This window comes from Magallana gigas, chromosome 3 (genome assembly GCF_963853765.1).
Source record: "Magallana gigas chromosome 3, xbMagGiga1.1, whole genome shotgun sequence".
NCBI lineage: Eukaryota > Metazoa > Mollusca > Bivalvia > Ostreida > Ostreidae > Magallana > Magallana gigas.
The window spans coordinates 44,227,529-44,287,510 of NC_088855.1; the positions used below are offsets into that span (position 1 = coordinate 44,227,529).

The 59,982-nt window shown below is 32.3% G+C and overlaps 2 protein-coding genes across 3 annotated transcripts; one reads left to right on the forward strand and one right to left on the reverse strand.

The window, feature by feature from the left end:
• Positions 1–38,449: 38,449 nt before the first annotated feature.
• LOC105325003 (tetratricopeptide repeat protein 36) lies at positions 38,450–44,261 on the reverse strand. The gene is made up of 4 exons (XM_034443040.2): positions 44,103–44,261; positions 41,516–41,698; positions 40,871–40,972; positions 38,450–40,413 (listed from the first exon to the last, which is right to left on the reverse strand). Exons 1-4 carry the CDS (start codon positions 44,218–44,220, stop codon positions 40,259–40,261), a joined length of 558 nt encoding a protein of 185 aa, XP_034298931.1. The 5' UTR covers positions 44,221–44,261; the 3' UTR covers positions 38,450–40,258.
• A 189-nt stretch (positions 44,262–44,450) lies between these two features.
• Positions 44,451–59,659, forward strand: LOC105324994 (SUZ RNA-binding domain-containing). 2 transcript variants are annotated; one of them, XM_034443041.2, is made up of 6 exons: positions 44,451–44,667; positions 52,508–52,554; positions 52,991–53,104; positions 53,778–53,903; positions 54,844–54,856; positions 56,196–59,659. In XM_034443041.2, exons 1-6 carry the CDS (start codon positions 44,608–44,610, stop codon positions 56,202–56,204), a joined length of 369 nt encoding a protein of 122 aa, XP_034298932.1. In that variant the 5' UTR covers positions 44,451–44,607; the 3' UTR covers positions 56,205–59,659. The 2 variants fall into 2 exon arrangements, with proteins under 2 accessions (XP_034298932.1, XP_011422610.1); XM_011424308.4 differs by lacking the exon at positions 54,844–54,856 and having other exon boundaries at positions 44,454–44,667.
• The last annotated feature ends 323 nt before the right edge of the window (positions 59,660–59,982 follow it).

Below are 59,982 nucleotides of genomic sequence, written 5' to 3' on the forward strand. Positions count from 1 at the left end.
ATTTTCCGCTGTGATATTTTCTTAGGAATAGCGATAATTACTTTATCCACGCAACAGAAATGTGTCAGAACTATGGAAACTGTTTTAAAGATGTCGTTTTTATTTACTCGTGTCTGAAAAACTATCAAAATTGATGTAGATTTCACATTAATTATTGTATAAAGAGGGGGGCCCAGAGAGTAGGTATATACAGAATATCATTCTTTTATTTTGTTTGTACAAGTATTTAACATACTCTAATTCATATAGAATTTCTAATGTTCAACCAAAATTTCAGCGTCAATCGTAGAATTATAAGCAAGATACAGAGCTCACAGTTCGCCTAGGTTTGAGTCATATTTTGTTCACATGAGTTTATTACATTCAGCTTAAGATTTTTAACTTGGTATTTCCTATCCAGCATTTAAAATGGAAAAAAAGAATGGCCTAAGATTTTCAATTCTTTTATTCACTCAAGACCAGTTCACTGGTATTTGAGGTTCAAAATCAGTTTATACAAATGTACACAAACACAGTCAAGGATCACATGTACAGTAGGAGTAATAATGACGAAAAAGGTTAAGTTTACAATATAATAAGTTATTAAAGTTGGTTTCTGAAAGAACAGACTTTGAAAATTTTCTTAATAAATATTGACAATTTTTTTTTTACTTTTTTAATCTTTAGTTTTTAAGATCTGTGTACAAACATAGAATTGTGAGCAAATCTCTGTATCTTGCTTATAATTCGAAGCTTAACACTCAAATATGATTAGTAAATAGAAATTGTAAACAATTAAACACAAGAAACATGCACTATAACAAGTTAAGAACACAATTTATTTTTTCGAAATGAATCATATATATACATGTATATACCTGCATATTTCCGTCAGCGATATCAAACTCTATTTAAACTGAATAAACTCGAGAAAATGCCGAGCATCTCAACAAAACCTATTGCATTAATCTATCATTACGCAAAAGATAATGCCGAATTACCGATAGAATGAATTGTATTTCAGTACATTTTTGATAAATCAGATTTTGCTTAATTTGCGCAGGTAAACAGTTAACTGTTTGATTTACCGAAGTCTCTGTTTGATTTGATACGAAAAAATCACGAAATACAGACGATAGTTCCCAGGTTACAAAGCATAAATAATGAAAACGAAACGAAAATCAGACCAAGCTAACACCAACGTCATGTGTGAAAACTGTCAACGCATTGAAATATTTAGCCTCAATTTACTTCACAAAATCGGCACAATATATTTTGCATGTTTCAAAAATTTCCCTTCATACGCGAACTGTTGCAGAAAAGATCATCAAACATCAATAATTTAAAGATAATTGACAATTTCTGATTCTAAGGGGGTCAGGAGGACCCCTTAGGGTCATGACTTACATGCCATAATGATCTGATGCGACATGACCTAAGGAGGAATAATATCTTAGGATTAAGGTGGGGATCTCAATGGTTTTTATGATATTTGTTAATTTCAGGAAGAGCACTTGGGATCATGACCTACATACCATCTGAAATGTCTTGAACAAAGAAACAATAATATATGACTTGGAATCCCCACCCCCAAACAAACTCAAATATAAACTGTTCACCCCCCCCCCTTAATTGTCGAATGATCTATTAAAATCAAAATATAATTTGGGTGTCTAAAAACTTTTATAAACTGGTAAAAAATGTTATTCTTAAAAAAATTACATTACACCTTGCATAATTGACAAATGATCTATTGAGATATGATCAGGGGTCATATTTCAACCTTGGGATCAATAACAAGTATTGACAAGTTAAAATTAATAACAATAAATGATTCAAATTATAAATGTTTAGATTCCGCATTCACCCCCACCCCCCCCCCCACCCCCCTAATCTAACCTGGTTCTAAAGATTCAGTCTTCTTAATACATTCTTACATGTGTACAGTACCATTTAAATCATTTCTTGATTGCTTTTTCTCTCCTGATGCACATTAACATTTTGGAAATTGCTTAATTCAATTTTTAAGATTTATAAACAAAATGTTATATGCATGTGTATTCGCCTATTTGGGGATATTGTAAAGTCTCCTAAACAAAGCCGTGTCATCATTAGGCTAGGAATTACCCACATGGATCAAACACTACATATGAATAAGATAAGATACTTTATTATTTCTAGTTCTAGAATGTCAGGGGGGGGGGGGGGCATAATCTATATACAATTTTACGCGCAATGACACAAAGAGCAAGAATAAACTATATGGTTTAGGGATGAGGATCTCAGATCTCAGAAGTTAAATTAACAAAATATACAGTGTATCATCATTTCCTATTTCATAAAGGCGGGGGGGGGGGGGGGGGGGGGGGGGGGGGAGGTGTTAAAGACAACACCTGGGGGTCATTAATGTACTTTACACCATATGATGCATCATAATGACATTACAAGATATTTTGTATTTTCCTGTTTCGTGGGACCAGAACAGTCCCATAAGGTCATGACCTACATTGTATTTAATGCATTATAATACATTAAGAAAGAGATACTCCTTCCTTCCTATTATAACTCATATAAAAATGATAAGTGTCTACACTTACTTACATGTAATACACAAATTAAATACGAAATTATTTATACAGGGTCAATATGGGGTCAACTCAATAGTGCAAGTCTGACATTTAAATGAAAAAATAACTTTTGCAATTAAAATGACAGAAACTTTACAAATGCGGTAGGATAGGTAACGATGATAAGATTATTTAAGATGATGATACAGTATGCTGTCAAAGGGAGATCACATTTAGAAAGTGAAAGTAGAACTTATATATGCTGGCATCTCATTATCTTGTGCTACTGCTACTACATGTATAATGCTAACCTATATTGGTCAACATCATAATGATAATCCAATTAAAACACAATAATGAATTCCTTTAGCTGATCTTAACTAATCCTTTTCAGCATATGAAAAACACATACATGTATGTATACACGTGAACTGGCCATCTAATCGAAGAGCTGAGTTAAACTAGTACCCGCTAATGAGACCTGCAGATCTGTGGTGTGTACGGAACTTCAGACAAAGATCAGTTATTTATAACATGCATGTATTTTTATGACCTATTCTTCAAATCCACTTGCACTATTTTATTAGGTAAATAACAGCGTTAAGGTGGTGCAGGACACCTGCATTTTGTGATGTATACTTCCTATTGAGATAAACAATAAAGTATATTAAATATTAATTAAATATTTACCCCCCCCCCCCCCCCCCAAATAATGTTACCCAACATTGAAGCGCAGTGGGTTAGAGCGTTTACATGTCTGTAAGAGCATTGGGGTCCAAGATGTATTTTTGGTAATTTTACTATTGATATAAATGAATTTTCATGGGGGGGGGGGGGGGGGGGGTTGGACCCCTCATTCCCACCCTCTCTCTAAATCTGTGCACACGATGATGTAAATGTAGGCACACAGAAGCAAATCTAAAACCGGCAACCGCCATGGGGAGGGGGCATAATTTAATTTTTAATTTTGTTTGTAATAATTATATAGACCATTATACTTTCTATGACATGAAATGTTAAGATTATTGATTAACTGAAAATTCACTGCAAACAGTTCAACTCCAAATTGCACATAAAGTGCTGCTCATATTATCATATGGGAAGGGATCTCATTCTTCAGTTATGAAAATTATAATTTTTAAATGTAATACCGGAGCTTGCATGTGGCCTTCATTTTTAATTAAACTGGTACAAAACAGTGTTATTTAGGGGCAAACACGGTGCGGGTATTACTGTCTAATGACAGCATCTAGTTATTTGTGATTTTGAAATTATGATTATTTACAGCAGGTAACCCATTTTGCTTTTATTGTTTTCCATGTACAGCATTCCAACAATTCTTAAAAGAATTGTTTCTACATGAAATTTTATGATATTCTCATTAATACAAGGTCTTAGTATTAAGTTAATATTTTTTTAATATAGAAAAATTATTTGTCTTATAAATAAAGGAGGTACAATTGTAATATGTGCATAATCTTGTATTTATATTTACTAAATTTTGACTGTCTATCAAAGTTAATTGAATTGGAAGTTTATAAAGTTTTTGAATATACCATTCATCACGTAAGTTATGAACCCAACGTATGTATGACTTAAATATTCAGCGGTCGAAATGAAAATTTACAAGAAAATATGTGGGGAATTTCTCAGCAAAATAATTATAATGCTAGAGTTTATTTTTTTTTTCAAATAATTTGAATCCCTGTTATTGGTCCTGGCTTGGGGATTCCTAGCATTTTATTTAAGATAACATGTCTATGTATATATACTTAAAGGCAAATTGATTCAAACGTTAACAAGTTTTCTTTTTAAAGGAATGATGGGCAAGTGATATTTCATTAGCCAGCTCTCTTAATGTAATGAATGCATTACGGTATATGCTGCATTACAATAGGCATGATAAATATCATATATCCCACCGTTTCGTCGATTTCCGAAATAGCAACGCATAAATAATAATAATAATAATAATAACTAGACACGATCTCGTTGCGAGCAACGAGGAGGTCTTCCGTCTGATTTTAGAATTTGAGTAGTATATGTTTGATCTTTATTTTGTTATTTAACAGCTAAACATGATTTAAAATAGAAGCACAGGGTCTACATTTTAAGGGCCAGATACTACTTTGTTTCAGTTGTAAGAGCTTTGGTTGAAAACTTTAAGACCCTTCTTTGTCTCTAATTTGAAGGGCCAGCCCCTTTTTATTGACATCAAATGAAAGGTCTTTTAATTCTTAACACATTTTGTTTAACAAATGTTTAGAAATTCATTACTGTTCTTGAGATATTTGGGAAAGAATGTTTTAGGGGCCGATCCCTTATCTCCTTATAGGGGCCGTTTAACGGAATTTTGAAGATTGAATCTTATTTAGCACATCATTTTGAGCATCTTCTCTTCTTTACTGCATTTCAAAATATTTTACCTTTCTGAGATATTGGTGTTCGAAATTTTGGACTTTTGGCTCCTAAAAACCCCTAATTGCGTAATAATTGAAAAAAATATTACATTGCATTGGATAATAACTGTAAGATAAACATATTTGGTTCTATAACTTTTCACAAAATATCCCTCAGTAAAGGGCTACAGTTAAAAAACTTTAGAGTCCTTTGGACCCTTAATTTGAGGGGCCAGCCCCTTTTACTTGATATCAAATAAAAGGTCTTTTAAATTTTAACACGTTTTGTTCAACAAGTGTTTAGAAATTCATTACCGTTCTTGAGATATATGGGAAATAACGTTTAAGGGGCCGATCCCTTATCTCCTTATAGGGGCCGTTTCACGAAATTTTGAAGATTGATTATTAATTAGCACATCATTTTAAGCATCTTCTCTTCTTTACTGCATTTCAAAATATTTTACCTTTCTGAAATATAGGTAATCAAAATTTTGGACTTTTGGCCCCTAAAAACCCCTAATTGCGTAACACATGATATAATCGTAACATTGCTTGGATACATAACTGTAAGATAAACATATATGGTTCTATAACTTTTCACAAAATATCCCTCAGTAAAGGGCTACAGTTAAAAAAAATTCAAGCCCTTTATTACCCTAATTTGAGGGTCCAGCCCCTTTTACTTGATATAAAATGAAAGGTCTAGTAAATATAAACCTTTTTTACATTACATGTGTTAACAAAATATTTTTCAGAAAAGAGATAAACAAAGAAAACCATGAAAAATTACGACGTTTTTTTAGTCGGAATTTTCGGGACCAGGTGAGCTTTAACGCCTTTTGAGCATAACAAATATGAATGCCAAATAGCACATCTACAATCTCTTGTCTATCAGATCCGAAAGTTTCATGAAAATCGCTTGAGCCATTTTTGAGAAATCGCCTGCACAAAAATGCGTAAGAAAAAAAACCAAGAATAATAATAGGGAAAAAGAAACAAAGCAATTATTATAACAATAAGGTCTTCCGTTGGAAACGGAAGACCTTAATAATAATAATAATAATGATAATAATAATAATGCTCTTAGTAGGCGAATTGTACTTCCGGTTAATATTCTTACACACGTAAAGAAAAGCATTATTTTTAGACGGTGGCTATAAATAGCCACGGTCTATTGCTACGGTCCTGACCGGAAGAGTATTTCTCACGGGGACCCTAGCGGATAACGAACGATAACTCTGTTAGGTACATTTATGCAGTGTTATACAGAAAATGTTTTATCTACGTCTCGATTTCAGTATGAGAACTAATTTTAATCTTATCAGATATTTTAAGCATTATAGCTGCTAATTATTTTGTACATTCATTTAAATAATGTATGAAATTGTGTTTTCCGTTACCCTGTCTGTTTACGCGGTATTAATAATTTAAGCACCAACTGCCAGTTTTGACGTTTAACTCTGTATCAGGACTGCATAAACTTTATCACTGCGATAATTGGTCACAATTGGTCACAATAATTGCTTCTTGTTTTTTTTATGATATAAATAATTGTCAGAAATACACTATTTAAACTGGTTTGCCATTTCATATTTCAGCAATTATGCTTCATCGATAAATTCAGCCATTTTCAACGCATTAGTTTTGGTTGAGCAGTATATATTTTTTGTTGTAGCTTATTCCAAAGAATTCACAACAGATACTGACAATGAATATTACATAAATTACATTTTATTGAACTTCAACCGATCAATGGCACAGTTTCTTCTACAAGTGTGCATGTGTTTTCAAACACACAAAAAACTTTAAATTTACGATACAAAATGTGTTTAATTTTCGACTGACCTGTGATTTACAATGTACCTTATTTTGTACCTCACTCAATCTGTAGAAACATTATTTTATTACAGGCACCTCGATATTCATCAGACAATATTTACTGCAGATGTTGACGCTTTACTTGCTGCTGACTTTCTCTCAAACACGCTAATCGACGTCGGATTGTAAAATTCACGTGCAAATCGAGTCGCCATTTTAAATGTATATAAACTACATTTTACGATGTTTCAAAGATTTTTAGTTTAGATTTTTTTTTTACATATGCGTCTTATGGATTTCACGGCGTGTCAGCTCGTGTATCTCTAATTTGCAGCAAACGCTAGCTTTTTTGTGAGAAAAAACATGCGATATTCCATATACATTTATGGTACATTGTGAACGGTAATGTAAGATATAATAATTTTGTTAACTAAACAGTTTCTGTCGAATTTTTTCACAATTAACAGAATAACGCAATTCGATGATCGAAGTACAAATGGTGACTTTAATTCATATGCGCCCGTCCATGCTAAATGTATTAGAGAATCTTTTCTTTGGTTTGGGGGCATTTTTTCACTAACAGATAACATTATTTACATTTGTACTTAAACATCGCCCCGTTTGTTCTCAAATAATTTTTAACTCGCGAGTACAACTCTATTATGAACTTTCTTCGACATTTTTTTCCAAGTGTTAGCATCATTTTGTCAACATGTATTTACAAATAGGCGGGCCTATATAAATGCGCCAGTTTGTAGCGACTCGCAATTGAAATACACACCGGTTAGAAAGTGTCATCACTTAACGCAGTGCTACATCGGCCGTAGCATATACATCCATGTTATATTTGCGATAAATAATGAAACATGAAGGCAAAAAAACGTGCTTCATAGATGCATGACTGTAGAATTCTGCTGAGCTACAGAACTATAGCTTCCCGAAAATATTGCCGGGATTTGTGAAACCTAGATCTATTGTCTAGTACATGCAAAGAATAAAATTAAAGAGAATGGGTGAATAAGGCGTGTAAAATGCCCATATGAGGAATGATTAGATACGGCAAAATTAAAATATCATTAAATCTGATACTTTTTAAAAAAAATAATTAAAAACAATGTATATTTAACGTAACATCGGGTTGTAATTTTTAAATATTTTAAATACTTGCAATATATTGATTTAAACTGGCGAATGAGTGTCAAAACCTCCTAATAGTGTAATTTTTATAACTTCAATGCATTTTCTTTCATAGAGTGGGCCTGAGCTCAATATTTTTTTTTACAGTCTTAATGTGGTTTAATGGATTTTAAACCGATTTTACTTTAAAAAAAATGTGGAGAGATGACCCACTACAGTTCAAAAATGTCACTTTGTAGCTCAACAATTGAACGTTTTAGAAATATAATACAAGTTCGTAAATTTGTGGTCATAGTCTCATATAGCATTCACCCCTGCGAATGTGTTCGGAATGTTTTCTTTATCGTTGCTAAGTATGTAATAAATCCAGGGGTGCTCGAATGAAAGTTCACGAGACTTCACCGAGATTTGTTCAGTTCCTGTGAAATTTCGAGCGGAAGTATAAGTGTTCGGATAATATTCTCAAAATACGTAAGTACTGGTCAATTTTCATATCATATCCTACTTTGATTTATGTTAAAACATCAAAATCTTTTAAGATGTATGTCTTATTTCACCATCTAGCGGTTATTTAAATTTAACGATGATATTCAGAACAGAGTTATCGTTCGTGTTCAACCACGTGTAGAGTGGTTGAAAATATAAACATTGGGTTGCTAAATAAAATCATAGCCATGTTTGATGCTTGTGGTGTGCAATACTATGTTTTAAAAAAAATAATGGGTGAATGTTTGCATAAAAATTTAGTATATAGAGCCATTTTCAAGGAACATTCTGCATAAAATAGTGTAGTCTCTTTCACTATAGATGTTATTACTAGGTCAGGCGCGGATCGAAAATTAATTCCTATGGAGGATCTCTACTACGCATGTTAATTGTTGCAACAGCAGAAAAAAACCTATTTTTGTATTGTCACATTTATTTCTAGAACACATTTTATCCACCAATTAATGAAATTAAAGTTTAAAATCAATATACGTCTAGAATTCATATTTGACAACAAGTACCTAGATTCTATAAAATAGACTATAAACACGAGGCAGGATTTTTACTGCGAAACTGAAAGGGTCAAATAAAACCACGTGGTCTAAAATTTAAATGACAATAACATTCACAGGGGTGGCATTTAAACAACACACTTTGTCGTGAATGAAATGGCTCAGTGGTTAGAGCACCAGCCATAAGGAAACTTTATAGAACTTGGGTTTTTAGGTTGTGGGTTCGATATATACCACCAAAACTTTAAGATTTATTATTTTTTTCTTTTCTTTTTGAAATACTTCAAACTGAATATAGTTAAAAATTGTAAACTTGTTTAATAACATATCAAATATATTTAATTGAAAAAATGCTAAATTTGAAATTGTATTTTACGACTAAACCAAATGGGCAGTTGCACCATCTTATTCCCCCATCTTCTTTATATACACAGCTGTACGGTCAGAAAAACGTGCGTTCAACTTGAATTTTGTTTGTTTGGTGTTTTTAAAAACTTATTTTGTATAAATAATCAATATTTGTTGTAAGTTTACTAGGAAAGTTTAATGTAGCAAGTAATTTATGCGGGTTAAAGTGTACTGAGAAGCGATAAAATATAGCATGTGACTTTCCCGAATTCATTCAAATGATTTGAATAAATCTATTGCTAAATACAATAGAACAAATGTTTAAAACGTTTATTAATGAAACTGCCGCGACTGAATGTTGTATGATATTTTTTAAAATTTTCATTCATTTTCGTTGTGAGCAAATGGAAATAATCCACTAAAGTCGAAGATAAAATATTGATTTAATCTTCTGTTTCATGATGACGTGCATTCCAAAAGCAATACCAATTTTATCAAACAGGTTCTTGTAAACCCATTCCGTTTTCTTTACACCTAAATGTATTAACTGACTATGAGGAAAAAATCAAATATGATGGTCCACAAGACTGCAATTTTTTCCCCGTGAAGGGAATTAAGGGAAAATGCTGTCGAGAGGGACAATTAACATATTATATGTATGCCCAAATAGTTAGTAAAAATAAGTATTTTATCATGCCAAAGCTTTATTTGTTCTCGTTACTTGAGAAATCTACAATATATTTAAAGCACAATAGTCCAATCCACACTTTTCAAAAGTTATTCCCCTTTGCGGGGTCAACCCAAAGGTCAAAAGGGAAAAAACCAAAATTCCCCTTCCTCAAACAATCAAATATTTGGACGAACTGTGATGAAATCTCTTTGGATTTGATTTATTCATTCAATATGTGGTGGCAACCCACATATTTAATGAGTCATTCAAACGAGGATTTAATGTCAACTGATATAGATGCAAACATATTGATACAAAATATAGATACAAACTTCTATACGACAAAGACTACTGTGATAAATCTTTGGGGTTTCCCCAAAAGATGACGACCAAGAGACACAGCATTTGTAAAGTGTAGATTGAGATCACAGCTACAGATTTCCACAGAGTTATCCATGTAGGAAACTCAAGACCAGTTGTGCAAGTAAGCGTAAAGTATTAGTGCATGTATGCGATACTGGCCACGGTTTTCGACAAAAATAATTATTATACATAACTCATTGTTACATGTAATATGCCACTTTCAAACGACGCCACCGTCTAACAGTACTTTCAGTACTTTGTTATCATCACGTAAGTGTGTAGATGTTTTACTATCAAGGCAAACATATTAAAATGCTTGTGTTTTTTTAAAAAGTAATTTACATGTAATTAAAGATTTACATGAAAACCCCTGCCATTGTGCTCGAAATGTTTTCTTTATCGTTGCTAAGAATGTAATAAATCCAAAGGTACTCCAATGTAAGTTCACGAGACTTCCCGGAGATTTGTTCATGCAGTTCCTGTGAAATTTCGAGCGGAAGTATAAGTGTTCGGATAATATTCTTAAAATACGGAAGTAGTGGTCATTTTTCATATCATATCCTACTTTGATTTAATTAAAACATGAAAAGTTATTAAGATATATGTCTTATTTCATCATCTATCGGTTATTTAAACAAAACGATTACATTCAGAACAGTGTTATCGTTTGTGTTCAACCACTCTACACGTGGTTGAAAATATAATCATTGGGTTGCTTAATAAAATCAAAGCCATTTTTGATGCTTGTGGTGTGCATTACCATGCTTTAAAAAAGAGGGTGTATGTTTTCAATTAAAACTAAGTATATCAAGCCAAATTCAAGTTATTTTGAAGCTGGCATGATAAGTATTCTCGAATGCAAAATTTGTAACCGAAAAAAACATCCCATAGCATGAACAATAACCATTGCATAAACTATATTCAAGAACTGGACATTCATGCAAATTTAATAGAGTATGCCGATTTAATGAGACGAGTATTTAAAAGATTAGGTATATCAAAGCAAGAGTAATAAAAAAATAATAATCTTAGCAGTAATAAAAATATCTTCTTGAATATGATAATTAGATTAGACTACTTTTCAAATTAACAGCTGAATCAGCAGTCCATTGGTTGCAATTCAAGATTAGCTATTTAAACTTAACCTTGTACTTTTCACTATGCTATTTCTGTATTAACGATAGCGAAACCATGGAACATCTTTTTCTTCAATGTCACGTGTTTAAACACGTTCAGCACGTTAAAGGGGATGTGCGGCCATTTTGTACATTTGAGAATATCTTGAGCTTGTTTCTTTCCAAAATTGACGATTATTGTTGTCAAAAGACGAAAAAAGCAAAAACTATGAGGTTTTACGTGTTGTTTTGTATGTAAATTACGGACATAAGAACGGATCAATGCTCTTTGTAATTACTACAGACTTATTTGAGTTGTACTTTTATCTTAACACAACTTTATCTTAAATAATTTCAAAACAACACGAAAAGAAAAATCTTATCGAATTAACAATCACAACAATTTTGTTGGCTTCCAGTAATGACTGCATGTGACGGACGAATTATTGCTACCTTTTTTTAACATCCCCGGTTATGAGATTCGGTGTAGACAAAACAAAAAAGGAAAGCTATCGAGATAAATAGAGGAAAATCACCTTTTGTGTATATTGGATTCCGTGAAGTTATATTCCTAGTCCTTAAAACAATTTATAGTTACAGGTTTTTATCTCCAGACAATAGTTTTCCTGTCTTATCAATACCCTATTTTGTCCAAACATACGGTAAAATTATTGAAATCGGTAAGGGTTGGACTTACAAAAATATTCCATCATTTGGTATCGTTTTGTCTTCTAAAGCCACGTGTAGCTTTGTGACACAGTCTTATTCTTCTTTTTTAAGAACAACCTGAGTCATTCAGTTTACCTTTTGTTGTCTGAGGTTATCTCTAATCGTTCTTTGTTGCTGGTTTACCATTCGACATTAACTATTAATAATTCAAATTTGGTGTGTCGCCTCTAAAGAAGTTTCAACCTTAATTAAGAAATTAAATGGTCATATATTTTGGGTAGTGTAACCTTATTCTTGGCAACAAGCAAACTAAGTACGCTGGAAAACTAAGCAAGAATGCCCTAAATCATGTAATTTATTGTTGCTTATGTTGTTTTATACGGGAGAGTTTCTTAATATTGTGTAATAATTTTCTCTACTTTTGACATTCTAACTAATGTACGCGATAAACCTTTTTTAAGTGACACATTTCGTTTTTGTTAATTATATAGAATTAATTTTTATTATACATCTCAGTTTTAATTTCAGCACTTTACATACAGTTAAATAATAGTTTAGCGTTATAAAGACCTTAATACTTTGATCATACGCTTATCCTCTATTTACTCAGGCTTAAAAAGTACCTTACATTAAGAGTAGTTAATTCTACACCAATGAAAAAAACAAATGCCTGAAATTGTTGCTTTCGTAGATAAAGATTGATATGGACATGCAGTTTTACCTGTTTTCTTTGGTCAAACATTAACTTCAGGTGGGATTTATTTTAATTAAAACAGCAAACATGATTTAAAGTAGATAACACATTTTGTTGGCGCCATTTGGTGATAAAGTCAATATATGAAAAAGCATCGTGCTCGTTCGAGAAAATATCTGGGTTATTCAATATTTGAAAAGGGGTTTTGTTTGACGTTATTGATTCATGGTGCAAAAGGCTAGTGATCATTCATTTTTTAGTAATAATGTTCATATAAATATATTCCCTAACCTAAGGTCTTCAGATACAGCATTATTTTTGGATGTGGGTTAAGTGAAAGAAATATATTTTGATGGAGCGATTCATTGATAGTTAAATGACATTGGTACTCGCTTTTCAAGAGACTTTAAAGAAGCACAACCATAAAACTAAAACCTACTAGTTGAAGCTTTTAAATGGGTTCAGGTTACTTTTTAACTACAAAAGTGTGAGGAAATATTTATAAGTTAATTACTTTTAACGATGTTAGGGCGAGAATAACCAATCAATGTAATGGACCAAACATAATAATGTTTCATGCATTTTCCACATCCTGAAATAGTTTTAATGGTAACAGCATTTTTATTGTAAAATTGGCCGCCAAAACATGTATGTTTACAATGGACGCATTCCATTAACGTTGCCTCGCCGGTGACGTTATCGGGGAACGGTGACGTTAATGGAACGATTGGCAACGTCACAATGATCCAACGATGACGATTGCAGCTTAAACATGATACTAATCTTAAAATTTGATCCAGAAATTATGGCTATTTGCAGTTTTAATGTATTTAAATATAGAAGGACAGATTGTAGTTTTTGAAATACTGGTTTTGAAGGGTTAACAAAACAAATAAAATTTATACAGAAATGGTTAGATTATCCAAATATTTATTCAAGAGATTTGGCAATAGCTATAGATTTGTTGAATTTTAACCAATAGATCTATGAATAGCATAAAAGTAATTAATTGTACATGTTTTTAAAGCTGACTAAATATATATGTATTTATTGTCCAAATCAATTCAAATAATCATTCAAAAGTATTAAATTTCCATTCTACATATTTTTTGCGTAGAAAGCTACTGCAGTTATAACACTGTAACAAACACAGAGTTAAATTTAACGTCACAAGCGAAAACCAAGGTTCAATGCAAAATTTCTATACCATGGTTATGGGTATTTAAACACAAATGCATATGACGTAGGCGCAATGGGAGTAGCATAGGTACAATATGAGATGAGATGGTGACCATCTCAAAGGTACACGCTTTTAACAAATGATATCTAGATAGAAAGGGGTCATGAAGTCCTTAAGAGAAAATGTTGAAAGGGACCACATTGTTCTAATGAGATTCGTCAATGTGTAAAAGAAACAAACAATATTTGTTTTTTTGTTTTGTGATATCTTTTTTAAACAATTGAACGAACAAAACATAATTAATAATCACCAAAAACTCTCCTCTACCTAATTGCATACAATTGGTTAAGTTTATCCCCAACTAGGCTAAACATAGGGATCAAATGAAATAGGATGTTACACTGAGAAAAAAAATAACTTTACTTTTAGTTTTGGAATAAATGTTTAACGTCAATGTCATTAGAAAGGATATGACAGGAAAGAATTTTCATCCACCGACAACCTCAACCCACATTAACTCTATGCCTGAAGTAAAAGCTTAAATGGACAAAGAGTAGAGATAATATGTTTAGGTTAAGTGGGGTTTTTTTTCAGAGAGGTTTGTCAACTTTGACCTTTAATCCTAAATATTTCACCGCGGACGCGTTATAGGCGATAAGTTTGATGCCAAAGGAAACAAAAATTGCCAAAGGACAAAAGGAATTGGACGAACAGACTTATCATTATCAGGCAGGGCCTTAGAATACATTTGTAAAACAGATATATTCGAGCATGAGAATTACAATAGAGCGCTTAGCTATGCTTAGCACTTTATTGTCGTTAGACTTCTACTTCCGGTGCATCAAATAACCGCCCCCTATGAGCATAAATATACATAATTGAAACTGGTTAGTTGCACGGGCTATTTTGGATATAAAATTCGAGCTATTGTGAATCCAGGATGCGGGGCTTAGGTACATCATTGCAGGGGCTGCCAGGGAGTGATGAGGAAATATATTGCCTAAACGGAAGCCAAAAAAAAAATGAAATCGATTCTTTGTAACTAAGCTTGCACAAAGTAAATTTCCTCTAGAACCAAGCTAGGTTAGCGCTTTTCAGTGCTATCAGTACTTTGATTTTGTGCATTATCCGATTAGACAAACAATTTGTTACGGTTGTACACTGTCATTTAAAAAAAAAAGGCGTTTTGCAATGCCTGTAATAATTTTGCCTTTAATTGGTTGTAAATGAATAAGTTCTTTATAGAGCAGGAAATACAAATACTTCCTCTAATAAATATGCACAATTTTTAGGATAAAACACTAAAATCAACTACATGTATATGTATGATAATACAGTTTGCACGAAATTAAGAACAGATAAAAAGTGCCAGTAACGAGGCTTGATGGTCAACAAACAAACCGTCAGATCTGCCTAAAATTTCGAAATATAATGGTTTATTTAGCTGTAAACTAATATTTTTTTTTTTATTGAACTTTCACATATTCACATACCATAGTATAAGTATTGCACAGAAACATATATATATATACAATTCTTAGTTAATGGTATATTTAATACTTTCACATAATTTTGTAATGCTTGTGTTAGACCGAGATATTGAACACAATTTGTTTTTAAGTTGAATCTCTTTTTCAACTGATTATAACTAAAAATCTGATTGTCATATTCATACATATCCCCTATATATATAAAACCTAAGTTAAATAAATCCTTAAAGAAAACTGATTTATTGTCGATTTTAATATCTGGATTATACCATATGTGTTCATTAAACAGTCTATCACAATTTCCTTTTTGCACATCAATAATTGTTCTCCAACATTGCAATACATCTTTCCAAAATCTATTGTTTGAATTTTTCATAATCATGTTAGTAAAATCAATACCAAATTTCATCAATGTTTGCATATTATGCCCAAAATTAGCTTTAAACAAGTTTGTCCATTTTGAATTTGAAAATATAAGCCTTCTAATCCAACTTGATTTAAGTGCTATCATAAAGTTTTCGAAATCTATCATTTTTAATCCGGCATTCTCATATCCTTGAATAAAAGTGCGTCTCTTAATTTTGTCTGGCTTTTCATTCCAAATAAATTTGAAAAGTTTTCTTTCAAAACTTCTAATAAATTCTAATGTTGGATTTGGGAGTCACTGTGTTAAAATTAAATGATTAATTTTTGGGACAATAAGTGTTTTAATAACTGTTATTTTGCCTATCGGTGTAAGATTTCTAGAATTCCATCTGGTTAAGAGTTTATCAATCTTTTCCATTACTAATATATAATTTATATCTATCATCTCTTCCAGATTTACTGAAAAACTTATTCCCAAAAGATTAAACCTTGTGTCGAATTCAGTAAATTTCCATCTAGAGTGATGATAAACTTCTTTTGAGAATTTTTTACTTCCTATCCATATTATTTTTGTTTCACTAAAGTTTATCTTTAGTCCATATATATATATATATATATATATATATATATATATATATATATATATATATATATATATATATATATATAATGTTGCAATGTATACATATACATTAAATTTATAGTATTTGTTTGATAGATATGATCAATATTTTGCTATAAAGTATATATGTATATATGTATTACTTCTCAGAATAGTTACAATATAATTTGAACAAGTTGTGGTATATAAATATATGTGAAAAATGGTTTTCTTTTTAGAAAAAAAAGAAAAGGAAAAATTCAAAGATACAGAGCAAAAAAAAACAAAATTATAATAATAAGAAACAGGGACATTAAGGAGAGAATATAGATGGTGATGAATGTTCCAAACGTTGAAATATATGACTGCCGTCACGAAAAAAGGGCCCTTTAGGTCAAAATTTCACAAATTCACTTTTTTGACAATTCCGATTAGTGAACTCTTTCTGAACACAAATATACAAAGATATCCAAGATCTCGTGTGTTTTAAGCATTTTATGACATTTTTAGTAAGAGATGTTTACACGATTTTGACGTAGCTAGTCGAAAACGTCACGACGTCACGAACGTCAAATTTTGTTTTGCATCATTTTTTTTCTTCGATACTTCCTTTCATCGTCTTTAATTGTTTGAAGTAGAATTAATTAATAATTTTCTGTAATTCTAGATTTCTTACAATTTTTGAAAAGATAACAAAACTTTTTGATCATCCAGATATAGTTAAAGTTCTGCAACAATCCAGTTACACTTCCGATTAATCCACATGAAATCCCCCCCCCCCCCCCCCCCCGAACATAATATAGATAGATAAAGGATATTAAAGAAACAGAAATCAAATTTCTCCTCAACCTTTAAATATATCAAAGTTATTTAAGCTAAATAAGCAAACAGGTAACAAACATAGATAAAGATGGTCAAATTTGTAGCGTATGTTTCCCCAATTTGGGGGCTATGTTAGATTACATACACGAGTTTAATTTCAAAAAGAGAAATATTTGTTCTTTTTGATCAACCTCACGGAAATTTTATCGCATATTTACTGATATTACTTTTTAAGTATCTTAAGTTTATAGTTCTGAAGCAAGTTTAAAATCAATAGCTGTTTTTAAACTCGGAAGTTATGTGGTGTTAAATAATTTTCCTGATTTTTCTTCTCTTTTATACGTTATCAACACTTAATTCTAATAAAATTACCGGTAAAATAAATCGGCTTTGACTGTCTCACTGAAAAGTTGCAACTCCGAAAATGTGGACAGTTGATTTGAGAGAAAAGGTTTCAACAAAAATTGCATTTTATATTTATAGATTCAAATTTACATAAACAAAGTATGATTCCCTCTATTTCTTTGATTGTAATTCACAGCTGTATATAAACATACAGGACTGAAAACTACTCGATGCAGTTCTAACCATGCAGTTTATCGATCGGTCGAAATCTTCAGCAACCTAAGAAAAATCACGGATTTCACAAACTAATCATGATGATGCCAAACTCAAATTCTCATATAAGACACTTTGGCCACAGCTTTCATCTAACGTACTGGTGTACACTGACAATATATCAGTGACTTTTGCTTGCTTTTTACGGTCAATTAAATTCATCAATACATTAAAAGAAAAATGTAAATATAGACAATAAAATGCTTTCTTCGGTGATACATGCGGGCTATAAAGATAGCCACATTACAGAACGCGGGTTACGTTAATTTCTTCGGTATAGATCGCTATCTATTGCTTATGTTATCGTTTAAATATACTCGTACACACCTACATGTAATTAAGTGTATCAAATAAAACAGATCAACAAAATGCAAAAGCCATCCAAGGGCCGAATCTACACTTCTATTAAATCGCTTAGTAAGTTCACGCGAACCGTTGTATTTTTGTGATGCGATTTTTCTAAACGATAATCGTTGAAATAATTAATTATTTATAAGCATCATTCACCTTTTTTTTCAAAATGCAGGATTGCATGTAACTTCCAATAAGACTTCTGCATTGTTTATGTCCATTTTTGCACTAATCGATAGTACAGTGCCGAAAGACGTAGCTTATACTCAGTGAGAAGTAACATTTTTACATGTTGACAAAATTTAATGTTCTTATTATCGATGTTACACGATGAAGAATGAATAAATATACCCCTCTCTCTCTCTCTCTCTCTCTCTCTCTCTCTCTCTCTCTCTCTCATTGAATACAAAAATCGGCCAAGTGATTATCAATTTAAGAAAATGAAAAATTAAATAATATTCGTTTATAGCGTGCATACAGTTGAAAACGGCATTCCGAAGTTTTAAAAAAAATCGCGATTCTCGGATTTTTGTTTATTGCTGTACATTGTAACAAACACACATTAACATTGACTTCAACATCACCGAAATTTGTATCTTGTATAAAAAAGAAAAGATGAGAAACCATCATCTGTAGAGATGAATTGTACGCCATGCATGTTATAAATTGTAAATGTCGCACATGTAGTGTTTATATTCATCGATAAACATTAATTTTTTATTTACAAATCGGCAATTTCATGGACTTGATATCAAAATTATAATAGTATAATGACTTCATTTACAACCTGTTTAGTTAAAGGAATTTTGAATCATTTATGTAACTTATTTCAGATGAATATAATCATATAAAAATGCTATAAATACATGAAAATGTGGTGAGTTTTCGGGCATCTTATGACTGATTTTAAAGTAAAATAGCTCAAACGTACACACAACATGTGGATTTGGGTTGTTAAATTGCACAAGAAAACAAAATATGTTGCGCTCAAATAATAAACAAGTTATTCATTCGTGATGGTATATACTTTTGTGTTGTTTCTTTAAAGGCACTGTACATGAAAATGTCACTAAGAATAAGATTTTTCCACGAAATCAAATCGATATATCAGAGTAGATTTTTACGCTGTGAAAATATTTCTCAAACTCTTCATATCCGTTAGTTACATGCGTTCTAATTCGTTAAATAATTTCAAAATTTGATCGCAAATTCTTTATTAATAGAATATGCAAACATTTATTTTGTATGTCGGCAGTAGCACTATAATTGAGACATAGCCGCTTCACTCGTGTTCCTTCCGACTAATTTAAAATGTGTAGAATCGTTTCCCGTGCTTATGATTTGAAATATTTGACTTGTATTGTTTCACAGTAATTACTGCGCAGATAACTTAGATTTCAAAAAAAAAAAAAGCCTGCTCTGCATTGATTCGGTATGTCTCGGCCTTTATCCCCTCTTATCAACAACGAGTAAGCGGTGTAGTTTTTTTTTTTACTTTTATAAATCGTACATGTATTGCTTATGCAAACTAAAGTTGTACGATTTTACTCATAATACTTTATAAATCATCGTCATCACCAGTCTCGCATTCAATTATACGCAATGAGTAAGTGTATGCGAGACGGGCCTTTGGTTTCCAACGATGATTTATAAAAAAAAAAGTGGTTTCCAAATTAGAGCATATTTTCATCACACAGTAGAATGGAAAATGTAGTGTATAAGTTTCAAAGCAGCATTTTTATGATATTTCAGCATCAACTTGTGTGCAATAATACGCGTTCGAAATGTGTAGATATTGGTGTTACATGTGTATATTTTATTTATTAAATGTTTATTTTTTTAAATCCACATATAATACTAAGCTGAAAAAATATTAAACGCGGTATTAAAACAAGGTTAGGCTCTAGTTATTAAAAAAAAAAGAAAATTAAAAAACATGCTTTTACAATGCCGCTACTTTGACGTCGTTTTCTGAGCATTGTGACGTCAAAAGATAAGGGCCCTTTCCTCATGACGGCAGTCATATCTTTCTGATAAATATCAAACAAATGATAATTACAGTTTTTCAGAAGCAAAAGTTTTTCAATAAACAGTCTTCTGGTTATAGATTTCTTAATGTTTTCTACATTTATGTGATGCCTTGATGTTTTCATTTTAGTTTGCAGAATACATTGTTTTGTGAAAAGAATGATTAAATTTTCCAACCTATGAATATCTCTATTATCAAATTTTCCAAAAAGGATTGAATATTTGTCAAAATTTGTCTGTAAACCAAAGATATCTGTCATCCATTTCTCCAAATCAATCCAAATTTCTTTCACTAAATAACAGTCAACAAAAATATGTTCTATTGTCTCAGGGGTCTGTTGACATAAGTAACACAGTGGAGAATTTACTATCCCTACTCTATGTAAATGATAATTGATTGGCAAGATCCTATGTAATAGTTGGTTTTGAAGCCACAGTAATTTTGAATCCTTTGTGCACTTAAAGGGCAGACTATAAATTTTCCTCCATTGTTTTTGAGTTAATTCAATTTCTGACATCCATTTTTATTTTTGATTTTGGATAAGTTTTTTCTTTGATATCAAGAGATTGTACATGTCACTACAACCCTTCTTAGATCTACAAAATATTTCTACTGTATTTGGGTAACCAATATTACAATTCTTAGTTAATGGTATATTTAATACTTTCACATAATTTTGTAATGCTTGTGTTAGACCGAGATATTGAACACAATTTGTTTTTAAGTTGAATCTCTTTTTCAACTGATTATAACTAAAAATCTGATTGTCATATTCATACATATCCCCTATATATATAAAACCTAAGTTAAATAAATCCTTAAAGAAAACTGATTTATTGTCGATTTTAATATCTGGATTATACCATATGTGTTCATTAAACAGTCTATCACAATTTCCTTTTTGCACATCAATAATTGTTCTCCAACATTGCAATACATCTTTCCAAAATCTATTGTTTGAATTTTTCATAATCATGTTAGTAAAATCAATACCAAATTTCATCAATGTTTGCATATTATGCCCAAAATTAGCTTTAAACAAGTTTGTCCATTTTGAATTTGAAAATATAAGCCTTCTAATCCAACTTGATTTAAGTGCTATCATAAAGTTTTCGAAATCTATCATTTTTAATCCGGCATTCTCATATCCTTGAATAAAAGTGCGTCTCTTAATTTTGTCTGGCTTTTCATTCCAAATAAATTTGAAAAGTTTTCTTTCAAAACTTCTAATAAATTCTAATGTTGGATTTGGGAGTCACTGTGTTAAAATTAAATGATTAATTTTTGGGACAATAAGTGTTTTAATAACTGTTATTTTGCCTATCGGTGTAAGATTTCTAGAATTCCATCTGGTTAAGAGTTTATCAATCTTTTCCATTACTAATATATAATTTATATCTATCATCTCTTCCAGATTTACTGAAAAATTTATACCCAAAAGATTAAACCTTGTGTCGAATTCAGTAAATTTCCATCTAGAGTGATGATAAACTTCTTTTGAGAATTTTTTACTTCCTATCCATATTATTTTTGTTTTACTATAGTTTATCTTTAGTCCAGATACATTTGCATATAAGTCTAGTGTTTGGAGAATTCCATCAAGAGATTTTGGAGAGCCGTCTGTGATTAATGAAGTGTCATCTGCATACTGCGATATTTTATATTCTTCCCCATCTATATTTATGCCCTTGATATTTTTATTAATTCGAATTAAGATACCAAGAATTTCAGCACAGAGTATAAATAAATATGGAGAAATGGGATCCCCTTGTCTATATCCTCTCTCTGGTTGGAAATATTCAGATATTATGCCATTTTGTATAATGCATGAAGTTATATTGTTGTAGAAAACTTTTATCCATTTTTTTTTATTGATTTACCAAAATTAAAATACTCTAAAATTTCAAAAATAAATTTCCAAGACACTGAATCAAATGCTTTTTTCAAAATCAATAAGCATAATTAGACCTGGTATTTGTTTACGTTCAGTGTAGTTCATGATATCATATACAAGTCTAATATTTTCCCCTATAAACCTACCCTTAACAAGGCCTGTTTGATCATTACTTATTAATTTATCTAAAAATTTTTTAATTCTTTCTGCTATACAGCCTGTCGCTATTTTATATACAACTGTTAATAAAGTTATGGGACGCCAATTTTTCAAAAACTGTTTTGGTTTATCTTGTTTTGGGATACAAGTAATTATTCCTAATTTATTAGTAGAAGACAATTCACCTATTTCATAAGATTTATTAATTGCTCTAATAACAAAGTATTTCAAATCGGGCCAAAAATTTTAAAAAATTCAGCTGTAAAACCATCGGCACCAGGGCTTTTATCATTTTTCATATTTTTCAAAAAATTCAGAGCTTCATGTTCCCTTTTAGGTCCTTCTATTCTTTCTTTTTCTTCCTCTGTAAGTTTTCTTATGTCCAAATTAGTTAGTTTCAAACATATATTTTCATTTTCTAATTGTCTTTTCTTCTTATACAAGTTCTCATAAAACATTTTTGTTTCATTTAAGATATCATCTTGATTGTATATAATTTGGCCATTTTCTCTTTCTAGTTTAGTTATTTGTTTACTAATAAAGTTTTGTGATTCTATATTACAAAAATATTTTGATGGTTTTTCTCCCTCTTCTATCCATTTAACTCTTGACCTTATATAATTTCCTCTAAGTTTGTGGTTTCTAATATTTATGAGTTCAGTTTGTGTTTACTCAATTAGTTTTATTGATTCATTGTCAGCATTTTGTTCTGATAATATAATTTCATTCTCTAACTTTTTTTCAGTTTCATTTTGGAGTTTGTTTTTAAATGTTGCATATGATATTGTTTTTCCTCTATTATTAATTTTAGTAAAGAAAGAATCAAAATATTCAACCTTTTAGATATGGACATTTTCCTAAATTTTTATATAGAGCTCTTCTTTTAAAGGTGATCAAAACAGCTTAAAATTGGCCACGACCATCGAACCCTTGTATTTAAATATTTAAATGGAATAAACTACCTTTCAAAGTCCTCAGTCTAAAACAGGCCATGGATTTGTTATAGTTACCGTATACTTTTCTATTGGTTTGCTTTAGATACCCGATGACAATTTTGAAACGCCCACGAGGGGCAACGCCCCGAGTGGGCGTTTCAAAATGTCATCGGGTATCTAAAGCAAACCAATAGAAAAGTATATCGGTAACTTGCTTGTACCAAAGCTACACCAAAATGTTGTTACTAAATATAAAGGATGAGAGAGAGAGAGAGAGAGAGAGAGAGAGAGAGAGAGAGAGAGAGAGAGAGAGAGAGAGAGAGAGAGAGAATATGTGCAATTTTATTATTTAACGTATTAATTATAAATACAATCAATTTCTTTTTTAATTTTCTCAAGACATTCACATTAGTTACTAGTATTTTTCTGACCTAAATAACAAATAAGACACAGAAGCCGATGTTTACTATTGCCAATCGATTTGTCACGCACGATTGAACTGGCATAAGGTATCGCACAAAAAGACACGTGTTCGGGTGGTTATTCCGGGTAAAACATGGAGGAAGACGGACTGGATTTTGCGTTGTCTCAGGCTTTGGATATTGCCGAAGCTGGGGAATCCTAAAATGAAATGTCACTTACACAAACAGTAGAAGTTTACAAAGTGGAGGAAGCTGAATTTGCAGATTTTGAGATGTTTGAAGGGCTGGATGATTTGTTTGATACCAATGAAGAAGACAAAAATCGGTTTGGGCCATTGGTTGAAGAGGAGGAGATATATTCTATTAAAAAGTCATTTGAAAGCAAGAACACGCGTAAAAACACTAATTGAAGTCTGAGTACTTTTCTAGAATGGAGAAAATATCGAATGGAAATTACTGGGGCCTTTATTCCTGACTTGGAAAAGATAACGAACGAAACTGAGATGAATAACTTAATGACGAGATTTGTCTTGGAAGTCGGACGAAAGGATGGAAACCCATATCCACCCAGATCCCTTTACCAGCTGTGCGTGGGTCTGTTAAGGCATCTGCGTGAAAATGGAAATCCATTGAACTTTTTGGATGAAAAAAATATTTGTTTCCAAGGTTTTCGTCAGGCTTTGAGCGCCAAAATGTCTGAACTGACGTCTCAAGGCATTGGAATTGCAAAAGACAAGCCGAGCCGTTGTCAGAAAACGACGAAAAATGCCTTTGGGAGAAGAACATTTTAGGAAATTCCACTTCCAAGTCGATGTTATATTCGGTCTTCTTCTACAACTGTAAGTTGTTCGGCCTACGAGGAGTTGACTAACACCGAAATCTGGCGATAAATCAATTTGAACTGCATGATGAGAATGATAATGATCGCCCGTTGATCATTTTTAAAGGGCGGACCAATAAAACATATAAAGGTAAAATTTTTATTATTTGCAATAAAGTAGCGATCATTTGCTGAGTAAATAAAAATCATTTCCAATATTTAAAAAAAGGAGAATTAATTAGGAAATTGCATCAGCATGCTAGTATTCATTGATAATTTAAATTAAAGTTTTTGTGAATTGCAGGTGGTCTTAACCAGCGCAACGTTTCGCCAAAAGTCATCAAACACATATTCTCGGACACTGAGTTGTACAATATTTATAAAGAGTACATTTGCCTTGTTCTCAGTGTATCCGACGACGGGGATTCGGCTGGACCGTTCTACAGAAGAGCGTTAGAGGGTAGAAAATTCAGCAAACAATGTATTGGTGTAAATAAATTGTCAACCATGATGAAATCCATGTGTGAAGAGGGCGGGTTGAGTGGTAACTTTACCAATCACTCCGGGAAGCGAACCTGTGCGACGGCTTTGTATCAGGCGGGGGTAGAGGAACAGGAGATTATGGCCCGCACGGGTCACCGTTCCATCGAATCTGTTCGCCAATACAAAAGAGCGTCAGACGACATGATGAAGGAAGTATCCACCGTGTTAGAACCTAAGCGCGTCAGGAAAAGTAATGAGCCTACCTCGACGATTACTACAGCTTCCCTAGATTCACCACGCTCCATGGATATTGACAACTCAGCCTCTGGACCTATCTTCACCAACTGCACATTCAACTTCGGTGGATTTTAAGATGATGGTTATTCAAGTAAATATGTGCTCATAATAATTACATTGTGAACGATTTGTTATACATAGAGAAAGTGAGAGAGAAAGAGGGGGAGATATAGGGGGAAATATCATTAATTTTGAGTTTTGTTCTTGTGACGTAAAAACGTGACGACTATAACTCTAAGGTGAAATCCGGATTGACAGAGCGTGTGTCATTACCATGTTACTGTCAAATGGAAGTCTCTTGTAGACCTTCAGTTGGTAGCAAACTGTTACCTTAAACATGAAGAGGGCAATGTATATAGCATTTTATTTTTTTTAAGAAAGGCCTTATCTATAAATTCTGTGTAATAAATATTTGATCCAGACAGGTTTTAGGGAAAACGTAGAAGCTAGATTTTCTTTCCTATATGAAATCTTTAAGCAGTGGATGTGGATGTTTCGACGGATCTAAGCTTCGAGCATTAGTTACATTAACGTTCGAATATACGTATATTTATTTACGTAAATAAGACGTGAACAAACATTCAACTTAATGAAAATGTTAACGTAATTTCCAGGTTTGTATCATGTTATCATTATATATATATATATATATATATATATATATATATATATATATATATATATATATATATATATATATATATATAAAATCTTTTTTATTTCATAAATCATTGCTTAATTTAAATAATACATTTATACATTTTTTAGACTGAGGAATAATAGGGCATTATATAGCCAGTACTTGATACAGCGATTTTATCATGATGCAACCTTCGGTAATTTTCAATGCCATAATATCAACAATAAGAAGCGTTAATATTTATCGACTTACATGTAAGTCTAAAAAGTACGATTGTAAGTAAGATTATCCTGAGATGAAATAATATGATATATTCCTCACTATAGAATAAAAATTATTATTATGTTATCCTGGTATCTATTTGGCATAGCCTACGTTAACAAATCGGTCTGTAAGGAAATGTTATTGGATGTGTCAGTAAATGTTAACGAGGCAATCATAAACATCTGCTTTCACTTTTAAACGTATGTGGTAATAAGGGTCTGTAAAGATAAATTCCTTTTAATTTATATAAGCTTTGTTAATCATTTATATTGCTTATTTGGTCAAGATCAGATAGATTTAAATCAGAATCGGTTCTCTTATAAAAATATAGCTGCATGGTCTGATTTTTTCGCTCTTACGGTACCAAATGTTTTTTATACAAACCAATTAATTTAGAAAGTTAAAGACTTTCGCATATTGACACCAGCATATTCGATCTCTTTTCAAAGTTAGAAATATTTAAAGTAAATAAAATAATAATATTAAAACAACGATAAAGCACTTTGAAAAATTACGCACTTTGAATTTTTTTTTCAAAGTGCGTTAATTTTGGGACCAAGTCAACGCACTTTGAAAAAATCGGTCAGGGTTTAGTGAAAATAGTTGATAGTTTTATATTCAATGAATTATCATTTTGACCTTGTTTAGCTCGATGTGATATATTTAAAAAGAACTCATTGCATTCTCAGCTAACTTGATAAACAGTTTCTAGATGAGAAGTTTTTTCTTTTCTCATAGGACAATATCCACAATTTACAAAGAAAGAAAAATTCGGGAGGTTTGAATTATTCAAATATGACATAAACTTCATCGCTTAGCAACTGCATTTTCCTTTTTTGAGTATGCTGCAAATTAACTTCTTATCTAGTATATTGGGCTATGCCGGAACGAATATGATATTATATAGATATGAATAATGGAGATCAATGTGTAATATATTTCAACTGGCTTATTGCAAATATGATGTGAAAAAGGATATCTTAGTTCTGTTTATCAAAAACAATATGATCTTTTAAAAGATCAGTGCGAGAAAAGTAACCCACATCCTAATGATTATTTTTAAGTTTTTAATAATTTAATGTTCTTTAAAGTTAATATTTTTTGAAGTGATTTATTTGATAAGAATACGAAAAGAGGGTTACTGTTGAAAGTAATAGATTCTTTAATATACCCATGGAGAAATTATTGTTCGGCCAGCTCGTTTTTTTTTTCCATTAATACTGCATGTACTTATACAGAGTATTTTTCTTTTTCCTATCTTAAATGTTTACCCAAAGTTGCTGAATACCATATGTTTTGGAAGGAAAAATGAGGGGTAGGGGATCTTCTTCTTGTAATCAATTAATGAAGCACTGGTATTTGACCTGTATCTTTAGTTAACCCCAACCCCCATCCCCGTTCTAAATACGGTTAATTAGATTCACGAGCTTCAACAAATCATCATACTATCAGCAAATTAGAAATTCAGTTTCAGAATTTGTGATATAAAAATATTTTTTCATATGCGTCAAAAGTGTCGATACTAAAAAATGTTAATGTTCCTTCATAATGTACTTTGAAAAAAAATTTCAAAGTGCGTTAACTTGGTCCAAAATTTGTCAAAGTGCTTTATTCTTTCAAAGTGCATTGCCACGGGGCATAAAGAAAAACAAACCAAACTGCATCATGTTTAGAAAAGGGAACCGTTTGGTTTCGCCCCCTGAAAGATTGGGTTTATTCAAGAGATAGGTAAAGTTAGCTACTAGTAACTGGCTACGAGTAACTGGCTACGAGAAGTAAGAAACCCTAGCTACTAGTAACTGGCTAGGAGATTAAAGAAACTTGGCTTGGCTTGAGAACACATACCAAGGATTTCTATTTGTGTTCTTAAGATGTACATTGCACTATATCACTGTCAATTGTCAATATATCTCAAGTAGCTGTATATATAGACTGAAGATATATGCCAGTCTTGCTAATATCAACATTCTGTCAAGTCATCCACATAATATTACGACACAATTACTCAGAAATCTCTCTTTATGTAGTCAGCTATTTGTGCATTTTGTTACAAATATCTTTATTTTTTGGCGGTTTTGTCCATATATCTCAAGATGTATTTTTTCAAGGATGTCAACTGGACTTTTTTTCAACCCACATACATCTTAAAAATTCCGCTCTGCTCTAATCTGTGCTCTGTACATCTTCTCATCATCCGAATCGTCTGCTGTAGGGTTCGCCTGATACTCTTGCACTTCTTTCCAACCAAGCTGAGACAAATCTGCCAACTTAATCATTTTCTGACGACTTTTAAGCATCTCAATACCTCCAGCGATACTGCTCTGCTTCCGCAGTTTAAATGTTCCCTGGCCTCCTTTAACTTCGTGAGCCCTCAGGCTTCACGCTTATACTGATTCTCGTTTCCTTTTTTACGAAACACATAATGATCATTCAAATTGTCCTCAATTTTGCTTATTTGAGACGCGGAAATTTGTTGAATATTTTGCTGACAAACGACTTTCCATCATATTTTGCAAACTGCTTAACTATTCGGTCTGCTGACGTAAAACTACTCTGTTTACTTATTCTGAAATTGAGCTTTGTATCTGCCTGGCGTCAATAACGAAAAACACGACTTGCTCGGGACGGCGTGGGCTAGAAAGTGAACCTCACTGACAACCCATGAATCAATTCGAACACGTACCCTCAATACTGAAATTTCATTGGCTGAATACTACATAACAAAGAAAACTTAGTAGCCCCACACTTTCGTGATAGTTTACATGTCGTCAGGACAATTATTTTTCGCTATACTTCGTAACGCGAAAAAAAATTATTATACATTGTTGACAATATCGACATACAAGTAACCTTATTCCACCCAATACATACATCTAGTAGCATTTAATATTTATTACTTTAGATTAGATAATCATCTTTTCAGTTTCATTGTTTGTAAAACTACGAAACCACGGAATTCCGTTGTCACCTACGAAAAGGTTTAAAAATAAACTGATAAATTTCTTTTTGGAAAAAATGATAAGCGCGTACGAATCGCGTATGTTATCAGATAACAAAAAGGCTTTGCAAATGTCGGACTTATTTTATGAAATTAATGCAATGACGAAGTGTTATTATCAAGTAAATCACTGTTGAATTCATGAAATGTTACATTTTCTATTAACAAATAATTTATACTCAAATGATTTATGTATTCGTACTTCAACTTTTGATGAATAGATTCTTAATTTTCCTATTTAACAAACATAATTTTTTAAAAGCTGTGTAAATATCAATCGTATGCACGAAAAAGTAAATATGGATCTTTGTTTTAAGTTGTCATTGATTACATTGCATTCTATTGAAAATGTTACGTAATAGATACGATCTTATCAGGAAGTCCACCTTTTTATACACAAAAACTACTGCTTTTTTTTTTAGAGGCACAGGTTTTGTTTAAATTCAATCAGCTTTTAAGGTAAGAAATAGAAGTATTTAAAAATATTTATGATTTTATTAAGAAAGCTGAGAATTTCTGTCTTGTGCATAATGAATATTGATGAAAAAAGCACCACTTTAAACCAGCCTTTGCAAGAAGAATGAGGTCAGCAGGGCATGCTTTTTACTTGGAAATAACGCTTTCATTTGACATATTTAAACAGAGGAAAACTTAAAGGGCACCTTTAGTCAAAATTAATTTTTTCACCAATCAATAGAATTGATCTATCTTATAAAGCTTCAAAAATCCGCATCTGAATATCTGCTCTAGTTTAGCAGATACAAGCAATTAAACGTGACACTTTCTCCATTCTCACGGAAACGCACGAGTGAAAATCCTGCATCTTAATTCTAGTAGTATATGATATTTTACAATGCCAATAAACTTTATTGAATAAAATTGTGTTTGAAAAAATTACAGAGTTTAGTAAGGGACTATATTTTGTCACGGAAGGTTTTTGAAGAAGAAAATGAACAATTTTCATAACTCAGTAGTTCCGAGTACTGTTACTTTAGATTCCTAATTTTCAACGCAGACCAGACTTCTAGATAGTTTGTGTTTACGATATATTCTTGATATTCTAAAAAACATATAATTATTTGAACAATATTTTGATATTTCTAACGAGATATTTTGACTTTATCTTATATTTCATAGAAGTTAAGAAAAAAACTAAATCCAATTTTAGCCTAAAATTAGCTTATTTCATGCTATTTCTCAAATTTTTGAGATGTGACCCCTACTTTTTTACTTTTAGATGAGACATTAAATGTATTTATGTTTTCTCATACTGCACAACCTCACCGCAGCTCCGTTTTTGCTGTCTGATAAATGAACTCAACACTTGTGCATGATGAAATATGTCATTTATTAAAAATGACGAAAGTAAAGAAAAATATAAACAACATAGTAGGGGATCAGACCCAAAACTGTTCACACAAAATGTTAAATAACTTATCAATATGCTGATCCCCTTAAAATACAGAAAAACAATATTTTGTTCAAAATTATATACAATATATACAAAACCAGCAAAAAGATGGCACCTCAAAAATAAAATATGCCATATGCAAAATAACAATATTTTGTACATGCATGCAACTTTCGAATATTGGAGTGGTGAAACGGGGATGGTGGTGGGTGTATCAAAACATTACTCGTGCTAACACTCTCATAGATGAAGACAGAATGACCCTACTCTCACTGGTCAGATACTGACCGCATCAAACCACGTGACCGTATCGCTTAATTTGATTGGCTATTAAATTAAATTTGGGGAGAATTACACCATGGAATTTTTAACAATTACATAATAGGTCACTGGGAGGATTTTAGACTAGGAATTTGGGCTAAAAATAGACATGGACAGTGACCACTGCAGGGAAATTACATAATATGGCCAACGACCTCTACAAGGCCTGGGAAAGAAATGCAACTTATCTAATCAAACATAAACATGAAAAATACAATAAATCAGCAAATAAAATTATAGCTTTCAACACATAAATACCAAAATTAACATAATTGTTGTTGTCTATTACCATGCAAAGTTTTGGAAAGATGACATTAATAATATTTTTTTTTTATTTGCGTTATAATGTGATTACTCCAAAATTTTCATATTCCGGTGAACTTTTTGACATTTCTGTTTATACTTATATTTACGTTTGAAAAAGACAAATTTAGGTCCCCGTGTTTATATCCAAGTGGTGTTTAGATGATTGACATTATTAGTATTTCAGTATTTTAGGTGCCAATCTCCTTAACAAATGTGTCCACCAGCATCATTGTTTTACAATCAAGTGAAACTGAAGTGTTAAAAAAAGAAAATGATGATTGGTTTCTTTTCAGTGTAAAGAAAGATTTTACAAATAATTAAAGATGATTTTGGAGAATATATATACATTTAACCTATATTGTGCAAATAACAATGAAATTAACATCCTGTCCCTAAAGATATGTAACAATTCATTTTGAGTCAACATCCTCATTAATGGTATTGGCAAAATGAAATTGTCACTCATTCCTTAAAAAAGTGGCAGGAAATCGATGCATTTTTTGTAAAGACATAAACCAATACCGGTCTTTTAGGTCATTTCAAGTGTTATTCGCAATAGATCCTTTGTTTAGTTTTTCATCTACATGTACTAACGTTTATGATTAAATGTATAAAACTGATTTTGTGTTGCTGATGTTTTTTCACACAAAATTCAAAATAGACTATAACCAGGAGGCATGATTTTTTTTTCTGCGAAACTAAAAGGGTTAAATAGAACTACGTGTTCTAAATTCAAATGACACTAACATTCGCAGGAGTGCTTTTTGGATTTGTGGATCCAAACATGGGCCGCCCAGTTTCTTCTTCAGTGCAGAATATTTTTATCAAATAATATTTTCAAGCACTTCAAGAATAAACAATACCGGTATTATGCATAGTAACAACATGCACATCTCCGATTGAAAATTAAAGCTTTTTTTAAAGTATTTCTTAAACATATATGTTTTGGTCTTTTAATATTTACATTTCCCTGTGTTTTCACGATAAACTACCTATCAAATGTTCAATAAATCGATTATTGGCCTGAAATATACATGTCCAAAAGCATAGGGTGATTGCGTGAAAGGTGTCGCTTCATAAAAATTATGCACATTTCAATATGAAAAATTATATTTCAAATCACGTACATTAACTGAAAAAATGAGGTAAACATTAACTAAAGAAAGAAAGAATCTTTTACTTTTTTGGGGATAAAATGTATCCTCAACGCACAGTTACGTTAAACAAAAGAATAGACATTGTACTGCGACTTGTAAATATGTAAATCACAGGCACCTGACTGAATATATTTCTCATGATAAAAATATATTTGTACCATATTAAGTTTGACGTGTTTTCTATTATCTGTACATACCAGACTGTAGCTACGAAAGCCGAGAAGGATCATTCGAGATTCTAGATTCAAAATACGAGATTCGAAATACGAGATTCGAGATTCGAAATTCGAGATTCAATATCTATATTAACCAATCAAATCATGGATCTGAAACCTCTATCCTAGCAACATCAAACTGTTCTAAATAAAGATCATTTGTACATGCTCTTTCCTACAAATAAATGCTATGTTCACTACTCCCTACCTAACTAAATAATTATTTGTATTTACTTTTACACAGAATATCTAAGTAGACTAGTAATGATGCAGTGTGCTTCGCGGATCTAAGTGATTTTGTTTGCCCTGGTGCATTTCCACCTGATGCGTTTGAACCCTGGGGTATTTCACCACCAGTAATAGTTTAAAACCCGGGTTTATTCGCCCCTTTTGTGTAAAAATGCGGTTATGGTAGAGAACTTCATAAACGTAGCTAATTTTTTCTGTAGGGGGTCCTAGGCCAATTTAAAAAAAATTTACTATGTTAATTTAAGAAGCTCCAATTTTCCCGAGGAGGGGGTCCAGATCCCCTGACCCCCTCCTTTCTAGATCCCCAGATTAGTACATGTATCTAAATAATCTAAATATAAATAATCTGGCCTGTTTCACTAATAAATATAAGCATTACTTATCGTTTTTATGTATGCATACAGTGATACACTAGTACTATGATTATAAACAAATCATTGAGATATTATCACATCATACAGAATTATTAATAAATACAATTTTTTTTCCTTTTCCTCAGTAAACAACTTATTATGAGTCTTACTTTTGGAATTGTTTTCAATATAGAAGGATACCTACTCTCTACAATTAAAGGTAGGGATGATAGGGTGCCAATTTGTTCACATTGCCGATTTCTTGTGCAGAAAACAGTAAAACTTTTTAAAAATTTGATTGTGCATGAATATTTCAAAATTAATTGTTGTACATGTATTTTGTTATAATTCATTTATTGATATATCAACAAGAAAAAATAAAAGCATATGTTTCACAGCCAAGTTAAGTTTCTCTGTAGTTTCCTACCCCCCCCCCCCTCCCCCCAAAATTGACAATAATTACAAATAAGTCATACAAATGTTTACTTTTTTTGTAAGTTAATCTCTAAAGATGTAAATAAGCACTGCAAACAAAGTTATGTGTATTTAATATACTACTACATTACACTTGGCCAGATAAAATGTAATCAGGATGAAGCCAGAAGGGGTGAGTGGTGCAAATTTACCAATTTGTCGCCAGACACACAGAACACCAAATAAAGAAACTGTGAGTGGTGTGTGGAATGCATAAAAGATGGCGGCAAATTATCTCAAATAATCAGTGCAAAAACCCACAAATAGGCTGTTATTTGTTACCTATCCTGCAAAAACATTGATAAAAATGTTATCGTCCCATAACATAGCCGATTAAGTTAATGTCATTGTGTACATATGGTCAACGTACATGTAATTCTAATATACAAGAAGGCGGACGTATCAGGCGGGGATCCAGAAAATTAAATTTCAAAAATGATCGGTTGAATTACATAAATTAAATGCTTTGAAAATTGTTTTAAACTATCGCACGGGTCAAAATGCATGATAGAAGCTATGTACAGTGTAATTGGAAACTTTCATTTTATATCAATATGTAGTATTACCTATTATAACAAATGAGAGTATAGCACAACTGCCACAAGCAATACATGTCCTTTACCGGCACCACCTCCCTCCCCATAAAAAAATGAAACAATTGTCGTTTTATTTGCTTAAATGTGTGTGGTTCAAGATTTTTCTAAAGGACATACCCGATTAGAATTGAAAAAGAGTCGTACGTTTAAAACTTATTATGTCAATTTTTTTAGATTCATTTGGTTATATTTTGGTCCATTTGGGTAAATAGATGCACCAGCGAAGCTCTAATTTATATATAATCAGGCCATAAATTCAAAATATTTTCAAAAATTAATAGCTTTAAATCCAGTGGATGAAGAAAAGGAAAGCAAGTCGAACTCGACGAGTGCTAATACCTGTGTTGAATGAATGGTACAGTAGGATATGCGCAAAAAAGTCCCGTCTACTCTTCCTACCCTATATTTATTGAAATATTTAATCCGATTATAAGAGTCAAATTAAAAATCAAGTACGGATATGTACCTGTTTATCAAAAGTAAAACTACTCATAATTTATCTACAGTGCATCGTTATGGAGCTACACAGAAAGTTTTATATTAATTTGCCGAGCCAAATAAAAAAAACCTGGAAAACGTAGAGAAAACAAAGTGGGGACAGAGTAACTGGCAAACTAATTAGGACTATAAAGCCCACCCACCCCCCCCCCCCTCTTGAAATGTATATAATGAAAACAGATTATTGGAGTACAACATCCGCACACAGTTAAAAGAACATTTCATGGTTTCTTTTATCATTTTCGCTAGCTAATGTAAGACATCACAAATACCCCAAACCACTTCACGGAAAAGGAAATGCTAGGTGATGAGAGAGAGAGAGAGAGAGAGAGAGAGAGAGAGAGAGAGTCGATGTAAAATTAAAGCTTGCTAGTTGGTCTGCCCTACCCTAGCTACCTCCTCTCTTTTCTCCTTTTAGAGGCTTAATTATTGTCTATATATGCTTGTAACAAATCAAATTAATTTCAAATTCTAAATCAAAACTGAATTTGACACTACAAAACTCTCTGTCTGTCTGTCTGGGTTTGGGGTATTTGTGATGTCTTACATTAGCTAGCGAAAATGATAAAAAAAACATGAAATATTCCTATTCCTATCTGGATTGTTGTCGTTGAGGTTGTAAATCATTATATCTTCTATGTTTTAAAACTTGATAACCTATATTTTGACATGTCGATTATTTCATTGAATTTCGTTTCATAGCTAAAACCACACTCAGTTTTTATTATTTAGATTAAACAGATCTTTCTTCGCGAGCCGATTGTTACACAGTTGGGGCGAATACACAACGGGTTAAAAATGGTTCGGGGGGAAAATACATACAGGACAAACAAAATCACATAGATTTGCAAAGCCCACAGTGTTATCACTAATTTAATTGTTTATCCTGTGTGGGGTCAATTTATCAATGTTAATTTAACCATTTTATAACCACAATATAAGAGCTATTAAGACATTTATTTGTAGGAAAGAGCATGCATGTACGAATGATTTTTATTTAGAACAGTTTGAGCTAGGATACATGTTTCAGATCCATGATTTGATTGGTTAATTTAGATATTGAATCTCGAATTTCGAATCTCGAATCTCGTATTTCGAATCTCGTATTTTGAATCTCGAATCTCGAATGATCCTTCTCGGCTTTCGTACTGTAGCAGCACTACTATCATAGTATTTTTCAAAATCAAGGTGAATCAAGTACTAGTAAACCAACAGCTAAATAAAACAAACAAAATTTTTTAAGTATGCTACGATATGATGATATATGCCTTAAATAGTTCTACTGTATTCGACATATACCAGTGTCCTATACAAGTCCATGCATGCAAGTCCAGGTGTATTTTTAAGCAATAAAATGCTTTCTTTGGTGAGCCATGTGGAATATAAAGGTAGCGAAGCTGCAGAACAAAATAAGCGGGTTATGGAAATTCTTTTCTGCAATGATCGCTTTTTAATGTTTATGGTTAAATCTTTCTTCAAATAGAATATTTTAACAAATTATTGAATTAATCATAAAAATAGCATGTCGTCTTATATGGAAATTTGAGTCTAGCATCATCACGATTATTTCATGCAGTTCGTGATTTTTTTTTTAGGTTGCTGAGTGTTTTGATCGATCGATAAATTGGTATGAACTGGATCGTGTAGATTTCAGTCCTGTCATTTTCTCTAAGTCTATAAGTCACATCGGTTTTCTTTAAAAGAAATAGAGGAGTAAATACTCGGTAAATGTAAATATATCAATTTTGAATTAAGAATACGCATTCATAAGTCTTTGAAAATATATACTATTTAATGTCTTTCTGTAATCTATTCATTTGATAATCAAATCGTTCATAAACTCTTTAATTTAGGTGTGATTTACACGGCTCAAATTTACCACCAAAAACAGGTTTATGGGAAAGTGTAAAACAAATATATATATATATATATATATATATATATATATATATATATATATATATATATATATATATATATATATATATATATATATATATATATATATATATATATATATATATTCCATTTGTCTACTTCCAGATGGTATCTGTATGTACTGGTGCTCCATTCTATGGTGGCATATCTCTGCCCCCTGTGTGCAAGTTATTTTTCTCTTAATTATGTTGACATGCAAGATAAATATGTTGACATGCAAAATAGTTATGTCAACATGCAACATAACTATGTTGACATGCAAGACAACTGCAATTAAATAAGAGTTATAAAAAATCTCAAATATCGCCAACATGTGACATCCAAGATGCTAGATACGCTACCTATTGATGTCAACATGCAACTAATTTATGATAACATTCAACTTCTTTATGTCGACATGCAACTTCTTTATGTCGACATGCAACTTATTTATGTCAACATGCAATTTAGTTATGTTAACATGCAAGATAAATATGTTGACATGCAACATATTTATGTCAACATGCAACTTAGTTATGTTGACATGCAACTTATAAGTTGCATGTCAACATATTTATCTCGCATGTAAACATAACTAAGTTGCATGTTGACATAGAAAGATAGCATCTAGCTAGCATCTTGGATGTCATAAGTGGGCGATTTTTTGATTTTGTATAATTAATATCAGATTGCAACTTCTTGCATGTCAACATAGTTATGTTGCATGTTGACATAACTATCTTGCATGTCAACATATTTATCTTGCATGTCGACATATTTGATGAAAAATAACTTGCACACAAGGGGCAGAGATATGCAACCATAGGGCAGAGATATACCACCATACAATCAGAGGCGATATCTGTGGTAAAATGTCCGAGGATTTTTATCAAATATTTGTACAGAATGTGTTCATAAATAATGTTAATAAGTCCAAAACTTGCGCATTTTTGTGCGCTGTAAATTGCAGGGTTTTTTTTTTTTACTATGGGAGGCATTGTAGATCCCAGGTCGTCCTTCCGAATTTTTCCAGACCGAGGGCTACAAACCTGCACCTAACAATTACTGAGAATTCTCTAAAATAATAAATTATTCTTTGAATATCATTAGGTGAACATCACGGTCGGGACGTGAAGAAATCTATCATATAGGGCTTTATTGGATTCGATCAACCCAAATTAAAATGATCATCTCAAAATAATTCTTATATGATATTGTTAAATGTGGAAAGGTTGAAGACACATCTCACTGGGTTTTTTTTCCTCCAATACCTATTATCTCGCCAGATATGAGTTTTTTAATGTTTTAGCGTCAGTGATTGAAATATTGTCAATACACAATAAATTATGCAATGGGAAGAAGATGATTTTATTGACAATTCCTTTGGTTCACACGATTTTGATTACATGTTTACAAATGTATGAAACGTGCCTATAGAAAACTTACTCTATTGTACTGACATGTTCCTAATCTTTTAATATAAGACCTCCAGTATTAACATGCCGAAAATCTATCAATATTTGCAGAGAGCGCTGCGTGTGTTATGGAACTAATTCCTAATTCTATGTACATGTATTATATTACAATACAATATGTTCAAACCAACATGAAAAGGGTACAAACAGGACAAGACATGATCTACTGTATATCACATTGTTCATACACATGTATACACGTGCATACGTTAAATAAATCGTTGTCAATACAAGATTCTATGTATTCTCTTATGAATCTCCATCAACTTAAAACATTTGGATTGCTTAGCGCAGAACGGAAAAAAAATAATTGTACCGGTAAATACTATGACATTGATGAAAAATAAAATCAATTTTTAAAACTTTTTATTTCTTTTCTTCAACATGGATGACTGAGTAAACTGCATCCAGCAGTTATCTTCAAGTCATGAGTTCGAACCCAGATGGGTGTTTTAAAAATTTCAATTCTTTTACATGTAACAAATTTCTAACACTTCGAATTTAAAATGTTCTCATCCATATTGAAATCTCAAAGCGCTCCATTGGGTTTTCACCCTAAGTTTTTTTTTTTTTTTTACGAGAACTGCTAAACAATCATATGAAAACTATAAAATATCACTGAGAAAACTAGTGGAAATCAAGGGACACAAAATCAATATTTTCTTCTTCATAGAGTTTTGCTGCATCCTCTGTTTTGTTCACCTTATTTCTGGTTATCATGTTACAATAATCGAAACCAGCATCATATTATCGGAACACCAACATTGTAGTTGTTTACATGGAACATTGTGGGGGATCGTTGTCCATTTCTAGATAATCTCCCATTTTAAAACAACATGGTATAAAGTGTTCTAATATGGTACAGAAGTGTAAATATGGCTTTATTTACTTTTATCTACAGTTAACGATTATACACGAACACCTTGATATAAGACACAAATAGAAAGCTGTAATTTAAACAATAAAATGCTTTCTTTGGCGATTCATTCGGGATATGAAGGTAGCGACATTGCAGGAAAAATATATAAACCGCGTTGGCGGGTTATATAAATTAATATTTCCTGCAATGATCGCTACCTTCATAACCCGCATGAATCATCAAAGAAAGCATTTTATTGTTTAAATTAACATCTTTCTTTAACTAATTAATAAACTGATTATGAAAAGTTAGTAAAATTCACTAATTTACTGTTAATGTATAAAAGTACGTTAGCTAAAAGAAACAGCCAAATCGTCTCCTGTGAGACATTGAGTCTGTCATTGTCATGATTACTTCGTGCAGTCCGGGATTTTACTAAGGTCGCTGTAGGTTCAGACCAATCGATAATTATAAACAGGGCGTGTCAATTTCAGTCCTGTCACTTTCAGCCGCTGTAGATTTCGACCAATCGATAAATAGGGCGTGTAGATTTCAGTTTGGCTGTTTCTATAGAGCTATGAATTAACTATAGGTTTTCGTAAGAAATAGAGGAAATTATGCTTGGTAGATGTAAATATAAGATATTGGTGATCATCGCAGATACAGTTCAATCTGAAGAAATCAACTCATATTGATAATCTTGACTTCTTATAGATATAGTTTAAATAAGTACATTGATTATAGCCTTTTTCACATTTTTATTTTTACATCTACCAAATATGATTCCATCTATTTCTAACGGAAACTTATAGTTAATTCATAGCTCAATAGAACAGCTGTAGAAACTGAAAGGCTTAAATCTACACGCCCGTTATCGATTGGCTGAAACCTACAGCGACCTAAGAAAAGTCACGGACTGCACGAAATAATCACGATGATGTCAAATTCAAACTCCCATAGGAGATGATTTGGCTGTTTCTTTTAGCTAACGTACTGATGTATATTAACGGCATTTTAGTGAAATTCACTTACTTTTTTCAGCCAATTTATTTGTTTATTAAAAGAAATAAGTAAATATAAACATTAAAATGCTTTCTTTGATGATTCATGTGGACTATAAAGGTAGCGATCATTGCAGAACCTAGGGGAATCCATAGCATATATATAACTGTAGTACTGGACATATTATCAGTAAAAAAAAATCAGAATAATTTTCCCCAATTCAGGCTATAAAAATGAGATTCAATCAATAATCAACATTATTTTTTTTTCATATAAAACATCAGGGGAAAAAGTTTGTGCTACACTTCTCCACTTCGAACTTTCTGCATGACTTCACACAGCATTTGGTTACACAAGGCTGCATAGGGATTCATAGCAATGACTTGTTGTTTGGCAAACTGCCCACCTAATCTGCTTGCATGCTTAAAATCCTCCAAAGACTTTTCCTCCTCACCTAAAACAGAGAAAAAAATATGAAACTGCAATTGAAACAGAATTTTATTTTTTTTTTTTACTTTTTAACCAAAACGTTGATTATCTTGCATCAAGTCTCAAAGAGGAAATAAATTTCTTTAAATAAATGCTCAGTTAAATGCTTATTAAAAAGTCAGTTGCAAACACTGAAATATAAGCTTGCAATAAGTAAATTCATTATAATGTACCTTAAAACTGAACTTTATTTATTTTACAACGATTGATAAACAAGTTCTACAACTTATATTAATATCTCTCGTTGGCACGGATGTTAGCGCGAGGGGGTCATTGGTGTGGGAAGAAGCCGGAGTACCCGGAGAGAACCCACGTGTCCAAGCGGGCGACCGCCAAAACCCTATCACATACGACCTCTGTCGATCACGGGGACCGAACTCGGGTCGCAGCGGTGAAAAGCGAGTCCACTACGCTACCTGTACCTTCTAATCTATAAATAAGGCCTCTTTGGGTGTATGCTTGGCAAGCCACTGATCCAGTCCCATTCGAAAGAGTAATGGCCATGTTCAGATCTTCAAGGGCACCTATCAACATATAATACATGCTAGTAATGAAGAATATTAACTATCCATAGGGTTTATGAAAGATTGTGCCAACTTTTGCCTATTCCAAATTTCTGTCAATATTTGTTATGAATCTTATACATATACATATACTTTGTATTAACAAGAATTTAATTTTAATTTACCTGGCAATATTTGTATGCAAGCTCATTTTATTGTTTTAATATACAGTTGAACTTCGGTATATTAAACACTGATATCTCCAATATAATGGATATGTTGAAGTAATGTTTAAGTCCCAAACACTTAAGCATTAAGTATTTTACTCTTGATATCTTGAATACTTGGATATCTCTAAGTTTTTAACCAGTCCCATCTAATTAGAGATAACGAAGTTTGACTGTACATGCATTACTATCATAAAAGCAAACATACTTTCCGGTACCTGTTTTCATATTTTTAGTCTTTCATAGTGATATAAGTTTTTTAATTAACATTCAAAGATGCCTGGGTTGTTTTATTCACACAATCATGTATTTTAATCTTCATATTATAGAATCTCACCAAGAACATCTCCCTTTAAGCGTAGAGCTTGTGCACGATTATTGTATCCAGATGCCCTCTGTGGTGTGTTTCCAATGGCCTGTGAAAATAAATTTAAAGCTGCCTCCACATCACCGCTCTCTGCTGCTTGGACCCCCTGTACCTCCAGTTGTTTTGAGACCTTTACATCCACTGTCTCCTCCTCTAAAAAAATAGAGTGATTCTTCTGTTGTGATAAATATAAGAAAAGATATTTTAACAAGAGGCCCATGGGCCACATCGCTCGCCTCAGCAACAATAGGTACGATATAATCAGCTTATTGGAGTCATATTACAAAATATCTGGACAATGTGGTATAATACATGCAGATCCTGTATAAATAAAAATTCCATTCCCTGCCCCCGAATATTCTTATGTTTAGAATAAATTCACTTTTCTTACACGGATGATTTTATAGACATATCACATGTTAAATAAAAGTCCATCCCCCCCCCACCCCTGGATATTCTTATGTTTATGATCCAGTCCAGGGTAGTTTTATAGTCATATCACATGCTGAGCATTGCAGTTCTCGAAAAGATCCTAAACAACTGTTTATATACAGGGTATAAACCTACATCAAACTCTGAACCCCTTGTGAGGCCCAAGAATTGTCCAGGGGCCAAAGTCTAAACAATTTCAAAGAATCAGCAATATGTCAAAATGTTTGCAGATAAGTAAAACCATATATGGTAAGCTTTCATTTTTTGTGAATAATTTAAATGTTTTCCTTTGTACAACTGGATCCCCAATGTGGCCCCACCCTACTCCTCAAAGTTTTGATTTTAATGAATTTGAATCTACACTATCTGAAGTTGCTTTCATTTAAGTTAAGCTTTTCTAGGTAAACAGTTTTTTAGAAGTAGATTTTACGATTTTTCCCTATATATAACTATGTAAAAATTTGACGCCCCCCCCCCCCCCCCCCCCCCCATTTGGCCCCAACCTTCCTCGGGAGTCAGGATTTTCACAACTTTGAATTTACACTACCTGAGGATGCTTCCACATGAGTTTCAGTTTTCCTGGCCAAATAGTTCTTGAGATTATTTTTGAAAATTTCTCAACATTTTTCAATGAATTACCCACCCTTGTGGTCCTTAATTTTCACAACTTTGAATCCCCTTTGCCTTAGGTTCACCGTTGCTTTGTGCCAAGTTTGGTTGAAATTGGCCAAGTGGTTCTGGACAAGATGTTGAAAATGTGAAAAGTTTACAGACAGACGGCAACAGACAAAATGTGATCAGAATAGCTCTCTGAGAGGAAATGAACCCTGTAAAAATCATTACAGAATGTTTTATAGTTTTAAATACTATAATTTTAATGCATAAAAATAGAGGAATATATAAACTCTATTTGTCTAATTTAAGAATTGTTTAATCTTATTTTTTGTATATTTGAGAAAGTAGTAGTCTTATTATTCTTATATGGGGAAATAGAATTAAACATTTTTTAAATTGATTATACTGAGCGCAGGGAGAGGCAGGCAAAGCCCGCCTCGCAAACGAGGCTTAATGGTAACATGTACACATAAGAAAATCAGTGAAAAATAGAAGCTGAATCAGGGGTACTTAGGCTAAAAAAAATCTTTCAGCACTGGGCGCCGCCATATTGGAAGCCATTTTGTTTTTAGTTCGATCATTGATTGACTGGTACTTATCGATGTTTATAAATTATTGCCCCTAAACTCGATTAAAAATGTTCCAGTGTTTCAATAGAAGGTAATTTGAATTAAAAGAAATTAAAGAGGAAACCAGATAAGTTTCAATTATAGTGCTTCAATCAAGAAACGCTACTAGTTCTTATATGTACATGTATGTTTTATCAAATTATCAGATGGTAAATAAAAAAACATTAACATCAAGGAACTGGTCTTTTAGATACTGAATAAATACCGCAGAATTCATGTGAATTAAATTGATAAACAATGAAAGAAGAAATAAAAACATTTTGGAATCATGTAACTCTCTTCGGCTATTTCCGAAGACAAACGTTTTACTATGAAACATGAAGCATAATGTACAGAGTCTGACTGAGCACATGAGGTTTAGTTTAACTTTGGCAAATGACATGAGAAGGCAAACAGGCAGATCATACTGTGTGCGTTTGAAATAAATTTATTGAAATTATAATAATATATTGAAATTATATTTGTAACAAAATTATTTTTCTAGGATGCTGAGTCGGTGACATTTCAAAGTTTATTTAGCATTCGGTTGGCATAGTTCTTTTGGATTCTATCATTTAGGAAAATAATGATGAGTTACAGTGCAAGGCCATGGATGAGCTTTACGTTACCTTTCACCCACGAAAGGCATCTTCTGCCTTTTTCAGTCACCCATTCATCTTTTTGCAGACAAGATTTAAGACTGTCAATTATCTCTTTCAAAATCATGACATGGATCAAACATTAGTGCAATGTCAATCCTGCACATTAAGTACACACTTTTGATGATAATGCAATTTTTTAAAGAAAACATTTTTTTTTATCTTACAATGTTGTTTCAAGATAAGAAAACTCTCCAACAAAAATAGTTATTGCAAAGTGCAATGCATGCATAATTTATATACCAATTTCTTTCTCAACTTCTTCTTCGTCTACAACATCACCATAAGGTAAGTTGGGATTGAAAATTCTGTTCAAAACGGCGCTGTCGTGAGCAGATACATGAGCCCTATCATTTGACATCGTGTCCTTTCAAAATGACAACAAACTAAATCAATGTTGTTAATATGCTTTGTTAGAGATATGCTCTTAAACATTTGATAGATCAAGATGACACTTACGATTTTACATTTTCATAAGTTTTAAATAACTGAAATATTATAATTATTTGGTTATGAGATTTTAACAGATTAATTACTATTTGATGAGCAAAACATAATTTGCAAAATCCGGAAAACTGACCGTTACGGGTTTATTTCTACTTTTCAAATCTCATTTCCAGCATGTCGCAAAACATCATTTGAAATGAAACGAAAATAGTTTCAATTTGTCGACTACCACCCATTTCTTATCGAATGTGCCAACAAATTATATTCTAGACATTCAAAAGTTTTTAAATTTAGTGTTAATATGGCAGAAGAAGCTAATGGAGAGGTTCTAGATAGCTGGGAGGAGTTTGAAGATAATGGGGTAGGCTAAACTTGTTCAGGTTTCCATCACTTGAACAGGTTAACATTTTGTGAACTAATTATTGAATCGAATTAATCACATTTACTTGACTAATCTTTTAATATTCCACGTAAGATCAAGAACATCCCATGAAAAGTAGTTTATAGATTAACATAATAGATATTACAAGTAGACCTCTTGCTCATATCAAAATGACAATAAAAAGAATTTCTATAATGCAGCATCTGAGGGTTAAATGGAAATAAGCACAGGAAATTGATTGTATCTGAGTACCAAAGTTTTAAGAGGTATAAGTGGGGTGCTGAGAAATCAATTACGACTTGTCATTTCCCTGTATACCCGCCTATCCCCACTTTTCTTTATTGATCAGATTGAGTCAAATTCCTGTGAATATTATATTAAAGGCAATAGAAAGGAAGTAACTTACAAGATACTTCTACTCTCTAACTAAGTCTTGGACCATCATGAATGGTGCAGTCTATTTCTTTTCTATGTGGTGTATATATATGTGTTCTCATGGGTTTCATTGAATTAATATAATTTTGGCAGATGACACAAGTCCTGATATGAATGAAAAAATGTTACTTTAAGGTGAAATATTCTGGATATTAGCAAAGTCTGAATCATATTTAGAGGAACCAACATTAAAGTTGGGGAAGAGCAAGAATTGAAAAAGCATGGTGGAGACATTAATACTAGTTTATTGATCGAGCTACCATTGTGGCGACTGGCAAGAGCTACAATATATTACACATACCTTGCATCATTGTCAACTAAGTGATATTTTGACAATTATCAACTCACTTTGCATGCTATAACTTGATAAATGTTTCTGATCTACCGTATCAACTCCAGCATCAACTGCTTCTCTGCCTTCCATGATGTGAACAAATTGAAATCATTAGGGATGGGACGATGCACCGTTGCATCACGGTATTTATTTTGACGATATTTGGATCGATACATTTACCATTTATACAACGATACCTAAGCGAACGTTTTTTTTTGTTTTCCAAAAATATCTGAGCTTCCTATTTCGGCTATTTTTAGTTCGCGCGCCTAAGATAAAAGTACAATGATGGCGGAAAACCTCTTGAAGTTGTCAAAACTGTTATGAAGCTAAATCTGGAGTGTGGAAAACGTTTGGATTACTTGTTTATGAAAGACTTTATGCGAGACTAAAGTACTTTGTAAATTGTGCAACGCTCATTTTAAATATAATAAGATAACTTTGGACATGCGGTAAAACATCGACAGATTGAATAAATTTTAAACCCTTATTCATGTTTTCATTTAGTTGCAATGTATTTTGATATGTAACGTATCGCATCTCATGTATCGTGATATGTACCGAATTGGCTAAGAACAGTATCATCCCAGCGGCACGTCTTTTAACCCCAAGGAACCCCAAGGAAACCCCAAGGAACCCCAAGGAAACCCCAATGACAGAAATAAATAACTATTGATACCCAAGGGGGTCTCATTAGAGTGCAAAGGTCACCCCTTACCCTTGGTACCCCAATTATACCCCAAGGAACCCCAAAGATAACCTAATAATACAGATTTATAACTCCTGATACACCATAGAACCCCAAGGAACCTCAAGGATACCCTAATAATACAAATTTTAAACTCTTGGTACCCCTGGGGACTCACTGGTATTCCAGACACACCTCTAAGAACCACAGGGAACCCCAGGGATATCCCAAAAAACTTGAAGAATACCCTAATAATACAGAATCATAACTCTTGATACTCAATAGAACCCCAAGGATACCCTAATAATACAAATTTAAAACTCTTATTAACCCTGAGGACTCATTGGTATTCCAGATACACCTCTAGGAATCCCAGGGAACCCCATGGATATCCCAAGGAACTCCAAGAATACCCTTATAATACAGAATCATAACTCTTAATACTCCATAGAACCCCAAGGATACCCTAATACATTGTAATACAAATGTAAAACTCTTGATAACCCTGGGGACTCATTGGTATTCCAGATACACCTCTAAGAATCCCAGGGAACCCCAGGGATATCCCAAGGAACTCCAAGAATACCCTAATAATACAGAATCATAACTCTTGATACTCAATAGAACCCCAAGGATACGCTAATAATACAAATTTAGAACTCTTATTAACCCTGAGGACTCATTGGTATTCCAGATTCACCTCTAGGAATCCCAGGGAACCCCATGGATATCCCAAGGAACTCCAAGAATACCCTTATAATACAGAATCATAACTCTTAATACTCCATAAAACCCCAAGGATACCCTAATACATTGTAATACAATTGTAAAACTCTTGATAACCCTGGGGACTCATTGGTATTCCAGATACACCTGTAAGAATCCCAGGGAACCCCAGGGATATCCCAAGGAACTCCAAGAATACCCTAATAATACAGAATTATAAATCTTGATACTCCATAGAACCCCAAGGATACCGTAATACGTTGTAATACAAATTTAAAACTCTTGATAACCCTGGGGACTCATTGGTATTCCAGATACACCTCTAAGAATCCCAGGGAACCCCAGGGATATCCCAAAGAACTCCAAGAATACCCTAAAAATACAGATTCATAACTCTTGATACACCACAGAACCCCAAGGATACCTCAAGGAACTTAAAGGATAACTTAATAATACAAATTTAAATTCTTGATACCCGTAGGGCCTCATTGGTATCTCAGACAAAACCCACGAATACCCCAAGGAACTCTAGGGATACTCTTATACATGTATTGGTTATATAAATTTTATAACTCTTGATATCCTATGGAACTCCAAGGATACACTATATCTCTTGATACTTTTTGGGTCACTTTGATATCGTAGACAAATCACAAGGTATCCCAAGGAACCCCATGGGTACCCCAAGAAACCTAAAGGATACCCTAATAGTACTCTAATAGTAATAATACAGATACCCCATTGTTATCCCTGACACATCCTATGGATACCTAAAGGAACTCCAAGGATACCCAGTAATATAACTTTTGATACCCAAATGAACCCCAATGATACCCTAATAACACAATTTTATATCTCTGGATACACCCTCGGGGCTTTTTGATATCCCAGACACCATTAGGTATCCCACGGAACCCCATGGATACCCCAAGGAACTGAAAGGATACCCTTATAATACAGATTCATAAAACTTGATACCCCATAGAACCCAATGGAACCCCAAGGATATAGCCTAATAATTCAAATTAAAAATTCTTGATACCATTGGGGACTCATTGGTATCCCAGACACGCCTCTAAAAACCTCTATAAACCCTAGGGAACCCCACAGAAATCCCAAGGAACTCCAAAAGATACCCTAATCATACAGATTTATAACTCTTGATACACCATACAACCCCAAGGATACCCTAATATGTAAAACTTTAAAACACATTTGGTCTAGCCGAAAAATTTTTGTCTATAAATTTGTTTCGGACTTGTGATATTGCATTACATTCTAAAATATAATGAAATTCATCGGCTATACGTTTTTTGTAACAGAGAGGACAAAATCTTTCATTTAATGGGATACCTTCCCATCTTCCCACTTCAACTGGTAGATGGTGATTTGAAGTACGAAAGAACTATATATATGATATGAGTTAAATTTGGCCCCCATTATTCACAATTTTTTAAAGTGTTTCAGGTACAATAATATGTTATGTTATATTTTAGAAGAGTTGATGTAAAATTTATTTTTCACCTATTTATTTGATTTTTTTGCACTCACTGGCAGAAAATGACGTCAGAAGTGATGCTATTTCAATCAAAATCAGTCAAAAATTTACATTTTTCTTATCTTTTTATGAATGGGAAATATAGAGGGCATGCTTGAACAGGGAAAATTTTTTTTTCACTTATTAGCCTTGGCTAGATACATCTGTGATTAAAATATTTTGTTTGTTCAAGCATGCTCTCTATTTTTTCTGAAAGAAAAACTGCTTGAAAACAAGCTGTTTTATCATGTTTATGCTAAAAATGCAAAAATGGCAGGAAAAGGTTGTCTTTACGATGTCATATTTCTAAATTCTGGGCAGTTAAATCAAAATGAACATTATGTAAAAACATCACATTTATATTTGTACAAAGAAAAATGATGATGTTCATTTTAGGGGGCCATTTTAGGCCCATATCATATATATAGTCCTTTTACAAGAATTTTTCTGAATTTCATGGGTAAAATATTGAAATAGTTCCATCAGTCTGAAAATGTAGTCCTAAATGTACATGTTGTTGAGCATTTAATTCTTTTATATCATAACCACTATAGCCAAATTGTATGATGTACGTGATAATTCCTCTGCATTTCTTATAAAATTAACATTTATAGTTTTTTTTTCATTATTAAAATCAACAGCCCAAAACTTGAACCATATAATGTTTATTTTTTCAAGGTTCTTGATAAGGGACATAGAAGGGGTAGTAATGTCATAGTTTTCCTTCTCCTCAAAAGAATGAATATTGAGTAATTTTACATGAAATAAAAATTAGCTTGTACGATCAATCATGATAGAACAAACCCTTTTTAATTATCAAAATTTACTTCTATTACAAGTATCTAATTAATTTTTTAAACTTTAATTTAAACATAATCTAAAAAAACTGCCTGTTATTTTTTTTTTTATTAAAAATTTGCTTAAGGTCAATAATTGAACAGACTATAATTTACCTGTAATTAATTTCCTTTGTTCTTTGAAACCCTTACCTGAGCACCATTCCCACTTAGCTAAAATCAGTCACCCATAAAAATTTCAGAATTATAGCAAAGTGGGAAGACACCCAAAATTCACAAGGGTTGTCAACCAATAAACAAGGAGATGTAGGTGTAGGTAAATATATTGCAACAGTGATGGTGAAGCCATTGTCTATACATGTAAAGCGTTATGTTGGCCCTTTAATCCCTGTCCAAGAGCTACCACCAATATACAACGGGTGTCTACCTGCAATTAACAGGTATTTTGGTGCCTCTCAGGTGAACATTCTGCACGCATAATGGGTCAATCCATTGTGTTGTACCCACGAAGGGGAGATAGCCCCACTCCACACTTCCATGATCACTTCTCAAAAGTACTCCAATAAGGTTAACACCCCCTATGTCAATAGTAAAACAAGTTTGGGTCTTTGTAACTGAACAATATCTTTCTCCACTTCATTTGAAAATTTCACCGAAGAAACATTGTCATATTAAGTGTTCATATGAATGGTTCACCGGAAGAATTGCAGACTTCCTTGTGGTGACATAAAATTTAGTGCCCTATTTTCATGAATTTGATATAATTTGTTACTGATTCAATATTGGCTGATCATCAGTTGGTAAGAGACAACAATTTCTGCCAATTAACGGTACTCAATTATGATTTTCAACCGATTTGACAACACTAATTGTTAAATTCATCCAAAGTGAACAGATATTGGAGAAACATTATTTTTATCATACCAGTATGTATTGGGGTATCACAAGTGTTCCTTGGGTTGCCCAGATGTTTTTATGATATTCCATTGAGTAATTGGGTATAATTGGGTATTAATTAGTAATATGTTTTACAGTACAACCATTGGGGTGGTTATTAAATTCTATCAATTGGGTACCTTGCAATTGGGGTTCCTACAGGTATCCTTGGGGTACCAATAGTTGACCTTTGGACTCCAATGAGTATCCTGGGGTATCAATAGTTATCAATTTTTATAATTGGGGTATCCTTGGGGTATCAGGAGTAACCCTTTGATTTTTAATGAGACCAGCCTTGGTCATCAAATTTACTTTCCACCATTGACTTAATTGAGGTATCTATGGGGTTCTCAAGGGTATCCTTAATGGGTTCTCATTGGTATACTTGGGATTCATTTGGGTTCTTTGGGGTACTTATCACTTTAAATACATATGTATAACAGTAATATATTTACAAATTAATGTATCTGATGATATTTTTTTTTTATTTAATTGTTTTAATAAAAAACCAACAAAATGACAATAATCCCACCCTTTGCAGTAAATGGAAATACCGGTAGCCAAGCAATGCTCTTCTGTTGATAAAACTTTGAATATCTTTCTAATAAGAGTCTTAACAGATGCAGTTAGTTGTTTCAAATTTTCCTCACTTTCTGCTATGGCCTATGGTACAATGGAACTCCATATCAGAAAATTTGATCCCATAGGACTTTATATATGATTTTCTTTGACAGGCTTTTTAAATTTAATAAACTCCCAAAACATTACCATAATTACCATACTATGTAAAAATATGTAAGAAAGAAAATTTAATATTACAAACAATTTTAAAATTGCAGAAACACTACAATCATATCAGTAATTTTAATAAATCTAATTTAAATTAGATTCCCTATAGGGTCACTTCATCAATTTACTTGCATGACTAATAAATTTAAACAACTTCTAAAAATAGTTCACTTCTTTATCTTAATAATGATATTATTTATTTCCTTTTAAATTAGCCCCAAAGCCACTGCCCATTTTACAGATTATCAATTTTCCATACACACATGCTCCATCTAAACCATGGCTCAGATAATGGCCCCCTTGGGACAAATGAATTCAGCCAGCTCCTAAGAATTTATCATTGACAAACAAAAATTTTGCATTGTCAGTTGATAGAATACTTATAAAAGATAAATTTCGTTAACGCATAAAGACAAAAAACCTCCATTTGAATGTATTTTATATAAATATATTTTAGGGTGTTTTAATGCTATAAATTAATAAAATCTGTAAGGATTACCTCCCTTACTTTTCAACATCAGTGAACAATATATAGAATGAGGAAAATGAAAACTGTCATAAAATCATTAAATCTTGTCTGATCCTAAAAAAATTACAGGTGCACATCTTCAGATGGTGATCAACATATGTACAAATTTTCAGACTGTTCCATGCAGTAGTAAAAAATTCTATAGGGGGGACAAAGTTGCATCTACAGAGAGACGGACAGACGGACGGACAGGGTGAAACCAATATACCCCCTTAAACTTCATTTGTGGGGGTATAGGGGTATAATGAGACTCCTGGGGTATCACTAGTTACTAATTTCTATTATTGGGGTTACTTGGGGTTCTAATGAGTATACTTGGGGTTCCTTGGGGTATCCTTGGATTGACCCTTGGATTGACCCTTGGATTCAAATGAGACCCCTTGGGTATAAATAGTTATTAATTTCTATCACTGGGGTACCTTGGGGTGAGCCTTTGATTCAAATGAGACCCCTGGGGTATCACTGGTTAATAACTTTATCATTTGGGTTCCATGGGGTTCTTACGGGTTTCCTTGGGGTTCCTTGGGGTACTAAGAGGTGACCCTTGAAGTCCAATAAGACCCCTTGGGTATTAAAATTTATTAATTTTTGTCATTGGGGTTCCTTGGGGTATCCTTGAGGTTCCTTGGGGTTCCTTGGGGTTAAAAGACGCACCCCATCCCAGCCCTAGAAATCGAGCACTTATCTGAAGTTTCGCAAAAAAGCATTTTGCTCTCCATGGTCCTTGTACTGGAATTTCTTTGGCCAATGCTGCAGCCACCTCTGAAAATTCCCTTTAGAATTATTTTCAGTCCCTGTTTTTGTTTTTTTTTATTTTACTTATTTTTTAATGACTTATAATAGAAAAGGTGAAATTCCACATTGTTTATTTTATTTTATTTTATTTTTTTTTTTGGATGGGGGGGGGGGGGGCTTTTTTGGCTGTTCACATTTACAAAATGCTCTTAATAAGTTAACTGTTCACTTTAATGTAAAAACAAAGTTCTGTTGTCTTGTCACAAATACTAAAATAGTATATTTCTGAAATATGTTACCTTTTTTTCTGTAGGATCTTGACAAGAAACTTGAGGAAATGAAATTGAAGGATTCCAAAAAGTAAGTTGTAAAATTCTTAGGACTTAATTTTGTGTTTCACAATTTTTTCCCAGTATAAAAGTAATATACAAGTACGTTTGTACATGTAATAGGATCCACACTTAAATGTTTTAAAAGGTTTTGCTCAATTTTAATTTGCACTAGCTAACACAGCTTGGTGAAATTATAACTTTCTTCTTGAAATATATCTCTGCATTACCATGAGGGAATAAAAGAAATTAAGACAGGATAGTAAATAACCCAACATATAGTATATAAAAGAATATACATGTAAGTATATGTTTATTCACCAATCAAGGGCCCTCGGGGGGCATATGCATATGCAAATAATGGATGAAATACATAAACATTGTACTGTTAAGTATGTGATTGTGAATATAATGTTTTCACAATGCTAACAAACACAAGCATGATTTGTTGACTTATTGCTTGATAGGACTGCATCTGAAGCAGTTGTAGTAGAGGATGGTAATAGAACTCAGTACACACCTCAAGTTCGCATATTGAAAAGGAAATCTGACGCACACTCGACAGCGGCACATGGCACAAGGCAAGTTGCTTTATATTACAGTTATTGTTTCACTTGATTAAATAGTAGAGTTTATTTCAGTTTTTGAAGCTCAAATTTCCTTTGATATTATGTTTGAAAATTTGTGAAGTTCATGTACTGGTTACTACCACATATGAAAGAATGAATTAATATTATACTATGTATTATAGATAATAGGAATAAGTTGCTTACAGTGATTGTTTACTTTGCAGTGACGGTATGAAAATGATATTAAAATGATATCTTATCACATATTGTCATATGACTTATATAAAGGTATCTGTATTGAGAATCATGTAAAATACATGTACATGTAGTACATGACAGTTTTATGATATATGTTTCTGTTTGCACACATGTGATCGACTTTCTAAGAATAGTTTATTTTTTGTTAAACTTTGTTGTCTTAACTAGCATATGTGTTAGAACATAAAACTGATGTAAATATATTTACATAATTATAATAATGCTGCGCATATCAATATCTCAACAACAGATTTTTCATATTTTTTAGTCACTTAGACTACATGTTCTAGTGCATTTTATTTAAATCTTTGTTATGGTACCTAGGGTACCTGTAAAAGGAATTTTTTTTGCTGTTATATATATTAAATTTCTCTTTTGCACATTTGCAAAAATTAAATTATGAAATTTCTGAATTTAAAATTTACAGAGCTAATAATAAGCCAACAAAAACTTTGGAACAGCGAGAGGCAGAGTATGCTGAAGCAAGGAAGAGAATTTTAGGATCGACATCATCAACAGAAGTGAAGGAAGAAACCATCATAACCAATAACAGGTGTGTGTTGAATTGTAACCCAGGCTAAATCGAATAGCCAAGGAATAATATCATGGCAAACTATTGCCGATTGATAGCTCAGCTACCCAGCAGTTTTCAATACTCTTTTGTTAGATTTAACTTGAAATTTCATTTTCAAAAAGGATACCATACAAATAAGAACAATATCATGTAGTATTTTTCTTGGTATAAAGTTTCATACATCGTAAGTGTTCTGCATTTAAGGTTGCTTACATGTTTGCTAAGAGTGGGTAGGTAGGTATTTATTTGAGATTTCAGGTCTTTTTTGTATTAAAAGTCTTACCATTGCTCCTCCCCAATCTGAACACCCCTTTCACACAGGTTCTTTAAAGGTGTGTTGACACTAATTTAGAAGAAACAAGACAGATTGTTGATGTTCGGAAAACTTGAAGATGAAAAGACTCTTTACCAAGAAATTTAAAATTTAGTCAGGTACATTTTTATTGGGTGTAAAGACAACTGCAAACAAATATTTTTTTTTTAGGTCCAACCAAAATTAAATACATGTATTGATTAATGTATACATGTATGTTGTGTATACAAATGTTTAAACATGTATTTATGTGATCAAATTCATTCAAATTTGTGTTGAAAAATGCAAAAACAAAATAAAGTTTTCTTGTAAGTATATTGCTTGGCTGTGAGGAAGAACTATTCAGTCATTTGGCCCAGTGTAGTTCTATCAGTGAATATAGTTTTGAGCCTTTCACTATAATTATACATTAATCCTCTTTATTGTCAATATTGTGTAATTATGTCAGGAAACATCCCTATTCTTTGAACTGCACATAGCTATGAAAATCTAGTGTATTGAGATGGTCTGACTATATTTCAATGTCAGATAAAAGACATTTACAATTAATATCACTCTGACACAAATGAAAGTGAAATCTTTTCTTATGTTATTGTTGAAACTTAGTGAGCAGTCTCTGGTAAGTTGTATGATTATTAGCCTTGTTGGCTTATTTTCAGACTCCAATTGTTTGTTGAAATAATTGATTCAAGTGTTAAGGATCCTCGACACACAGTGACTTCTACTTTTTATGACAGTACGTCACAACATGCGGATTTTAGCGCATTGTGAAACAGTTTATACAACCAACTATTGTTGTCTATCTCTGTAGCTCAGTGGCTGTTGCTTCGGTCTACCAACCCGAGGGTCCCGAGTTCGATTACTGCAGGGGGTTTTATTTTCATGAATAGCGGTAAAATTTTAAAAAGTGATTTTTTTCCCCAAACAGGTATTTTTTTGGGGGGGGGGGGGGGGTCATTTTCAAGTCGAACACATACTAAAAATCAATATCTTTAAGTAATTTTGATGAATAAACTTGTAGGCAGAACTTTTTCAAAGTGTGTGGAGGACCCTTAAACCTTATTTATGTTCTTTTATTGAATCTTCATTTTGTCGCCTTTAGGTTAGACAAGGGAAAATCTTTTTTAGAAGGTGGCTTTTTTGTAGAGCTGCATATTTGACACTGGGCACAGTGTCACTATAGCAAAATGTAATTTTATCACATCCTCATTATAAGGTTGATGTCACTCATGGTATAAATTTTTGATATTCTACTGTGTGTTCTTGTGCAAAGTGACGTCATAATTAAACATTACGTAGCTTTAGGCGGATGATTGCCGTAGAATGAAAAGTAACAAAATAATTCAGTTGAAAAGTATTAAGTTACAAATGTAAAGCTTTTAATGCTGTTTCATTTTTTTCAAAATTGTAAAAAATATGTTAGAAAATGCTTGTTTGATAATCATCAAGGAACTTTTTTCCATGTGTAAAGTTGTTGACGTCTTGTAGTAAATGAGTTGTGCAGCTCACAATTATAATGTTGACAGAAAAGATTGAGGTTTGACAAAAGGCGTGGTAAAACACATGATAAAAAGAATCTCTCATGGTTTGCGATGATTTTTATCCAACAACTTGTGTGTTTTCTATCCCTGAGCCAATTAAGGCAAGGGGAAAGAAAATTAACACACAACTTGTTGGATAAAATTCATATACTATCACAAATCATGAGAGATTTCATAAAATTATATCAATGTTCTGAATGGAAAATAATTGAATACATAAGAGAAATGAAACGGAAAATATGAATTATATTAATTGAACTTCCTTCAGTTTCATTCTTTTGCATCTACATAAACATTTTGTAGATAACAAGAGACCATGCACTAAAAAAAATTCTGCTTCAGGTTTATCAGTAACTCCTTTATTGTAGAAATATACAAAGTTTGCATAATTTGTTAATACTTCTTCCTTAATTTTAGACCACCTAGACTTATGCAATTGGATGAAGCACGACAGAATTTAAATAATAACTGTTCAGTAGCCATTTTACGACAACCCCGAGGACCTGATGGAACAGATGGGTTTGATCAGAAGGGCTAACCTTGGCAAAGAATTTTTCTTGGAACTCTCAAATAGTGTATTACTGTCAAATACTCAGTCCAGCGCACCCCAGTCCCTGCTGGCTGTCCTCCGAATACAGCGCCGAGCTTAATCCGACCGCAGGCACAGGAACCATGGTCAGCTGTCCCATTCAAGGCTTAGCATGCTCTCCCAACAAACTGCTACAGTGTGGACCAGTATAGCAGCTTCTGCCCTTAACCCCCAAAGCAGTAGATACACTGCAGCCTTCAATGCTGTTAGAAAATATTATTGTCTGAAGAGAGTCCTTCTAGCAAGATACTACATGTACATGTACATGCATCAAGATATTTGCAGTTATTTGTGATGTACATGGGGAAATGGTCCCAAGGACAAATGCATGTTGATTTTCAAGCCGTGCTAAGGTGCCTTACGTATTAATATGAATTGTCAAAAATATAGGGGACACTTAAATTTGGCTCAAATTTTGAGGGCAGCTTATTGTAAATAATAATCTATAGAATAAATCTTATTATTGTTTTAACAGTGAACATGTATTTATAATTATTCTGTAAACCAAAAAAATAGGCGTCTTTTTTAATTACCAGCTAAACCACATCTTCAGAATTTGAGTCAAATACATGCATGGCGTAAGTAGATACACAAAAACTGTTTTTGTAAGTTTTGTATCTTTCAATATCGAAAAGAATCAAAATATTCTAAATTTAAATTGACAGTTTTGTGTACTTAATAGAAAAGTTTGTTTTTTTATGGTAAATTAACTCATTTACTATCTATTTTATTTTTATGAACAGTTTTGATTTTTACCTCCCATCTGTACATAAGAAGTTACTAAACCTGTTGTATGTACGCAAGTGTAATGAATGTACATAATTCAGAATTCATAAACATGAAATGAAGCGTAAAGTTTTCACAAAACCAATGTTTTTCAAATGAAAAATTGTTATCTATAACATTTTGGTGAAATGATGAAAGCTGGTGTTACCATTTGGACTTGACTAATCACCGCAACTCGGCTTTCTTATTTCACCTTAAAATGGTGTAGATGGTAAACAAAAGTAATGATTTAAAAATTAAGATATTCAATTTAAGTGTATAATGAATTTGTATTAATAAGTGGTTGAAAGCAAGCTAAAATGATAGCTTGGTCTCACTTCTTTTTTGTCCAAGATGGGACAGGGAGTTATTATAAAAAATCAATCTTGTGATTCAAAGCCCATTTTAAGAACATCCGATTTTTCACATTTCATATACTGTTGTTCATTACTATTAAGGTGGCAATGTCAGGGTTTTGTTTAAAGAATTTTTTTCCATAATGATTTTTAATGTTTACAATGTTTTTTATGTATTTCTAATAGTCAACCAAAATTTGAGTGTCAGCCACAGAGTTATAAACCAGAGCTCACAATCCTTTGTTATGTAAACAAACTTTACAAAGCTCAGGTCATGTTTTTATTTGCATTTTATATGTCTAGAATGAAATTCCAGGTTTAGGACTAAAATGAATGACAAACATTAGGAACTGTTCAAAATGAATTAACAGATAGCAAAATCAGCTTGAGAAAGAACTTTTACCGATATATTGAACCTATATAAGCGAAAAACATGGCATATGAGCCTTTTTATGTAAGGAAGAATTGTGAGCTCTGTATCTTGCTTGAAACTATGACTGACACTCAGTTCGGTTAATAATTAGAAATGCATATCTAAAGCATTGAAGACAACAAGAAATATAAAAATAAGATTTGACCAAATTCGTGACCTTGCGCCTTTAATTGGCCTAAACTTTTGCAGAGTTTTGTTTCAAAAGTTTATTCAGTAAAATTTTTGTTTCCTATTTTACTTCATTGAAAATTGATCTTGTGGATCTACTCTTAACAAAATCCATTAAAATTGGTGCACAACAAATAATTATTAAAGCACAGTATCATGACTGCACATAATTAAACCACATCTTTAAGTCTTAAAAAGGAAAGTAAATATTTTCCTCTTATTTTAGCATATTAAACCATCATTCTTGATTTTGTTTATGCATTGTCCATCAGCAGTATATATGTTTTGCATACATTGTTGAAAATTCTGATGTTAAAATTTATGTTATATGTATTGTCACATTTTATTAGTCAAGAAACTAACATGTGACTTTACAACTTCTCGGCCTTTCCAATATAGTACTTAAAATACTTTGAATGTTATACAGATGTAAAATTTTGTACAAAATGAAGCAGTTTTAAATGGCTTGACGGAGTTGAATATCTGCTATTTATACAGATGTAAACATGACAGATATTCAACTCCGTCAAGCCAATTTAAACTAATTCATTTTGTACAAAATTTTACATTTGTATTACATTCAAAGTATTCTAAGTACTATATATTAGGTTAGATCATTGGATATTATAAAGTTTACATGTTTACATGTAAACTTTATAAAATCTAATGATCTATAGCTCTAAGCACACAGATTATTGATTGATTATATCAAATGAAAGTTAAAAGGATGGTTACCATGGATACCTTTGTAATAGTTATACATTCAAGGTTTCGTTTACAGTTGACAGAAAGGCCAGATAAGTTGCAATGACAGTATTCATTTTACATACAAATGTACATGAGAAACATACATGAACATGATTGTGTGACACATGTCTGTTTGCTTGTACAGTAAAACACGTTTATAGCGAACACGCTTACAATGAATTGACGCTTATAGCGAAGTGATTTTCATTCCCCGAGACTATATTACATGTAGTAAACTTGACGGATATAACGAATTACGCTTATAACGAAGTAAAACCGCCCGTCCCCAGCACTTTGTTATAAGCGTGTTTTACTGTACTCGATTGTTAATTACCTAATGGCAATTTGCAATATTGTGCATATATGTTCATTCTTATACAATGTACCTTTAATGGTAAATTTACCAAAGCATTATTTAAAATGTATCTAAATAACTGATTATAACTCACCTAGAAGTAATTAACATTTTTTAAAATTTAAATTTGGCTCTCATATCAACTGTATACAACATTGAACTTCTTGTTAAATAGATTAATTATCTTGAATTGTAGCAAGACATTACAAATATTATCACTGCTAAAGCATCTAATGAATTGTGTTTGGATTGATTATTATTTGTGCAAGTACTTAAAGATTGAATATGCCATGCCATTTCATGTTGAAGGTATACATGTATCAAATACATGTTAATTAAACTTGCAGGTGATAAGAATGATGACAGCTTGGAGCCTTTCATTATATGTATTACAGTTGAAGAATGATAGTATAATAAAGCATTCACTTAATGTTTGTATCACTGAATTAATAAAAAACCTTTTGACTATATTGCATTATTTTTGGGGGCATTGAGAAGTAAAATTCATGCATGGTTAGGATGAGAAAATATGTTCTATTAAAAATGTAAACGTTAAAAGCATGACTCCTGTGTCAAGGTTTTGTTGCTGTATTGGTAACAGTGACAAACAATTAAAACTTTAAAAGAAAAACCCATCTGACTACACCTTCATGTAGGCATTTAGCAGGCAACTACCGAGGTAATGCATAGAAAGGTAGTCTGTACCGAAATTAAGCAATTCATAGCCTGTAGGTCTGGAAATTCTGGTGTTGGGGACATGGCTTTTTAGCTCGCCTGAGCCGAAGGCTCAA

Excerpts from the sequence above, each read along its gene's own strand:
- LOC105325003 (XM_034443040.2), bottom strand. The coding sequence starts at position 44,220 with ATGTCAAATGATAGGGCTCATGTATCTGCTCACGACAGCGCCGTTTTG. Across the intron at positions 41,699-44,102 it reads AGAAGTTGAGAAAGAAATTG|AGGAGGAGACAGTGGATGTA; the intron begins GTATATAAATTA and ends CTATTTTTTTAG. Across the intron at positions 40,973-41,515 it reads CTTAAAGGGAGATGTTCTTG|GTGCCCTTGAAGATCTGAAC; the intron begins GTGAGATTCTAT and ends ATATGTTGATAG.
- LOC105324994 (XM_011424308.4), top strand. The coding sequence starts at position 44,608 with ATGGCAGAAGAAGCTAATGGAGAGGTTCTAGATAGCTGGGAGGAGTTT. Across the intron at positions 52,555-52,990 it reads AAATTGAAGGATTCCAAAAA|GACTGCATCTGAAGCAGTTG; the intron begins GTAAGTTGTAAA and ends ATTGCTTGATAG. Across the intron at positions 53,105-53,777 it reads ACAGCGGCACATGGCACAAG|AGCTAATAATAAGCCAACAA; the intron begins GCAAGTTGCTTT and ends TAAAATTTACAG.